General features: G+C 47.7%; 3 protein-coding genes across 5 annotated transcripts; 1 reads left to right on the top strand and 2 right to left on the bottom strand.

The window, feature by feature from the left end:
• Positions 1 to 10,127: 10,127 nt before the first annotated feature.
• LOC117701870 (transmembrane protein 217B-like) lies at positions 10,128 to 10,986 on the bottom strand. The gene is made up of 2 exons (XM_034493283.2): positions 10,876 to 10,986; positions 10,128 to 10,765 (listed from the first exon to the last, which is right to left on the bottom strand). The coding sequence occupies exon 2, from the start codon at positions 10,736 to 10,738 to the stop codon at positions 10,184 to 10,186; it is 555 nt and encodes a 184-aa protein (XP_034349174.2). The 5' UTR covers positions 10,739 to 10,765; positions 10,876 to 10,986; the 3' UTR covers positions 10,128 to 10,183.
• A 6,776-nt stretch (positions 10,987 to 17,762) lies between these two features.
• LOC117701869 (transmembrane protein 217-like) lies at positions 17,763 to 40,457 on the bottom strand. 2 transcript variants are annotated; one of them, XM_076706313.1, is made up of 2 exons: positions 40,379 to 40,457; positions 17,763 to 18,495 (listed from the first exon to the last, which is right to left on the bottom strand). In XM_076706313.1, exon 2 carries the CDS (start codon positions 18,482 to 18,484, stop codon positions 17,915 to 17,917), a length of 570 nt encoding a protein of 189 aa, XP_076562428.1. In that variant the 5' UTR covers positions 18,485 to 18,495; positions 40,379 to 40,457; the 3' UTR covers positions 17,763 to 17,914. The 2 variants fall into 2 exon arrangements, with proteins under 2 accessions (XP_076562428.1, XP_076562427.1); XM_076706312.1 differs by lacking the exon at positions 40,379 to 40,457 and adding an exon at positions 36,573 to 36,712.
• A 119-nt stretch (positions 40,458 to 40,576) lies between these two features.
• LOC117701867 (TBC1 domain family member 22B-like) lies at positions 40,577 to 68,231 on the top strand. Of its 2 annotated transcripts, XM_034493280.2 has the most exons (8): positions 40,577 to 40,789; positions 54,681 to 54,737; positions 58,084 to 58,391; positions 60,325 to 60,504; positions 61,375 to 61,445; positions 62,662 to 62,790; positions 64,064 to 64,129; positions 67,995 to 68,231. In XM_034493280.2, exons 1-8 carry the CDS (start codon positions 40,734 to 40,736, stop codon positions 68,214 to 68,216), a joined length of 1,089 nt encoding a protein of 362 aa, XP_034349171.2. In that variant the 5' UTR covers positions 40,577 to 40,733; the 3' UTR covers positions 68,217 to 68,231. The 2 variants fall into 2 exon arrangements, with proteins under 2 accessions (XP_034349171.2, XP_076562426.1); XM_076706311.1 differs by lacking the exon at positions 54,681 to 54,737.
• The last annotated feature ends 2,451 nt before the right edge of the window (positions 68,232 to 70,682 follow it).

Genomic DNA, 70,682 nt, shown 5'->3' with positions numbered 1-70,682 from the left:
AAAAAACCACCACAAACAAAACAAAGCTGCCCTTCCCGTTGGTTAGGGAAACAGGCCTGAACAGGCCCTTCTGTTCGGCAGAGGGTCTGTGTGTTCACTCCGCAGGTATTTATAGAGCACCTGCAGTGGGCTGGGCCTTGTTCTAGGTGTCGGGAAAACAGCCGTGAAGTAAATCTGGTGTCCCGGTGCACTGGGGAGAAGACAGGGGAGGTAACTCTCCATACTTAGTCAGGGAGTATGTGCTATGGGAAAAATCTGCAAGGGTTGGGTACAGCTCAGCCGCAATTGCCAGCAGGCGTATGCTCCTGAGTGTGATCTGTGATGACTGCCCAGGCCAGAGGACAAGTGGGATAGACGGCTGTGTGTGTGTGTGTGTGTGTGTGTGTGTGTGTACATGTGAGTGTATGTATACATGTGAGTGTGTGTATACATGTGAGTGTGTGTATATACATGTGAGGAGTATGTATACCTGTGAGTGTGCATATGTGTGAGTGTGTGTATACATGTGTGTATGTATACATGTGAGTGTGTGTATATACATGTGTATGTATATATGTGAGTGTGTATATACATGTGAGTGTGTGTATTATACATGTGAATGTGTGTATACATGTGAGTGTGTGTATACATGTGAGTGTGTGTATACATGTGAGTGTGTGTATATACATGTGAGGAGTGTGTATACCTGTAAGTGTACATATGTGTGAGTGTGTGTATACATGTGTGTATGTATATATGTGAGTGTGTGTATACATGTGTATGTATATATTTGAGTGTGTGTGTATACACGTGTGTATATACATGTAAGTGTGTGTATACATGTGAGTGTGTGTATACATGTGAGTGTGTGTATACATGTGTGTGTATACATGTGAGTGTATACATGTGAGTGTGTATATTATACATGTGAATGTATGTATACATGTGTGTGTATACATGTGTGTGTATACATGGAGTATGTGTATATATGTGAGTGTATATACATGTGTGTATGTATACATGTGAGTGTGTGTATACATGTGAGTGTGTATATGTATACATGTGAGTGTGTATATACATGTGAGTGTGTATACGTGTGTGTGTGTGTGTGTGCACATACACTAGAACCTAGACCGTGTAGGAAAGGCATTGCTACTAATGACTTTCAAAAGTAATTTTTAGCTGTAGTGGTGCACGCCTGTAATCCCAGCACTTGGAAGGCAGAAGCAGGCAGATCTCTGAGTTCAAGGCCAGCCTGGTCTACAGAGTGAGTTCCAGGACAGCCAAGGCTATACAGAGAAACCCTGTCTCGAAAACAAAACAAAACAAAACACCAAAAAAAACCCCCAAAACAACAACTTAAATTTGTTATGCTAGTTCTGAATTGTGAGACAAGAAAGAAAAATAAGCATCTAGTAAAATTGAAATATTTGTGATGGCTATAGATCCAATAGAACATAAGTAACTTAAGGGTTAATTAGGTATACTTCAAAAAGACTTGGCTCAGCCAGGCAGTGGTGGCGCATGCCTTTAATCCCAGCACTTGGGAAGCAGAGGCAGACAGATCTCTGAGTTCAAGGCCAGCCTGGTCTACAGAGTGAGTTCCAGGACAGCCAGGGCTACACAGAAAACAATTCTGTCTCAGAAAACAATTCCCTGTCGCCAGTATTTAAAAGTTGACACTTTAAAATGTTACGTGTGTGAGCATGACATGAAGGGAAAGTGGGGGGGCAAAGTACAATTTTGGGAGTCAGTCCTCTCCTTCCACCATTTGGGACTCTCCTGGGGGTCCACCTCATGGGTCCCTGGCTATTCTGGGACTGTCCATGTAGACCAGGCTGTCCTTGAACTCACAGAGATCCATCTGCTCTGCTTCCTGAGTGCTGGCATTAAATGGGTGCACTTAAATGAGTGTGAACCACCATGTGGTTGCTGGGAATTGAACTCAGGACCTCTGGAAGAGCAGCCAGTGCTTTTAACCTCTGAACCACCTCCCCAGCCCCTTCTTTGGGAGTTTTATTTTGTTGTTTTATCTTTGTTTCTTTTTGTTTTTTCTTGTTTTTGTTTGCAACAAGGTTTCGCTGTGTAGCCTTGGCTATCCTGAAACTCCCTCTGTAGACCAGGCTAGCCTCAAACTGAGAGGTTTGCTTGCCTCTGCCTCCCAAGTGCTGGAATTAAAGGTGTGTACCTCCACTGCCCATAAACACTATTCCTGAGGAGGAGGGGGAGTTGAGACAGAGCCCCTTATTCTCACAGCTGAAAGCCCTGTGTGTACATGCGTGTTGTGAGCATATGTGCATGAAGTCAGAGGAGGAAGTCAGGTGTCCTGCTGTTACCCGTGACCTCATTCCCTTGAGACAGGGTCTCTCTGAATCTCAAGTTAGTCTTGCAGTCAAAGAGACCCCAGCAATCCTCCAGTCTCCACCCTTACCTTCCACATGGGGGTTACAGGTGATTTTTTTTTTAACCTGGCTTTTTAAGTGAGCACTGGGGACTTTTGGAGATTTGCAAACAGGTCTTCATTCTTGTGCAACAAGCACTCTTGCACGCTGAGCCACTTCCCATCCTGTGCACGAATGCTCTTTGGAAACTTACTGCATCACTGATTGTCACTGATCTGCTGTGGACAGAATGGGATAACAGAGTATTCTAACATAGCTTCACCGTGTCCTGCAGCCATGAAACCAGCTCCCTTAATTCCGAGTGCTAGGATTAAGGGCGTGCGCCACCACTGCCTGGCAGCTTCTTACTTTCTTTTCTTTTCTTTTTTTTTGGGGGGGTGGGGGTGGGGGTTTGGAGACAGGGTTTCTCTGTGTAGCCCTGGTTGTCCTGGAATTCACTCTGTAGACCAGGCTGGCCTCGAACTCAGAAATCTGCCTGCCTCTGCCTCCCAAGTGCTGGGATTAAAGAGCCACCACAGCTGGCTCTTTCTTTCTTTTTTTAAGATTTATTTATTTATTTTATTTATATGAGCATATTGTAGCTGTCTTCAGACACACCAGAAAGGAAGGAGGCATCAGATCTCATTACAGATGGTTGTGAGCCACCATGGGGTTGCTGGGAATTGAACTTGAGACCTCTGGAAGAGCAGTCAGCACTCAACCACTGAGCCATCTCTCCAGCCCAGCACTCCTATTTCCTATAAGCCCACCCCACCCTAGCACCTCTGGGTTCTCTCCCAGTCTGTAGCCTTCCTCTTAATAAATTTTGTCCACCCTAGATCCGGATTCGTCATCAGCCGCTGCCTGTACCCCAGGCTCCACCCCTTCATCACTATGTCTAGCTCAGGCTATTGCAGATGCAGCTCCTGACTGGTTTGTTCCATGCACCCTAAGCAGTCTACAGACAAGCCTCTGCCAAGACACTTAAAGGGGCTTTGTCGTTTTAGTTTTTGAGACAGGGTCTTACTGTGTAGCCCTGGCTGGCTGGACTGGAACTCGCTCTGTAGACCAAGCAATAGATTCACAGATCTGTCTTCATCTAAGCACTAGGATTAAAGGCACCGGACAGACACCATGCCTGGCCTCTTGTTTGTTTGGAGACAGGGTCTCTTGTACCCAAGGGTAGCCTATAACTATTTTTTTTCCAGGACAGTGTTTCTCTGTGTAGCCTCAGCTGTTCTGGAATTCACTCTGAGGACTAGGCTGGCCTCAAACTCACAGAGATCCACCAGCTTCTCCTTCTCCAGTCCTGGGATTAAAGGTATGCAGGACCACCAACCAGTCACCCAGAATCTATTTATTTGTTTGTTTCTAGCATTTAGAGGGTTTGTAGAACGGAGCTGCGGTGGTTTGAGGTGTGGGGAAAGGTGATCGGAGGGAAACTAAGGCAGCTTGTGGCCAGTACATGGTAAACCAACCTCACTGCTCTCAGTAGGAAGTGTGGGCCTTTAGCATGCTCTACGTGAGGGTGGAGGTTTAACTAGCCAGAGTCAAAAGGTCACCCACAGGACACTGTCACATGCAGCAGTCAGGGGTCAAGGGTGTCAGTCTACCTGAGCTATCTTCAAGTTCCTGAAAAAAAAGAAAGAAAAGACAGATTAGGCAACTGCCATTTTTATGACCTTGGTGATGTCACAGAAGAACTAACAGGAACAGGACAGCACTCTGCTTAGTTCAGTGACCTCCGAACCCCTGGCTTCAGCTATTGATGGGGAAGGAATGACCCCTGAGGTCAGAGGTTAAGACTGTTTTTGGTTAGTGTGTCCTAGTTCCTGTGAGAACCCAGGCCCTCACCTGAGGTGGACTCTCTAGCCAGTTGACTCTAGGAGGAAGTGCTTCCTAGGTGACTTCAGGTTATTGATAGGATCCAGCTACTTGGGGGCTGTTGTTTCGGGACATTAGTGAATGAAAAATAAAAATAAAAAATAAAAAAGCAAGATACCAGTGCTCCTAGGTTTGGTGGAGGAGGAAAATTCATTTGAAGATGTGAGGGAGAGAGCCAGAGGCCGGGACATCCCGGGGGAGTTCAGACTGAACAAGACCCTGAGCCAAACCCTGAGAGGAGAGGGGAGCAGAGAGGCGGAAGAGTAAGGGGCAGAAAAAAACAGCCAGGTATCCAAAATGGCTGCATGATATAGGGAAGGCAGCTGGGGAAGAGCTTCCCGGCCCCTGGGCTGGAGAAGTTTAGGGTGTGCCAGCCATACCCTGGAACAGGTAGGGACTGAGGGATGCTGGGAGAACCTGGGGACAGGTTTGCTTTGCTATGTTAAAAATAGGCACCTTGCTGGGTGGTGGTGGCACACGCCTTTAATCCCAGCACTTGGGAGGCAGAGGCAGTCGGATTTCTGAGTTCGAGTTTGAGGCCAGCCTGGTCTCGAGTGGGTCCCAGAGTGGGTTCCAGGACAGCCAGGGCTACACAGAGAAACCCTGTCTTGAAAAACAAAAAAAACAAAAAACAAACAAACAAACAAACAAAAAAAGGCACCTCAGTTAGCCATTTGTCCTGGGTTTGAGATCTAACTATAAGTTCCCAGCCAAATGAACAGTTCTGTAGAGAGACTACTGACTCCAGGGCTGTGTCTTGGTACCACCAGCATTGAAATCTATATGGTGTTAACCAGAGGTTTTTCAGGATGGGTGAGAGAGCTAGTGGGTAATGGTGCTAGTTGTCAATCCTGGAACTCACGTGGTGGATGGAGACTTCCATAAGATCTCCTCTGACTATTTCCATATGTGCTCCACAGCACACTAGCTCTTCCTAGTAAATAAATAGATCATTCACACACACACACATACATACACACATACATATATACACACACATACACACACATATACGCAATACACATACATACATATATACACACATACACACACATACACACACACATACACACATATACACATATACATATATATATATACACACACACATAAACACACATCATACAGACACACATATACATATACATATACATATACATATACATATACATATACATATACATATACATATACATATACATATACATATACATATATATACATACATATATATACACATATACACCTACATATATATATATGTAGCTTGGCTGGAAACTCTGTAGACCAGGCTGGCTTTTAATGCAAAGAGGTTCTGTGTCTGCTTCTAGATCTCTGGAATTAAAGGCAGGGTCACCAACCTAGCCAAGACTTTTTATCTATCTATCTATCTATCTATCTATCTATCTATCTATCTATCTATCTATTTTGAAGACAGGGTTTCTCTGTGTAGCCCTGGCTATCCTGAAACTCGATCTATAGATCAGGTTGGCCTCCAACTCAAGAGATCTGCCTGCCTCTGCCTCCCAAGTGCTGGGATTAACTGTGACTTAAAATAAGTCACCCTCCAGTGACTTATTTTATTTTTATTTATTTTTTAAAAAGATTTATTTATTTTATGTATATGAATACACTGTATTCATATACATAATATGTATATAATACTACAGACACCAGAAGAGGGCATCGGATCCCATTACAGATGGTTGTGAGCCACCATGTGGTTGCTAGGAATTGAACTCAGGACCTTTGGCAGAGTAGTCAGTGCTCCTAACCTCTGAGCCATCTCTCCAGCCCGACTTACTTTATTTTTAAATTTTGTGTATGTCTGCATGTAGGGACGTGCACATGAGTAAAGATGCCTTCAAAAGCCAGAAGGTGGCATCAGATGCCCTGGAAGGGACAAACATGTTTGTTTTGAGACTGGGTCTCTATGTGGCCCTAGCTGTCCTGTAACATGGGGATCAGGCTGGCCTACCTCTGTGACTTGAGCGGTAGCATTTAAGGCCTGTGCCACTATACCCCTCCCCATCTTAAACAGACTTTGCGTTAAATGTAAGATTACACTCATTTATTCATGCGTGTGTGCATGTGTGGGTGTGGGCTGGCGATCCACCATGAGAGGGAGGAGGTCAGAAGGCAACCTGTGGGAATCGATTCTCTAATCTGACCCTCACCTTGTAAGCAACATCTTATCTCTTAGCCAGGCTCTGTTTGTTCACAGGGCATATGTGCTGACCTGCTCTTGCTGAGCTACGTGACAGGTGGGCCTACCCTCTCCGTGGAAGCAGTTACATAAACAAAGTGGATTTCAGGGAGGTCAAAACTGGAGGGATGGGGGGAAGGGGTTCATCAGAGTGAAGCCCAGGGGAGGGTAAGATTGAGCCCTGGGGTTTGGAGCCAGGGGAGGAAAGGCCTTCCATAAGGAGCAGGTAGGTTGAAGTTTGTGAGCCAAGAGCGACACCTGTTGGCCGGAGCGGGAGTAGCCTCCTGTCACAGGCTGCAGAGGTAGGGTGAGGCTGGAGAGATCAGAAAGGACCACCCTAACACCCTAACAGAAGCATCCTGAAGAAGGTGATAGAGTGGAGAATAGAAACCCTAGGGAGGCCAAGGCAAGTGAACAAACCTCTGTGAGTTCGAGGCCAGCCTGGTCTACAGAGTGAGTTCCAGTTTTGTCTTTTGTTGTTGTTTGTTTTTTGTTTTTTTTTTTTTGTTTTTGTTTTTTGTTTTTTCGAGACAGGGTTTCTCTGTGTAGTCCTGGCTGTCCTGGAACTCACTCTGTAGACCAGGCTAGCCTCGAACTCAGAAATCCGCCTGACTCTGCCTCCCAAGTGCTGGGATTAAAGTCGTGCGCCACCACTGCTGGCTTCCAGTTTTGCTTTCTATTTTGTTAGTTTCCCTATGTTGCTGGCGTTGGCCTTGAATTCTCACTCCAGAGCTCAGGTAGGCCTGGAACTTTTGGACCCTCTTGCCTTAGGGTCCTCAGCCGGTGGAATGACCCGTTACACCTGGGCCTGGCTTAAGGTTCTCTTAGTTGAGCCTATTATTGCTGGTTCCCAGTCTCCTCACTTCTGCTGTGACTGGGCTGAAGACACCAGGGTAGGGATTAGATCCTGTTGCAGGTTTCAATACTGCTTAGAGAATTTTGTTTTTGGGCAACAGTACTATCTGGAAACTTGTCACAGACTGCCACCTAGTGGTCTTTTGAAGAACTGCCTCCCGGGGTCCAAATGAATTTCTTGCAACTTGTTGGGAAAAGGAATTGTTAGCTGTTTCTGGGTGAGTCCACAGTAGCCCGAATGTTCAGGGTTGGGAGGAATGTGGCTCCAACGGACAGTATTGGGGTCCAGGAGACTGGCTCAGTGGGTAATAGCTACCCAAGCATGTGACCCTGAGTTCAGATTACAGGACCCAGCCTGGAGGGTGGTGTATACCTGGAATCCCGGTACTGGGGTCGGAGGATTTCTGAGGGCAGCAATTTAGCCAGGAAATAGCAAACTCCGGTTCAATGTAGGAGAGACCATCTTGAGTGAATAAAAGAGTGATCACGAACATCTGCCCTCTGCCTCTGGTCCCCACTTGACTTGCAGCCCAACCATGACTTAACAGCTCTCCTCTAGTCCCAAAGGCTTCTTTTATTTAATTTTATTTTTTGAGACAGGATCTTATATATAGACTAGAACTCTTTCTGTAGACAAGGTTAGCTTCAAATACACAGAGGTCTTTCTCAGCCTTCCAAGAGCTGAGACAGAAAGAGAACCCCACTGTGCCCAGCTTTAAACTTTTTTGTTTTATTGTTATTTTTTCTCCACACAGCATATGGTCTCAAGTAGCCCAGGCTAGTCCAAAACATGAAAATTCAGGTGGGGGTGAACTTAAACTCCTGATCCCCCTACCTCACATCACTGAATGCTGTTTCCAGTCCTATCCCACCACCATGCCTGTGTTTCGCAGATTATTTATCTGTTCATTTATTTGTTTAGGTAGTTTTTTTGAGATAAGGTTGTAAAGGTACTAGGTAGGATATAAGGTAACCCTACTATCCCACTCTCCATTGAGGCTGCTGAATACTAGAGTTTAAGAAGTGTGTGGAACAGTTGGAGAGATGGCTCAGGGGTTAAGAGCACTGATTGTTCTTCCAGAGGTCCTGAGTTCAATTCCCAGCAACCACATGGTGGCTCACAACCATCTGTAGTGGGATCTGATGCCCTCTTCTGGTGAGTCTGGGGACAGCTACAGTGTGCTCACATTTAATAAATAAATAAATAAATAAATAAATAAATAAATAAATCTCTTTAAAAAAGTGTATGGAAGGTACCAGATAGGACACACTGTGTCTTCTTCAGGAGCTCAGCCAGTGTGACCAAAGTCTTGCTTTTATTATGTGACTTGGCCATGTCATGTCCTCTAGTGCCTCCTAGCACTGTACACAAAGCCTACCTATAAGGACAGTGGGTTTAAGGCTATAACATAGCACTTGAGTGTGAAATACAGGTCACAAGAGTGGTTCCTCACTGATAACAGGTGCACACCAGCACTCAGCAGTGAGTCTTAACATAGTTTCCTTTGGGGCCTGGAGAGATGGCTCAGTGGCTGAGAGCACACGCCTTTCTTGCAGAAAAGTTGAGTTTGGTTCCCTGCACCCAACCCTGGTGGTTCACAACCGCCTGGAACTCAGCTCCAGGGACTCCAACAGCCTCTTCTGGCCTTCCTGGGAACCTGGACTCATGTGCACAAACCCACACTCCCACGCACACACAGACACATGGTTAAAAAGTTATTCTTTAAAGCAGGGTGAGGTGGCATATGCCTTCAATCCCAGCACTCAGGAGGCAGAAGTAGGTGGATCTTTGTAAGTTCCAGGACAGCCTGATCTATAGAGTAAGTTTCAGGCTAGCTGGGGCTACATAGTGAGATCCCAGTTCAACCAATGTTTGTTTGTTTGTTTGTTTATAAATTGCCCTTTGGGCTAGCTAGATACTAAGTTGAGTGCCTTTCTACCATGAATAAAACCTTAAGGTTGGGCCTTTAATCCCAGCACTTGAGAGGCAGAGGCAGGCAGATCTCCGTGAGTTTGAGGCCAGCCTAGCCCACAGAGTGGGTTCCAGGCCGGCCAGGGATATACAGAGAAACTCAAATCTTGTCTCCAAAAACTAAAAAAAGGAGAAAAAGAAATAAAGCTTGGTTCCTTGCACTGCATAACTGAATATGATGTTTGTTGTATATCTGTAATCCCAGCATTCCAGAGGCAGAGATAGGAATTCTGGGTCATCCTCAGTTAAGTGGAGACCAACCTGGGATAAAAGGTGGAGACAAGGCCCGGGAAATGACATAGTTAGGTTGAAGGACTTGCCTCAAAAGCTTGAAGACTTGCATTTGGGTCCACAGAACCCATGTATAGCCAGGCCAGCCCATGGTTACAGAGGATCTAAGGTCTCTGGCCTCTGAGGGTGCCTGTATTTGTAGATGTATACCCCACGCAGATACATAGTTACAAACAACAAAGATAGGGCTGGAGAGATGGCTCAGTGGTTCAGAGCACTTGCTACTCTTGCAGAGGACCCAGGTTCAAGTCCCCAGCACCTACATAGGGTGGCTCACAACCACTTGTAAGGCCAGCTCCAGGGGGATCGTATGCCTTGACCTCTGAGTATCTATACTGACATGTACATAATCATGCTCACGTGCACACACACACACACACACACACACACACACACACAAAGTTTTAAAATGACAAAAATGGATGTGGTGGCACATGCTTTTAATCTTAGTACTACAGAGGTAGAGATGGAGGAGAGGGGAAAAGAATATTTAAAAAAAAAAAAAAAGAGTTAAAGATATAGTCAACGCAAAGGTAACCGATACTACAACAAGCTGCATATAATTCAGGGTCTGAATGTGAGCAGACCTTGGGTGAGCACCACCCCAGTCCTGGTTCAGTTTGTTTTGCGGTACAACGACCCCAGCCCGACAGGGGGCCATGAGTCTACGGTGCTGATGGAGGAGCGCCTGCGGCGGCCGGCTAAGCTTATGACCTTAGGGTCCTTGTAGAGCGTGTAGCCGTGCTTGACCACGAAGGGCAGGGAGGCGAAGTGCAGGAACATGCGGGAGATTTGCAAGAGCAAGTACAGTTGACTCAGGTCCTTGAACTGCTCCTTGATGGTGCCATGGATGAGCAGAACCATGGTGAAGCTGAGCAGTTCGTAGATGGTGATCCAGATGGTGTAGATGAGCAGTCCGATAAACATGTTCTTGTCGAGGCAGAAGAGGAAGAAGCAGCTGACGGTGATGGTGGCGATGGACAGTCCTGTGCTGATATTATGCCTGTAGACCACGACCCAGGATGCCACCTCTGATTCTGTGTCCAGGTAGATGCTGTATTTATCTTCGAAGCCGATGTGCGTCGTCTGGTTCAGCTCAAAGATGAAGAACTGGATGGTGTTCAGGACGGAGAAGATGCCCACCATGACTGCTATCATCCTGGAGTTCATTTTAGACCGGACTCACCAGGGCAGGTCCTGAAGGAGAAAATCCGGGATAAGCTTGAGAAGAGGCAGAGCTAGCTCAAGACCATGACCCCAAATCACGTGGAAAGGGCGTGGCCCAAGGGTCTGAGCCACGGTCTAACCTGAGTAGCTGGAACCACGTTGCTGGGACACGGTTGGGAGACACCACTGCCCCGGGGGTTGTTGGGTAGCTTCCAACTCTGTCTCAGTCCCAGCAGTTGTGATTCAGTGAGGAATGGTTCTGTGGAGGCAGGAAGATCCGGAGTTCAAGGTCATTCCCAGTGTGGCTTACAGGGGACCCTGCCTCAAAACAAAACCCCCAAAATAACAAGAGGCTCATCAGTTAGGAGCATGTAGCTTGCTGAGGGGCAAAGTTGGGTTCCTGGCACCCCTGATCGTGTGGCCTATAACTGCTCTATTGCTGGGTTAAGACCCTGTGACTCGCCGGGCAGTGGTGGCGCACGCCTTTAATCCCAACACTTGGGAGGCAGAGGCAGGCAGATTTCTGAGTTCGAGGCCAGCCTGGTCTACAGAGTGAGTTCCAGGACAGCCAGGGCTACACAGAGAAACCCTGTCTCGAAAAAACAACAACAACACCCCCCCCCAAAAAAAAAAAAAAAAAAAAAAAAAAAAACAAAAAGACCCTGTGACCAAAGCTACTTACTGAGGAGTCTGGGGCTTAGGGTATTAGAGCACTACCCCGTCAGGGAGCACATCACAAGCAGGAAGGCCTGCCCGATGCGTAGCTGAGAGCTCACATGTAGATCCACAAGAGGGAGGCAGAGAGCGTTAACTGGAAATGGAGTCTGTTTTTGAAACCACAAAGCCTGTTGCAGTGACACACCTGATCCAAGAAGGCCACGTGTGGTGCTGTCAGTGAGAATGGTCCCCGTAGGCTCATATGTTTGAAGAGTTGGTCCTTAGTTGGTGGAACTGTTTGGAAAGGATTAGGTGTGGGCTCTGCTGTATAAGCCTGGTGTGGCAGCTCACACTGGTAATCAGGACCTACTAGGTAGACACCAGGAGAGCATTATATAGGCATTCTGCTGGCGAATTGGAGGCTGCTCTGGGATACACAAGACACTGTTAGTCTCTGGATGGGAGCCTGGTATTCACTCCACTACACTGTTGTTCAAGTTACAACTCTTTTTACTTTATTTTATTTATTTTTATTTTATGTATGTGAATACACTGTTACTGTCTTCAGACACACCAGAAGAGGGCATCGGATCCCATTACAGAGGGTTGTGAGCCACCATGTGGTTGCTGGGAATTGAACTCAGGACCTCTGGAAGAGCAGCCAGTGCTCTTAACCACTGAGCCATCTCTCCAGCCCCCCAAATTCTTGTGTGCATTGGTGTTTTGCCTGCATGTATGTCTGTGAGGGTGTCAGGTCCCCTGGAAATGGAGTTACAGAGAGTTGTGACCTGCCATGTGGGTGCTGGGAATTGAACCTGGGTTCTCTGGAAAAGCAGCTAGTGCCATCTTAATCAGGGTGCCATCTTTCCGGCTGGCCTCGAACTCAGAAATCCGCCTGCCTCTGCCTCCCAAGTGCTGGGATTAAAGGCGTGCGCCACCACCGCCCAGCACCAAGTCGTTATTTCTTACGTACTTATTTTTTTTATTATTCATAATTATATGTATGTGTGTGGGTGCTATCAACTCTGGTCCTCTGGGAGATCAGTTTGTATTCTTAACCACTGAGCTACCACCCCAGTCCTCTTCCTCATTCACCCCAACTCTGTGTCTCAGTCTATGTGCCTCTGTCTGTCTGTCTGTCTGTCTTTTTTTTTTTTTTTTTTTTTTTTTTTTTTTCTGTGTCTTAGGCCATGCACCTGTTCACTTGCTCCTGGAGGCCAGAAGAGGGCATCCAGTCTCTTCCTCTACTGCTTTCCAGCTTTTCCTTTGAGACACAAATCTCTTTCGGAATCTGGAGCTCACCTTCTCTTAGCTCGATTGGAGGGCGTCAAGCCCCAGGGACGCTGCTCTCTCCGCTAGCTCCAGGGAAGCTAGGATTGTTTGTGTTTGAGGGGAACGCCTGGCTTGTCACATGTGAGCTGGGATACAAACTCTGATCCTCACAATTGTGTAGGAAGTGTTCTGCACCACTGAGCCATCTCCCCGAGGGACATGATATACTGGAATGAAATGTCTCCAGTGGACTCATGATTATGTGCAATGACTACATGCCAATCAGACAAACAACATGAGGGAGAAAAGGAGGGAGGCGGGGGAGAGAGAGGGGAAGGAAAAGAAAAGAGGGAGAGAGGGAGAAAGGGAAGAAGGATGGAAAGGAGGGAGAAAGAGAGGGAGGAGGGAGGGAGGAAAAGAGGGAGGAGGGAAAGGAGGGGGAGGGAGAAAGAAGAGGGAAGGAGGAAGGAAAGGAGGGAGTGGGGAGGAGGCAGAAAGAGAGGGAGGAGGGAGGGAGGAAAAGAGGGAGGAGGGAGGAAGGGACTTAAGAGTGCTTGCCACTCTTATCAAGGACTTGTTTTGAATCCCAATATTCATGTTGGATGGTTCATTATTACCTCTATTAACTCTATCTCCAGGGGACCCGACGCCCCCTTCTGGTCTCTTTGGACACTGCATAGCATATGTTCGTGATCTGGAACCAGCTAGCAATAGCATATTTTTGTTGTTTCTTCAAGACTGGGTTCCTCTGTATAGCCTTGGCTGTCCTGGGACTGGCTCTGTAGACCAGGTTGGCCTTTAGCTCTCAGAGATCTACCTACCCCTGCCTCCCAAGTTCTGGGCTGAAAGGCCTGTGCCACCGACACCTGGCAACAATTGCATTCTTCGCTTTAAGTATGGCTTCTAATATAAGCAACTATTTAGACAAGGAGGTGACCATGAGATGAGCAAGAAAGACCGAGATGGAGCTAACACTCTGTCACGGTAAAAGCTACAGGTGTGTCCTGACCATTAAATGTAAGGACAAGGACAGCTAACGGACACCTGCAAACTCAGTGGGCTGCGACCCTGGCCAAGTGGCTGACAGCTAGCGGACAGGCAAAGTCAGTAACTAACAAAGATGAAGTCAGAGGTGGACAGAGGGGTCTTTCAGCTGCCCCTGATTGGATTGGCAGCAGGTGAAGAGCACACGGTCATCTCCCTGGTTGGGTAAGGGGACACCTGTACAACGTGTGCTTGTACATGCACACAAATGCATAGGCACACATACACACACACTCATGCTCATACAAACTCACACACTACACATGCACACACGTGTACACATGTGTGCATGCATGTGTACATGTGCACACACACATATACACATACACACACACACACTGGTAAAAGGCACAAAAGACCTGACATAATTGAAAACTTAGACTTGCAGAGAGAATCCCATTCTTGTGGCTCAAAAAACTCAATGCCATGAGGAAGAAATTTTTACTGCGAACATACCCAGTGAAGTAAGACTTGCCTGGTGTGTATGAGGCTTTCAGTTCAGTCCTTAGTACTGTCCCATGTTGGGGTCCACACTAGCCCCACATTGGGCGCCAAAATAATGTTGAGGCCCAAGCTCGAGTCCCTGTTCGGGCGCCAAAATAATGTTGGGGACCGCACTAGCCCCAAGTTGGGGCGGCCAAAATAAATGTTGCAGCCCAGGCAAAATGTTGAGGCCCGGGCCGACCCACGTTTGGGTGGCCACTGTATCCTGGCCCAAGCTGCTGCTCCGGTCTGCGGGTCGAGGTTCAGCAAGAGCGAGGGTGAGGGCAGATTCTACCTAATGTCTGATGTGTATGAATCTCTCTCTCTCTGATGTCTGGTTCTGTCTTCTATAGTCTCATTCTAAGCCACGCCTCTAAGTTACACCTTTAATCATGCCCTTAGGTCTTGTCTCTAACTCTGATCTCTATACTTCTAAATCATACTCTTAAGTCACACACCTTTAATCTCATGCGCCTTTAATCTCAAGGTATCTAAACCAAGATTATCGGAGTGTGCTCAGCTGTTGTAGGCTATTGTAATCCAAGTCTCATGTCAGGGTATATGGCTCAAGATGGCTGCAAAGCTGATAGCCGCTTTCTGCTAAAAGTCGGCCCCCAACAGTCCCACTCCCACCCCCAAATTTCCAGATGCATTTACAGCTTGTATGTACACACATGTACTGGCTAGTTTTACGTGAACTCTATACAAGCTAGAGTCACTGCAGAGAAGGGAGCCTCAGTTGAGAAAATGTCTCCATAAGGTTGCAATGTAGGTAAAATTGTAGGGCATTTTCTTAATTAGTTATTGGTGGGGGAGGACCCAGCCCATGGTGGGTGGGGCCATCCCTGGGCTGGTGGTCCTGGGCTCTATGAAAACAGGCTGAGCAAACCATGAGGAGCAAGACAGCAAGCAGCACCCCTCCATGGCTTCTGCATCAGCTCCTGCCTCCAGGTTCCTGCCCTTCTTGAGTTCCTGTCTTCCTTTGATGATGAACAGCCATGTGGAAGTGTAAGCTGAATAAAAACCCTTTCCTCCCCAGGTTGCTTTGGTCATGGTGTTTCATTGCAACAGCAGAAACCCTGGCTAAGACGATACACATGGACTGTACTCTGTCTGCATGCTTGTCCCTTCTAAAACTCATGCTAAATCTATTTATCATTATGATGGCATGGAGGGTGATTGGGACCTTTAAGAGGCACTAGAACACTGGTCAGTGGCGGTGCACACCTTTAATCCCAACAGGCAGAGGTGGGTGGGTGTCTGAGTTCGAGGCCAGCCTGGTCTACAGAGTGAGTTTCAGGACAGCCAGGGCTACACAGAGAAACCCTATTTGAAGAAAACCAAACCAAACCAAGAGGTGCTGGCACACTACTGTGGGGAATTTCATACCTTAAAAAACAGGCCCGGAAGATTTACAGGCTGACCTTAGTGACTCAAGACATCATGCACACGAAGCCAGTCCAAAAGAAGAGAAGTCACATCGGAAAATTTGTACCTCAGCAAAGCAATGAAACGTGGGCAGAGTCACCCAGATACACACTTCACCCCAGGCTCTCCATACAGAAATATCCATCAAAAAGCTTACCCCTCTTCCCAGCAGAACAACCCCCTCTCTGGGGACATGCCTGTACTTTTTTGTTTTTTTTAAGATTTTATTTATTTATTTTATATATATGGTGAGCACACTGTCACTGTCTTCAGACACACCAGAAGAGGGCATCAGATCCCATTACAGATGGTTGTGAGCCACCATGTGGTTACTGGGAATTGAACTCAGGACCTTTGGAAGTGCAGTCAGTGCTCTTAACCTCTGAGCCATCTCTCCAGCCCCTGTTGTTCCTTGCATAGCCTATTTCAATACATTCTCTGTCTCTGTCCTAGAATTTGGTAAATTCTTTTACTACCTGTACATCTGGCCTTGATATCTCCAAAGACAACTGCCACACCTGGCTCAGCTTTCTGTTTTCTTTCTTCAAAAAAAAAATTTTTTTTTTGGCCCAGTGTAGTGGCACATTCCTTTTACCCCAACACTAAGGAGGCAGAGACAGGGGGAATCTCTATGAGTTTGAGGCCAACCTGGTCTACATAGTGATTTAGTCCTAAGCCAGCCAAGGCTGCATGATGAGACCCTGTCTCCAAACCAAAATTACTGTTTTTATCTCTGTGTGCGTGTGTGTCTGTGTATGTGTATATGCACACGTTTTCAGTGCCTGTGGGAACTGGAGATGCAGGCAGTTGTGAGGTACTTGAGGTGGGTGTTGGTGTTGAGAATCAAACTCTGGTCCCCTGAAAGAGTGGCCAGCATTCTGAACCAACAAACCATCTCTCTAGCCATCCTTTATTTATCATTTATGTGTGTGTGTGTACACATATGTGCATGTGTATGTTGGGGGCAGAAAGTCAGAGGACAAATTTATGAGAACTGTTCTCTCTTTGCACCATGTAGGACTGGATTCAGGCCTTTAGCCACTGAACCGTCATTCATATTTATAGCCTAGCAATAGCCATAGTCACAACTTTAACAGATTCCTTTTGATTAGTTAAGAACCTTTGATACTTTTTGTTTTTGTTTTTCAAGAAACAGATTCTTTGTATAGCCCTGGCTGTGCTAGAATTTGCTCTTTAGACCAGGCTGGTTTGAACTCGAGGATCTGCTTGCCTCTGCCTATTGTGTGCTGGGATTAAAGGCCACACCCCCTCCCCTGGCTGAACACTTTTTTTTTTTAAAGATTTATTTCCTTTTATATGTGTGTGGTGGTGGAATAAGAATGGCCCCTATAGGGCCGGAGAGATGGCTCAGCGGTTAAGAGCACTGACTGTTCTTCCAGAGGTCCTGAGTTCAATTCCCAGCAACCACATGGTGGCTCATGACCACCTGCAATGGGATCAGATGGCCTCTTCTGGTGTGTCTGAAAATAGCTACAGTGTGCTCATATAAATAAACTAAATAAATCATTAAAAAAAAAAGAATGGCCCCTATAGGCTCATATATTTGAATGTTTAGTTACCAGGAAGTGGAACTGTTTGAAAGGATTAGAAGGATTAGGGGGTGTGGCTTTGTGATGTCTAAAGCCTATGCCAAGCCCAGCTTCTCTCTCTTCCTGCTGCCGTTGGATTAGGATGTAACGCTCCCAGCTGTATGTCCAGTACTCTGGGTGTCTCCATACTCCCTGCCATGATGAGAGTGGACTAAACCTCTATAAGTGTAAGCAAACCCTTCAATTAAATGCAATTTTTTTTGGTAAGTGTTGCTTTGGTCATGGTGTCTCTTCACAGCAATAGAACAAAAGCAACAATGACTAAGACAGTGACTGCATGCCTGTATGTATGTGTCTTCACTGTATGTGTGCAGTGCCCGTGTAGTCCACAAGAGGGCACTGGATTCCCCCTAGAACTAGAGTTACAGACAGTTGTAAGCTGCTCTGTGGGTGCTGCGACCCAAACCCAGGCAGCAAGTGCTCTTCACTGCAGAGACCCTATTTGGCTATTTCTTGTCAAACTACATATGTGTGTTGGTGGTGAAACTCGAGAGAGAAACTAAGGAATGTTTTCTTTTTTCTTTTTATTGTTTCATGTATCAGGTCTATAACAGAAGACATAGCAAGGGGTGGAGGCTAAAGAGAATAATAGCTTATCAAAAGCAATCCTCCCCCCAAAAGGAAAGATGTATTTCAGGGGACTAGGACTACCCTGAGAATCTTCAGGGATGGAAAATGGCTACCACTATCCACTGTAGTGCTGGATAAAGTGTATAATTTTTGATTTCCGCCGTGGAGAGTCTCCACTTCCCAAAGAGATACGCCTGTGGTAGGTGAGTATGTTGCCCTGTTTTTTACTCTGGTAGATGACTTGGGCGTGGGTGATGACGAAATATAGCCAGAAGCAGTGTAAGGAAGCACGGGACACCCAGCCAAACCATCGCATGGCTCTGACCAGGGCCACGCTGAACTCGTCGGTGAGGGTCTGGACGGCCAGGTTGGTGGACTCATACATGATGATCCAGATGGTGTAGCTCATGAGACCCTCGTAGATCTGGGCGTACACGGAATACAGGAGGAAGCAGCTGGCTATCATGGTGAAGATGGACAGGAAGAGGATGATTCTGAAGCTCCAGCAGATGAAAAAGTGCCCCAGTATGTTGATGCCATGAGTCTGGAAGTTCTCCGTGCAGTTACCATTCCCAAGATGCTTCCTTTCAAAGATGAGGTGCATGTGGGTAGCCATGATGGAGAAGACTCCTGATAGCACTGTGCCCATCTTGGATGTCAACCCATACCAGCTCTGATGTTTCATGCCAGTGCCTCCTGTGGAGACAAGCAACCCCACAGGGATTCAGTTCTTGCCCACTGCAGGAAGTACCAGGCTCTCATCTCCATCCCCCTTGGAAGCAGAGTGGAAAGGGAAGGAGATGTAGCATCTTTAGCTGACCAAAGATGATGGGGTTTGGGGTACGGAGGTGGCCTGGATGATTCCTGTGGGTAAAGGGCTTTGCAGAAGACCTGAGTTCAGGGTCCACTGTAAACCCCCTGCAGTCGCCTGTGTTTCTGGGGTTAGGGAATGGGGGTAGGGGGTGGGGAGCAGGGGATGGAGACAGTCAGATCCTGGAGTTTACTGGCCTAGGCAAAACAAGAGTTTTGGGTTCAGTAAGAGAACCTGTTTCAAAAGAATATGATGGAGAACCCTAGAGGAAGACACCTGACACTCTCCACAGGCTAATGGCAAGCCGTGAGAGATGGATTTGTCCCATCTTTTCTATGCCTGGCTTCAGAAGTCCCATAGTGACAATCCCAGCATGCTCTTCAGAAGCCAGCTCCACATGATGGGCCATAGACTGGGGAGGGGAGAAGGGGTTTCTATTCTCCTGTGGGGGAGAGGGGTTTTTGCTGATGTGCAGGGAATTCCTCTTAGTTGAGTGTTCATGATCCAAACCCACGTTTGCCAAACTGCCCAAAGAAACACACACCATCACGGCAAAGAGAAATCCACAGTGAATTGATGCGTCCTGGCTTTCCCTAAGTCCCGCCTTGCCGGGACTGAGGGCTATGTCTCCATTGGTCTATCTCTTCCTGACGTTGATAACTGACAGCTGCCGCTCCCACCCTACCACCTACCACCACTTTGTAGGAGGAGTTAGACCTTACATAGTCAGTGGAACTTACAGAAGTGTTAGAAAAACATGATGTGACCGTAGTAATGCTCAGTTAGTAACCAGACAACTGGGGAGTGGCTGGGGCCCCGGCTCATTGGATACGGCATTTGCCTTGCATGGGTGAAGTCCTAGTTCTCAGCCCCTGCGTCACATAAAACCCCTGTGTCATGGTGCGCAGCTGTAAATCCAGTGCTCTGGCGTGTAGGGGGCAGGAGGGAGGTCCTGAGTTCAATTCCCAGCAACCACACGGTGGCTCACAACCATCTGTAATGGGATCTGATGCCGTCTTCTGGTGTGTCTGCAGGTAGTGACAGTGGACTCAGACATAAAATAAATTTTTAAAAATTTAAAAAAGGAAACAAAGAAAAGATATAAAAGGAGGAAGGAATTGTGACACAGTTGCACAATGAGAGTGTTACATGGTTGTCAAAATAAATCTCATCTCTGCAGAAACATACTACAGTATTCTTGACTCAGTCTGACGCCTGGGACCCACAGGGCAGAAGGGGAAGAACAGACTTGGAAACTGCCCTCTGACAATCTCTGCAAGACTGCGTGGCACATGTGTATACACGTGTTGGCACGAAATGAAAAGAAGAATGATCGTGGGAAAAAAACCCATTAATAGAAGACCTTGCAGAGTCGCCTGGAGGATTAAATGTGCAAATATGTTTGGGAGACTCAGAGGGTTGTGCACACAGGGAGCACCAACTATCTCAGGGATCTTCTGGGGAGCACCGACCAGCTGAGGGCCCTTCTGTCTTTACGGCAATGGGGGGCTCCTGTTTACTCTGCGTGTTAGCGACATTTGCTAGGCTTTGTGCACAGAGACGCGGGTTAGTCTTTCCCCTGCCCATTTCCCGCTTTGCTAAGGGAGTCTGCCTGTGTTCAGGATGGCAAGAGGCCCAGATCCAGGGAAAACATTTGCCTTCCCAGACATTGCCTCAAAGCGATGACGTCCATGGACATAGTTCCAGGAGATGAGACACAGGCGGAAATCCACTGGGCACTCTGCCAAGACACTTTCTGCCTGATAATGGAGGAGGGTGTGGACATTACAACCCTTACATTTTATTTTTTTCCTCACATTTTTCAATATTCAATATGTGTGTGTAAGCATGTGTGTATGTGTATGTGAAAGTGTGTGCATGTGTGTATATATGTATGTGTGTGTATGTGCCTCTGTGTGTGTGCAGTACCCAAGGATTCCACAAGAGGGCATCAGACCTCTATGCAAACTATGCAGACTTTACCTGGCTCTGCTTCCTGAGTGCTGGGATTAGAGATGTTGGCCATCACAGTTGGCCTGAAACTGCTTTATTTATCTGTTTGGCTTTTGTTTGTTTGTTTTTTGAGGCAGGGTCTCATTATATAGCTCCGGTGTCCTGAAGCTCACTATACAGATCCCGCTGGCCTGAAGCTGGCTATATAGATCAGGCTGGTCTTAAAGTCACAGAGATCTAATCTTGTAAGTGCTGTGATAAAGGAATGTGCCATTATACCTGGCCTAAGAGTACATTTTAAAAAGTATCTAGTCAGGTGGTGGTGGTGCATACTTGGAAGGCAGAGGCAGGAGGATCTCTGAATTTGAGGCCAGTCAGGTCTACAGAGTGAGTTCTAGGACAGGCAGGGCTGCACAGAGAAACCCTGTCTCAAAATAAAGTTTAAAAATCTATTATCTGTCTGTCTATCTATCTATCTATCTATCTATCTATCATCTGTCTGTCTGTATCATGTTATCTATCTATCAATCAATCATCTGTCTGTCTGTATCACGTATGCATGTGTGTGTGTTTCTCATATCACAGCACGCATGAGGAGGTCAGAGGAAGACTTTGTAGACGGGTCTTCTTCTCCCACCCTTTATGTGAGTTCTGGGGATAAAATCCAGGCCCCAGGCTTGCATTGCAAGCTCTTTACCCACTGAGCCATCTTGCCCATTTACTTTGAGATATATTTGGCTATTTCCCCCCTTTAACTGTTATATCCACAATTGACTGACCTATAGCTATCAGTCTCTATGGAATTACCCTAATGTTATACACCAGGAAGACAAACATATACAAGTTACTGAGTTGTTTTTAAAATAAATCTATCTATCTATCTATCTATCTATCTATCTATCTATCTACCTACTTACCTAACAGTTTTTTGAGACAATGGGTTTTACTGTGTAGCCCTGGCTATCCTGGAACTCACTCTGTAGACCAAGCTGGCCTCGAACTCAGAGATCCACCTGCCTCTGCCTCTCAAGTGCTGGGATTAAAGGCGTGTGCCACCGTCCAGCGGTTTTGAGGTTTCAAAAATCTATGCCAGGCTCATTCTCCCCACTCCCTGTCTCTCTCTGTCTGTCTCTGTCTGTCTGTCTGTCTGTCTGTCTGTCTCTGTCTATCTCCCTCTCTCCCTCTCCCTCTCCCCCTCCCCCTCCCCTCCCCCTCTCCCCCTCCCCCCTCCCCTCCCCCTCCCCTCCCCCTCTCCCCCTCCCCCCTCCCCCTCTCCCCTTCCCCTCTCCCCCTCCCCCTCCCCCTCTCCCTCTCCCCCCCTCCCCACTCCCCTCCCTCCTCCCCCCCTCTGTCATCTCTCTTTCTCACAGTAGCTCCTGCCCAGAGACGTCAGCTCTCTTCTTCTGGCCCGTTTTAAGAGCTGCCTGAGTCTTCTTGTGCCATGGCTGCCGGCTTTTCTCGATACCCTGCTTGGTATCAGCAGAGAACTGGCAGTGTCTTTTTTTTTTTTTTTTTTTTTTTTTTCTTCTTTCAAATTTTACGTGGTTGAGTGTTTGCCTGCCTGCATGTAGGAGCGCCAGGTGCATGCAGTGCCCACAGCAGCCACAAGAGGGCGCCAGTTGCATCCTGAGGAACTGGAGTTACAGGCAGTTGTGAGGAGCAAATGCTCTCTTACCAGCCCTGTGGTCTCGCTTCTTACAGGCTGACTAAAGGCTGAGGCTTTGAGCTTACTTCTCAGCCAAGTAGCCAGCATCCAACCCAGCCAGCAGAGTGTGTGTGTGTGGGGGGGGGGGAATACTCTCGAAGGGGGCACAACCTGCTACCTCTCCATTTTCCCAGCAGGAGAGAAATCCCAGATACTGTAGGGAAGCTAGGGACTTCCCTTCTTCTTTTGTTCTTCCAGGCCAAACTCTTGCTCAAGAGACCAGATTTTCCCAAAACAACAGTCTGATTCTCTCCAACACAGAAAGAGAACCAGCCTGTCATGCTTCGACAGTGAGTCAGCTGACAAGCAGGGAAACCAGTCCCCACTGGGGATGAGCGAATGCAGACAATAAACCACAGGGCTGTGCACACAGTCCTGGATGACGTCAGCCTCCGTGCATCGCCCCAGGGGCGGTTCTACACATTCCTCCCCACGTCTATGATCTTTTCTTTCCCAGATGTCTTTCCTCCACTTGGCTCTTTCTTCCGGGTCTTTCAGATCTCCTCTGCGGTGTCAGGGTCCCACGTCAGCTTCCTTTCTGGGGTCACCGGCTGACTGCCAACTTGCCCCTCACCAGCGGGCCAATCAGGAGCGTCCCGGAAGCTCTCCTCTGTGTTCATTTCTTCCACAGGAAGTTAAACCTCTGCGAGAACCTTCAGCAGTCTTCCTCTCACTGTTTAGTGCTCAGAACTGGGGTACATGGGCACCCCTAGCCACAGTATCACCATAACCACCATAGACAAATGTTTAAGCCTTATTCCACCACCAAGGAGCCCTCTTAACAAGGAATACGGAGTTTGTTCCACTTGGGACCCATTTTCCTTGAAGGTGGAGGTCTATGACGTCAGGTAGGACCTTCACTCACTACCTGAGAGACTGCGCCTTCCACAGACATAGCAATGATGTATCTGCACAGTCACCAAAATAAAGTTGAGATTTCCAAGTATCTCTTGCAGCTGATGGCTATGCTACCAAACAGGGTTTCTCGGTATAGCCCTTGCTGTCCTGGAACTCACTCTGTAGTCCACTCTGGCCTCAAACTTAGAGTTTTGCCTGCCTCTGCTTGGATTAAAGGCATGCACCACCGCCCAACCTGGAAATTGGTAGCTGGGTTACTACCAACATTTTTTTTTTTTAATGATGTTTTATTCATTTTGTGTGTGTGCGAGTGTCATGTATGTGGGTGTGTATATGTCACGGTGTGTTTGTGGCAGTCAGAGGACAACTTTTGGGAGTAGGCTTTCTCCTCCCACCTTTTTGAGGGTCCTAGGAATCCAACTCAGACCTTTGGCCGTCTTGTTTGGGTTTTGATACCTCATGTAGCCTGGGCTTGCCATGAGTCCATTATGACTTTGAACTCCTCATCCTACTTCCAGTGACAGGTGTGGAGCCACTGTGCCTGGCTTGATGCTGTCACTTTGTAAGAAAGGGCTGAGAAGAGCAGAAACCAAGCTGACCATCTGTATTAAAGACCAGACCTCCATTGTCCCTCTATTGTCATCCAGACGGCTCCGATGTGCTTACGGGCCTGCTAGGGACACTTGCGTCATCACAGACCCCTGCTTCTATACATACATACAACAGAGGAAAGACATGGAGACCCCTGAGGGTTTCACAGAGCAGCCCCCAACTCTGTTTTAAACTCCCGCGTGAGAGGGTTGAATGACATTTCCTGCTGTATTCACCTCATGTTATTTTGTAGCCAGGCTCACAGCTGAAAGGATAAAGCACACCACACACAACACCATACACACACACACACACATGCACACACACACACACACACACTCACACACATTCCACCACCACCATCACAACAACAAAGTAACAGGAATCAACAAACACTGCTTATTGATATCTGTGGTGGTTTGAGTAGGTATCATCCCATAGGCTCGTATGTTTGAATGCTAGGGAGTGGTGATTCTTGACCAGGAATAGGAAGTGTATTACTGGGGGCGGGGGGGGGGGGGCAGCTTTCGAGTTTCAAATGCTTAAGCCACACCCAGTGTCTCTCTCTCTCTCTGCTGCCAGCTTCCCAGATTCAGAACTCTCAGTTACCTCTCCTGCGCCATGTTGGTCCGTGTGTCCCCGATGCTTCCTGCCATGATGATAACGGGCTGGACCACTGAATGTACACAAGCTCCCAATTAAATTCTTTCTTTGATAAGAAATGGTCATGGTGTCTTTTCACAGCAGTAAAACACTGACTAAGGCAATATCCCAAAATGTCTCAATTCCTCAATATAAAGAAACAAAACGCCGGGCAGTGGTGGCGTATGCCTTTAATCCCAGCACTTGGGAGGCAGAGGCAGGCAGATTTCTGAGTTCGAGGCCAGCCTGGTCTACAGAGTGAGTTCCAGGACAGCCAGGACTACACAGATAAACCCTGTCTCGAAAAAAAAAAACCAAAACAAACAAACAAACAAACAAAAGAAACAAAACAAAAGGATGGGAAAAGAACCCAAGCAAGTGGATCTAAACAGCAAGCTGGTGGAGCCATTTTAATACCTGATGAAAACAGACTTCAAACTAACCAGAAGAGATAGAGATGGATGCTACATATTCATCAAAGGGATAAAAAATACACAAAGAGCCCACACATTCATAAAAGCAACCCCTATTATAGCTTAAATCACATACTGACCCTCACATGGTGAGAGTGGGAGACTTCAGTACCCCGCTCTTGCCACCAGACAGGTCATCCAGACAGAACCTAAGCAGAGAAATGCTGGGGCTGTCTGACAGTCACAAGCCAAATAGATAGAAACACACTTATTTTCACATTTCACCCAAGTGCAAAACCATAGACCCTTTTTCTTAGCAACGTGTGGAGCTTTCTCCAAAACTGATCTCATACTCAGACGCAAAGCAAGTCCCAACAGATACAAAGAAAAATTGAAATAATACCATGCACCTTATCGGACCATCATGGATGAAAGCCAGATATCAGCAACAGCAGGAACAACAGAGAGTTAACGAACTCATGAGAACGGAACAGCTCTCTACTGAATGAAAAGTGGGTCAAGACAAAGAAAGAAGGCAAATGCTTTCTAGAATTGAATGGAGGTGAATACACAACATTACTCAAACTTACAAGACACAATGAAGGTTGTTTTAGATGTTGTCTTAGTTAGGGTTTTACTGCTGAGAGCAGATACCGTGACCAAAGCAATTCTTAGAAGGACAACATTTAATTGGGGCTGGCTTGCAGGTTCAGAGGTTCAGCTGGATACAAAATTAACACACAAAAATCAGTAGCCTTCCTACACACAAGGAGCTGAGAAAGAAATCAAGGAAACAGCGCCTATCTCAATACCCTCAAAAAGTATAAAATATGTTGGGGCAACTCTAACTAAGCATGTGAAAGACTTGTATGGTAAGAACTTTATGATGTCCAAGAAAGAATCGAAGAATAATCAGAATATGGAAAGTAAAAAAAGAAAAAAAAAAAGACATCTTATCAAAAGCAATCTACAGGGTTAATGTAATCCCTATCAAAATTCCAACACACTTCTTCACAGATCTTGAAAGGACAATTTTCAGCTTTATATGAAAATGAAAAAAAAAAAAAAAAAGGCTGGGATATCTGAATCAATCCTGAATAATAAAAGAACTGCAGGAGATATCACCATTCCCGATTTCGATTTCAAGATGTACTGTCGAGCTACAAGGATATATTAGCACAAAAACAGACATGTTGATCAGTAGAATCAAACTGAAGAATAAAACATAACGCCACACACCTATGGATGCCTGATAGGAAAAAGCCAGAAACACACTGGAAAAAAAAGCCAGCATCTTTAACAAACGGTGCTGGTCAAACCAGACAGCTCCATGTAGAAGAATCCAAATAGATCCACATTTATCACTGTGCACAAAACTCCAAATGGATCAAAGATCTCAACATAGAATAAAGTACACTCAACTTCATAGAAGAGAAAATTGGGAATAGCCCTTAACTTATTGGCACTTGTCAGGAAAAGATTTTCTGAACAGAACACCATTAGCATGGGCACTAAGACCAACAATTCGTAAATGGGACCCCATGAAACTGAGAAGCTTCTGTATGGCAAAGGACACTGTCATTCAGACAAAACAGCACCCTACAGAATGGGAAAATATACCAACTACACATTGGATAGAGGGCTAATATCCAGAATATGTAAATCACCCAACAAACTATCAAATATCAAGAAAATAGCCCACCAAAAAAATGAGGTACAGATCTCAATAGAGAATTCTCAAATGAGGAATCTCACAACGCTGGGAAACACCTAACATGAATGTTCAACATCCTTAGCCCTCGGGTAAGTGGAAATTGAAACCGTGTTGTGAGATTTCATCTTTCACCTGTCAGAATGTCAGATCTATTTCGCAAGCGACAGCTCATACTGGCGAGGATGTCGAGCAAGGGGAACCCGCTTCATTGCCCGTGGGAATGCAAACAACCACCATGGAAGTCAGTGTGGTGGTTCCTCAGAAAGACAGGAATTGATCTTTCCCAAGATTCACTGGGCATATACCCAAAGGACACTCCATTCTACCTCAGAGACTCGTGCTTATCCATGTCTATAGCTGCTGTCTTCATAAGAGTCAGAAATCAGAAACATCCCGGATGACTTTCAATGGAAGAATGTTTTTTTTTTTTTTTTTTTTTTTTAAGATTTATTTATTTTATACATATGAATACACTATAGCTCTTCAGACATACCAGAAGAGGGCATCGGATCCCATTACAGATGGTTGTGAGCCACCATGTGGTTGCTGGGAATTGAACTCAGGACCTCTGGAAGAGCAGCCAGTGTTCTTAACCACTGAGCCATCTCTCCAGCCCCAAGAACAGATTTTTTTTTTTTTTTTTTTTTAAATGCAGTATATGGGGTATTATTACTCAGATGTTAAATAAATGAAATTATGAGATTGAAGGTAAATGGTTGACACTAGAAAAAAAAAAAAAACCATCATGAGAGAGGTATCCTAGAACCAGAAAGAGAAATACTGTATGCCTTTGCTTGTAAGTGGATGTTATCTGTTAAGTCCACGATAGTCAGGCTACAATTCATAGAAACACAGAGTTTAGATATAGAGTAAGGGGCTGGATGAGGGGGAGGGAAGGGGGGAAAATACACAGAAAGACAGCTAAAATTAGGGCCATTTGAAGGGTAGTAAGGAAATCTGTTGGGGCTTGGTCTGTGGCTGGGTATTGTAATACTAAATGCTGGTCCCCAAGACTTGGTTGCCCCAAAGAGTCGGCAGGTAGACCCAAGTGATCTTGCCCCAAGTTTTTTCTGATTGGTGAATAAAGATGCTGACAGCCAATAGCTGGGCAGAAGAGGCATAGGTGGGGTTTAGGATTCCTGGCTTTGGGGGTCAGAGGAGACAGGAAGAAGAAGGTGAAAGAGGAGAGAGCCGCCATAGGTTAGGTGAGTCAGCAAATAATGGCCATGTGGGTTGGCTAATTGGAGTTTAGAGCAGTCCAGACGAAACATGGCAAATTATATACAGAGATTATTGGCTGGGAAACACACATAATAGCACAGAGGATAGATGTCTGCCCAGCTCTTGTACTGATTAAAGCTTATTATAAAGGTTGTGTGTGTCTTTTATCTGGGAACTAAATGGTTGAAGGTGGGGTAGAAACCACGGGTGGGATTACATTTCTCTACAGCGGAAATCTAACACCGTAGAAGCATCCTAGAGTATGTACGTGTATGAAGGCAATCTCACCGAAACATCAAATAACGGGGGCAGACTGAGCTCCGGCCTGGCCATCTCTTGTTATCAGATGAAGCTTCCAGTCCCAGGGTTGGGCCACATGGAATTGAGTTGTTGGCCGAAGGGGTTCCACAGGGATCCCCAAGCATTGCCAAGGCTGTAGGTTGTTCTTCACAGACTGACAGCAAGGCCCCATTGCTGAAGACAACACCTATATAACTCATTGAACTGGTGCCTATGTAGAACCGTTGTCACCCCTACATTCTAGTGACTTTGGTACAGGAAGGCACTCTTCACACTACCAAAAGAAAAACATAAAAACACCAACCCAGCCACAAACCCTCGGGTTGACAATGATGGTGCCCTGCCTGCAAGATGTCCTAGTGCAACAGTGGTACAATGCCCGAGGGAGTAACCACCCAACCTCTGATTTGACTTAAGGCTCGATCCATAAGACAGAACTTACACCCAACACTGCGTGGGTGACCAGGAACCTGAGACAACAGATGGCCTAGATGCCTAGGGTAAAACCAAATACTACTGCTAAAAAATAAAATTAAATTAAAAATAATAAAATAAAACGATTCCTAAACTGACATTCTGCTAGACTCAGAACAAATACCTTGCTCAGCCATCATCGGAAAAGCATGCTGCTACTGGGGACAATATAGAGGCCTGAAGAGAGTGAGAGACCTTGGAACAGCCAGACACTGGCTGTCTTCATCAAATCCCACCCCTCTGGGCTCAGGGCATCCTAGAGAGGAGGCAGAAAGCGAGTAAGAGCCAGGGGGGACGGAGGTCACAAAACAAGGCCCTCTGAGTCAACATGTTCAAAGCTCATACGAACTCACAGAGACTGGAGCAGCGTGCACAAGGCCTGTACAGGTCTGTACCAGGTCCTTGCGTGTGTATTATGGCTTCTAGTTTAGTGTTTTTATGAGATTCCTGAGTGTGTGAACTAGTGGGTCTGTTTCCTGTGCCTTTTCCTTCTCTTTGTTTTGTCTAATTTCTGTGTGTTAGTTTTTGTTTTTTTATCGTATTATAATCTGTGGTGGTTTGGATAAGCTTGACCCAGGGAGTGGCACTATTAGGAGGTGTGGCCTTGTTGGAGTGGGTGTGGTCCTGTTGGAGTAGGTGTGTCACTGTGGGCATGGGCTTTAAGATCTTCATCCTAACTTCCTGGAAGCCAGTCTCCTCCCAGCAGCCTTCAGATGAAGATGTAGAACTCTCAGCTCCTCTTGCACCATGCCTGCCTGGATGCTGCCATGTTCCCGCCTTAATAATGGATTGAACCTCTGAACCTGTAAGCCAGCCCCGATTAAATGTTGTCCTTTATAAGAGTTGACTTGGTCATGGTGTCTGTTCACAGCAGTAAAACCCTGAGACATAATCCCTTAGAAGCCTGTTTGTTTTCTAAAGAGAGACAGAAGGGGAGTAGCTCCAGGTGTGAGGGAAAGAGGGGAGAAACAAGGAGGAATAGAGGGAGGGAAAACCATAACCAGAATATATTATGTAAGAAAAGACCTTCTGGGCTGGAGAGATGGCTCAGCAGTTAAGAGCACTGACTGCTCTTCCAGAGGTTCAGAGTTTAATTCCCAGCAACCATATGATGGCTCACAACCATCTGTAATACGATCAGATGCCCTCTTCTGGTGTGTCTGAAGATAGCGACAGTGTACTCACATAAAATAAATAAATCTCTTTTTTTTGTTTTATTTTGTTTTTGTTTTTTCAAGACAGGGTTTCTCTGTATAGCCCTGGCTGTCCTGGAACTCACTCTGTAGACAAGGCTGGCCGCGAACTAAGAAATCCACCTGCCTCTGCCTCCCAAGTGCTGGGATTAAAGGCGTGTGCCGCCACTGCCCGGCTAAATAAATAAATCTTAAAAAGAAAAAGAAAAAAACCTATTGTTAATAAATGGAAAACATGATGCTAAAAAGGCAGGAAAAACATATTTTAAAAAGGTCTAGCACCATGTCATAGGATCAATGGCAGACCTCAGCAGCAGTTACTACAACGATGCTGCCTTTAATTCACGAATCTGTGGAGATCAGCTTGAGGCCAGCTGAACTGGGCTGATCTCAGCTGGACTAATGTGCCTGGGGTGGATTGTCCGTTGGCCGGGAAGCTCTGTTGATTTTGGTTCATTCAAACATCCGAGGCACAAACTGCCTGCTGGCTGACCTAGTGCGGCCTCAGCTGGGCTCGCTTGTAGGGCCTTGGCCCGGCTCCTCGTCCTCTTTATCGCATAGCAGGCTAGCCTAGGCAGGCTCTCATTCATGGCGGTGGGTGAGGGCAAGCCCAATTACACAAGCACCTTTTTTTTTTTTTTTTTTTTTTTTTTTTTTTTTGGTTTTTCGAGACAGGGTTTCTCTGTTTAGTCCTGGAACTCACTCTGTAGACCAGGCTGGCCTCGAACTCAGAAATCCGCCTGCCTCTGCCTCCCAAGTGCTGAGATTAAAGGCGTGTGCCACCACCGCCCGGCCCACAAGCACCTTTTTATGTCCTGTCCCGGGTAATGTTCACAAAATTCCCACTGACAAAAACAACCGTGAAGGTGATCCTGGAGTCAGAAAGAGAAGGTCTCCAGGGGATGAATGAGGCCATTCACGCTGCGGGCAACCGAGGTGCTAGCCAATGGTGCGCCATTGGGCTGGGTCACCAAGGGCACGGCTAAGCTGAAATGGATCATGTGACTCTGTAGTTACAACGAGAGTCTTTTGGCATCATCAGATCCTGGGGCTATCCCTCCCCTCACCAGAACAGCCTTTTTTTTTTTTTTCTTTAATTCTGTCGGCGTTGCATCCTCCTGACACCTGGAGCAGGAACACTTTATTGACAGGCCCTTGACACTCGCCCCTGACTTGGTTCATACAGAAGAATGAACACACGGAGCGGTTGGAGCTGGCCACGAACCTCATCTGTAAACGCTAGCTCAGCACACGTGCAGGAGACCATAGCTTCAGTCTCTAGCACTGGGGAGAAATGAGTGGCGTGTATGTGTAGCTACAGTAGTTTAGGGGTAGGCCCTCAGTTTTCAGAGCCTGGTAAATTCTCTATGCATTGGAGAAGGGCTTGTGTGGTAGGTTTTAGTGGGTTGACCTAATGCTGCTTGTGTTCTAATGCTAATTTGGGGCCACGCTAGACTCCTTACCCCAAAGAGAGTCAGCAGGTAAGACACTGAGTGACCCTCGTTAGTTGTGATTGGTGAATAAAGATGCCAATAGCTGGGCAGAAGAGACAGAGGTGGGGTTGAGGTTTCACCAGCTTGGGAGAAAGAGGACCACAACGAGGAGCAGGAGGAAGCTGCCATGGACTAGAAGAAGAATGCACAGGAGAGGAAAAAGGAGAAGCCACCATGGGTTAGCTAAACCATTAAAAATAAAACAAACAAACAAACAAAAAAAACCCCACCAAAACCAAAAAAATGTGGCCCTGAGGGCTGCCCAATTGGAACATAGAAAACAGTAAGTGATAACTCGGGGTTATCGATAGGAAAATAGATTCTAACAGCACGGAGGATATGCTGTTTAGGGCGTATTGTAAATACAAAGGCTGCCAGTGTGTCTTTCTTCCGGGAACTCAGCTACTTAAGGTGGAGTGGAAACTCTGAACTGGGATTTTAATATTTATTTTTTACTACAGTAGGTCACTAAAAAAAAAAAAAAAATCACAACAGAACAATCGTGAGATCGAGGAGGAGAAGGATGTCAAAGCAGGAAGGGGGAGGGGGGAAAGAAGGGGAGGGGGAGGGGAAGACCTAGCTTTTCATTTATTCCTTCCCTCATCTTTTATTTATTTAAAAAAAATTAAGGAACTGCCTTAACATTCTAAGATTTTAAAAATTAGATATTATTTGTGTGTGTGCATGAGAGGTAGGTGTATGTGTGTGTGAGTGAGCAAGCGAGTGCCATAGCAGGCACACACAGTGGTCAGAGGACAACCTACATCCATCAACTCTCTCCTCTGCCGTCTGGTTCCTGGGGATCTAATTCTGGTCATCAGGCTTAGCAACAGGCTGAGCTTCTCACTGGGCCCAAACCCATCTCAAGGCACTGAATAGTGGTTGCTGCTTTTCCAAAGAATCCTAAGCAGGTTCTGAGCAGCCACATAGGGCACAGTTGCCTGTACATCCAGCGCTAGGGATCTGGCGCCCTCCTCTGGCCTCTGCAGGTACCTGCACATAAGCAATATATATATATATATATATATATATATATATATATATATATATATATATATATATATGTGTGTGTGTGTGTGTGTGTGTGTGTGTGTATATGTATATATATACATACATATATGTGTATATATGTATATTATATATATACACACACACACACACACACACACACACGCACACGCACGCGCACGCGCACGCACACGTGCACACACACAGAATCTTTTTCTTTCTTTCTTTTTCTCCCCCAAAACAGGGTTTTTCTATGTAACCTGCCTGCCCAGGAGCTCAGTAGACCAGGCTGGCCTCCAACTAGGAGATCCACCTGTTCTGCCTCTCAAGTGCTGGGAATAGAGGTCTGCACTGCCACCACCTGAAGTACTTTATTATTAAAGAAAGAACAGGGGCTGGAGAGATGGCTCAGCGGTTAAGAGCACTGACTGCTTTTCCAGAGGTCCCGAGTTCAATTCCCAGCAACTGCATAGTGGCTCACAACCATCTGTGATGGGGTCAGAGGTCCTCTTCTGGTGTGTTTGAAGACAGTGACAGTGTATTCATATGCATAAAATAAATAAATATGTCTTTATAAAAGAGAGAAAGAAAAAGGAAGGAAGGAAGGACAAAGCATCTGGGCGGTGGCGGCACACGTCTTCAATTCCAGCACTCAGGAGGCAGAGGAAGGTAGATCTCTGAGTTTGGGGCTAGCCTGGTTTACAGAGTGAGTTCTAGGACAACCAGAGTTACAGAGAAAATGCCTGTCTTGAAGGAAGGAAGGAAGGAAAGAAGGAAGGAGCATAAGAACAAAGCTTGCTGACTATTGCTGCTCAAAGGAAGAACTATCAGAAATAAAACCAGAGAGCACTACACAGGGCTGCGTGTGCCATCAAGATGAATAGACTTTAGACTTGAAGTCCGTGTATTAACAGAATGTGGAGGGGAAGGAGCCAGGTGCTGGAACATATGTACCGTGTGATGCTATTTATAAAGTTTCAAAACACAAGAAACATGTTGCTGCATCCACACATATGTAGTCGTCTGCAACGTGTGTGTGTGTGTGTGGAGACTCTAGCTCAGGATGGAGGCCCCCTGTGCAGAGGGGAGAGCAAGGTCGGTGAGGGTTGGAAGTTGCCTTAGCTGTCTCTCAGTCTTTGTCATCTGCTGTGTCCTTAGTTACTGCCTGGGACGGGCAACCGTCCCCTGTGGGACGAATCTGCTGGGTAAGGCCTGTGAGCTAAACATGGCTTTTACAGTTTAAAACTGTTGGGGGGTGGGGGGACCGAGAGAACATTTTGTGATGTGTGAGAATGTCACAAAGCTCCAACTTCGTTCAGTGTTTATGATAAATAACTCTTTAATGGAGTCCAGCTCTGCTGTTTTACCTATAAACGGGCTAAGCAGCTTTCAGGCTGCCGGGCGGTCCATCAGGGACTGGCTGGTTCATAATCTGGCCGTTTAAGAGACCTAATTCCTGCCAGGCTGTGGTGGCACAACGCCTTTAATCCTGGTATTGGGGAGGCAAAGGCAGGCAGAGTTACAAGGCCAGTCCAGTCTACAGAACAAGTTCCAGGATAGCCAGGGCTACACAGAGAAGCCCTGTCTCAACCCCGCCCCCAAGAGACTAATTACTTCTTTGAATATGTATGTTGGCAGGTTAGAGTACAATGCTCAGGAATGGGTTCTCTCTTTCCACCATGTGGAGCTCAGGGACTGAACTCCAGTCATCAAGAATGGCAGTAAGTACCTTTATCCACTGAGCCATCCTCACCGATCCAGCTTGCCCCTTTAAAAGGACTAACGTATGCATGTGTGAGCACAGGTGGTTGGAGGCAGGAGGACAGCCAGTATCCATCTGCTTTTCTTTTGTGATAGGCTCTTTCATTGACCTGGATCCTATCAGTTGGGTTAGACTGAATGCTGGCCGGCAAGCCTCATGCATTGTCTCCTCTCTGCCCATGGGATGCTGGGAGACCAAGTTTGCCGGCCCAGCACATTTACATGGGTTCTGGGGATCAAACTCAGGTTGTCAAGCTTTTAAGGTAAATGCTCTGCAGAGTGAGAAGAGTCTCCCCAGCCCCTTCTCCAGCTCTTCACAGAAAAGATTTCCAGCCCTGCCTACCACGGGAAGAGGGCATAGAATCCCCTGGAACCGGAGTTACAGAAGGTTAGAGCTGCCCAATAGCTACCGGGAATTGACTTTTAAAGATTTATTTATTTATTATGTGTGTCTCTCTGTGTGTCTCTCTTTGTGTGTCTGTGTGTCTGTGTGTCTGTGTGTGCATGCACAGGACAACTTTCAGGAATTGCTTTTCTTCTTCTACCACGTGGGCTCTGGGCCTCCAACTCATTCCTCTGACTTGGCAGCAAGTGCCTTTGACCACTGAGCCATATTGCCAGCCCCAGGTTTGCACTCTCTGATAGCATAATATAATTCAAGATACGAGCCACATACTGTGACCCGTGTACTTACTTTCTCATGTGTAAACCTAATACTGTTTTAATTTCCTCCCCTTTTTCGGGGGAAGGGGCGTCTTGTGTAGCCCAGGCTGGCCTTGAACCTCTGTGTAGCCAAACATGATCCTGAGCTCCTGACTCTCTCTCCTCCACCTTTCAAGCACTGGTTTTATACCAGGTAACCAGGTAATAAACACCATGCCTGTTTATGCTAAAATTACCAGCAGGTGGGTCACACCGAGAGTATGATACAGTTAAAAAAAAGTGGTGGGGGGCAGTGAGGTGGATCAAGAGGGAAGGGAGTTTGATTCTCAGGGCCTAAGTGGTGGAGGAAGATAACGTTCTCCCAGACTGTCCTCTGATCTCCACGCTCACACTGTGGCATGAGCTTGTGCTTTGTAGACACCCCGACTGTGGCAACTCTTATAAAGAGAAAACATTTAATTGGGGCTGGCTTATGATTTCAGAGGCTCAGTCCATTATCATCATGGTGGGGGAGCATGAGGTGTGCAGGCAGACATGATGCTGGAGGAGCTGAGAGTTCTACACCTTCATCTGCAGACAGGAGACTGTGTGCCACACTGGGCATAGCTTGAGCATAGGAGACCTCAAAGCCCGCCTCCTCAGTGACATGCTTCCCTCAACAAGGCCACACCTCCAAACAATGCCACTCCTTATGGCCAAGCATTCAAACACACAAATATGGGGGGGGGGGAATTCCTATTCAAACCACCACCAGCCAGGATCTCACTAGGTAGCTCTGATGGCCTGAAACTCATTACATAGACAAGGCTGGCCTGATACAGAGATTTGCCTGCCTCAGCCTCCTGAGTACTGAGATTAAAGGTATGTACCACACCCAGCTTAATAAGTGTACTAAAATACTTAGGAAAAAATTCCTAAGGCAAATAAATACAAGGATCTCTGGTGCCTCCCAGTAAGGTAAAGGTCGGTAAAGCAAAGTCATAGGTCCACACTAGCGTCAAACCAGGGGCATTTGGGAGATGAAGACTTTGGGTTTATCACCTCAGACCTAATAAATCAGAAACAAGGCTGTTTGTTTGAGATCAGTTTCACATTGCAGCACAGGCTAGCCTGAAACTCACTATGCAGCCCAGGTTGGTCTGAAACTCACAGTAATGCTTTTGCCTTCGCCACTATGCCTCGCTAGGATCTTGGTCTGTAATACAGTGTGGAGCACACTGAATATCAGAGTCATTCCAGGAGTGGACCCATAGTGCCACCCTCAAGGACATCCATCAGGGCTCCACGGACCTCTCAGCAACCCCAGACCATTTGTGTTTCAGCTCAGGTTCATCAGTGTGTAAATATGTTTTCTTTTTAAATTACTAACTTGCTGGGCGGTGGTGGCACACGCCTTTAATCCCAGCATTTGGGAGGCAGAGGCAAGCAGATTTCTGAGTTCGAGGCCAGCCTGGTCTACAGAGTGAGTTCCAGGACAGCCAAGGCTACACAGAGAAACCCTGTCTTGAAAAACCAAAAAAAAAAAAAAAAAAAAAAAAAAATTACTAACTTATTTTGTGGGGAGGGGGGAGGTGAACACATGTCCCCGCATGCAAGTGGAGATCAGAAGGCAACGTTCAGGACTTGCTTCTTTCTTTTACTCTATGGGGTCTTGGGACTTAAACTCAGATCATCAGGCTTGGCAGCAAGCATCTTTCGTCACCCAGTGCAGCGTCTCGCCAAGCTATCACCCCTCTTTGACAGACAGAGCTGCTGATGTCCTCGCTCTGCAGGTGACCTCACCCCCAACCCAACGACACCCAAAGACACCATCTATTTAGCCTTTCAGCTCTCTCACCCAGTGAGCATTGGGTAAGCACTGGAACTGTGCCCAGCTCGGAAATGTCGCACACACAGCCAGCTACAGTACAATGACCCTGCTTAGTGAAGTTCACATTTCCAGGGGTTGAGATGGGTCACAGACAAGTGTATACCTCAGCGTGTGGAAGAGACGCTGGAGAGGAGATCACGTGGTGGAACTGCCATCTAAGATGAGCAACGGTTAGGGTGGGCCAACCAAGGTGAGGGAGCTTGGGGGTGTCGAAAGTGATGAGGGAATAAGTTATCCGAGAATCTGGGGGGAGAGAATTCCAAGCAGAGGAAATAGTTACAACAGCGATCTTGTTGTAGGGACTTGCTTAGAGTGTTCAAGAGTCAGCAGAAGACTAAATTGTGCTTGGAAGAGCAGAGGGAGGCAGGGTCAAGTGAGGCTGGAGCCAGCACTCGCTTAGTGTCTAAGGTATGAATCTGAGCCTGGTGAGTTGGCTCAATAGGTTAAAGGCACTTGTCTCCTTGTATGATGACCTGAATTAGATTCCCAGGTGAAAGAAGAGAAACACACATACAAAACCACACATGCATACAGCACACACATACCCCACACATGCATATAACACACACACAATCACACATACACAATCACACACACCACACATATACAATCACACATACACAAAACACACAACATATAATCACGTGGATAATCACACATACATAACACACAATCACACACATAACACAAAACTCACTCATACAACATACACACACCATACACAATCACACACACAAACATATACAGTCACACACACACACCACACACATACGGTCACATACATACAATCACACATACACAATGCATACATCACACACCACACATACACAATCACACACACAAACACTTAACACACACGAGTCTCGTGTATCCCAGACTGGTCTTGAACTTCTGGTCCTCTTTCCTCTATCTCCTGTACAGGCTTGAGCAGTCATGCTTGGCTCAGAAGCTAGGGTTTTGTGCCAAGTGTGCTGGGAGCCCTTGTAAGCTTTTGAGCAGATGGATGTGATGCGAGCTACATTTGAAAAGGCTCCTTTTGGTTTCTATGGGAAGAACAGAATCCTAAGAGCCTAAGATGCAGCAAGGCAGAATAAAAGTCCAACACAGGGCACAATGAAGTGTTGGGAGAGCGCTTGCCTGGCACAGGCAAGGCCCAGGGTCCAATCTTCAATAGAAATCACTGGCCAGGCATTGTGGTGCATATATATATATATATATATATATATATATATATATATATATATATATATATATATATGCATATATATATAATATATATATATTGGTTTTTCCAAGACAGGGTTTCTCTGTGTAGCCCTGGCTGTCCTGGAACTCACTCTGTAGACCAGGCTGGCCTCGAACTCAGAAATCCACCTGCCTCTGCATCCCAAGTGCTGGGATTAAAGGTGTGCGCCACCACTGCCCGGCACCTCCTCTCTTTCCTAGCTTTCCAAGAACTAGAATGATCACCGTGTACTGCCATCATGTAACATCGGCTCTTCTAAAGTCCCAAAGGCCAGCACAAGTCCTGGCCGCTTAGAATCAAGACAAAGGAAGATGGGGAGATGGCTCAGTGGTTAAGAGCGCTTGCTGGTTTTCCAGGGGACCCAGGTTCAATCCCCAGCACCACATGGTGGCTTACAGTTATCTATAATCCCAGTTCCAGGGGATCCCATGCCCTCTTCTGACCTCTGTAGGTATCAGGCACAGAGATAGTACATACAATCTCATACACTCACGTACATAAAAGATAAATCTAAAAATATTAGATGGAGAGAATAAAGACAATACCATCAGTTGCAAGGAGACTTCAATATAGTCTCCTGTTGTGCAACACTATCCTGAGAGCCAAATATATTTGTATACAGTCACTTGTATAAAGTTTTGTCCTAATTGAACATGGCTCTGGGGTCACGGAGAAGCACGAGAGTACACCGGCTGGGGAGGGGGCTCCATCTGGGTGGCTATAGGAAGGAAGCATCCATGCTTCATGCAGACTTTCCACTGCGACTGCTTTAGGGTCGTCCACATACCTAACTATAATCCATCTCAGTCTCTGTACGTAAGCCTAATGAACTCAGAAATCGAAGTGCTGGGTTTAAAGGCCTGCGCCACCACTGCCCGCCTTATTTATTTTTTTTACATTTATTTATTTTATGCATATTAGCACACTGTAGCTGTCTTCAGACACACCAGAATTGGGCCTCAGATCCCATTACAGATGGTTGTGAGCCACCATGTGGTTGCTGGGAATTGAACTCAGGACCTCTGGAAGAGCAGTCAGTGCTCTTAATCGCTGAGCCATCTCTCCAGCCCCTATCATGTTTATTTTTATTTATTTGTGTGTATGTGTGTGTACGTGTGCATGCGTGTGTGTGTGTGTGTGTGTGTGTGTTGACCACATGTATGTAATGTCCACAGAAGCCAAAAGAGGGTGTCTGATCCCTTGGACCTAGAATGACAGGCTATTGTGAGCCACCTGTTGTGGGTACTTGGGAACTGAACTCAGGTCCTCTGCAAGAGCCCCACAAGCTTTTAACCCCTTGGCCACCTCTCCAGGGCCACAGTCCTATTCTTTAAAATTAGCAAGCAAAAGAAACTGGAAAACTGTGCGTAATATCTGTGTAGAAAGAAATCACCAGCCGGGCCGTGGTGGCGCACGCCTTTAATCCCAGCACTTGGGAGGCAGAGGCAGGCAGATTTCTGAGTTCGAGGCCAGTCTTGTCTACAGAGTGAGTTCCAGGACAGCCAGGGCTACACAGAGAAACCCTGTCTCGGAAAAAAAAACAAACAAACCCCAAACCAAAACAAACAAACAAACAAACAAACAAAAAAAGAAATCACCAGAGGACATACAGAAGAAGGTCTTTCTTTAGTTGGGAAAAGGAGGAGCATTGAGAATTCTCCAATATGTTGGGTCAGCAAGATGGCTCAGTGGGTATAGGGGCTTGCTGCCAAGCCTGAGGACCTGAGTTTGATTTCCTGGACCCAAATGAGGAGAAGAGAAAACCGGAAATTGCAAATTGTCTTCTGACCTCCACACTTCACACACACACACACACACACACACACACACACACACGCATACACCCGCACACACAAATGTAATATATTTTTTCAATATTTAGAAAACATAGGGTGTTAGCACAGAGATGGATTGGGGGCAACGGGCACACATCCACAGTTCTTTGTCTGAACAAAAACTTTTTTGGAGTAGAAAAAGGAAGTAACCTTCATTTCCCCCCAAAGTGTCCCAGGACACACTCAAAAAAGAGATGTAGTCATTAGCATGACACCCAAAGGAGACAACACGCTAAAATTAGCTCTCATTTTGAGTCAAAATTAGGTTGAAAAATGAATCTATAGATGGAAGATTTATAACCGGTTAATAAAGGAGTCGAGGATATTGGGGTACATCCTTCATCTTCCTGATTGTTACCATGGAGATGTCCAACGTCCTTAGAGAAAATGGTACTAGGAGGATAAAATAGTATTTCCTAAGCATGACTTCTCAGTATCTGGATCCTCATAACCAGAAAGAGTAAGACCCGAAGGAAGGATTACATCACGGAGTTCAGTTAGCGGAAGAAAGGGAGATTCTGATAAATCAACTGCTACTCATCCAACAGTTCCCCGCACTGGGGTATGGCCGGAACGATCTTCTAAGAAATTGGGATCATAAGGGAACAAGGCGTGGGTAACCACCCTGGGTGCTATGGAGTTGGGGGACGTTCAAAAATGCTCTACATTATTACATGAGGCCTTACTTGTAGGTTAAAGACTAATGTGTATAAATGTTATGGTTTCTCCTTCCTCCTCCTTCTCCCCTCCAAGAAAACCCCAGAACCTTAGTCCACCAAAGGCAACAGTCCCATCTCCTTTTTTTTTTTTTTTTTTTTTTTTTTTTACCTGGTTCTCTGCCTCCCGGGAGTAGGAACTTTCAGCCCCGCCTTCCTGCCCATCTAAGCCCCGCCTCCCCGGCCCACCTGTGTGCCCAGCCCCTGACGTTGCCGCGGGGCTTCAGCGGCCCGCAGGATCCCGGATTCTCATTGGTCCATCCGCCCACCGGCCTGCTCAGTCCACCAATGGCAACGGCGCTGGGCGGGGTGAGTGCCCACATCCAAGATGGCGCCCCCAGGAGCTGGGAGCGGGTGACCGGCGGCGGGGAAGCGGCCTGGGCTGGCCCTCAGATTGCGGGGTCCCGGGGGCTTGTCGCGGGGCGCCCCCGTGACCCACCGACCAGGCCTTCCCCCGGGCCGGAGCGATGGCCGCGGAGAACAGCAAGCAGTTCTGGAAGAGGAGCGCCAAGCTACCGGGGAGGTGAGCCCAGGACGCTGAGGGGAGTGGGGATTGGACCCAAAGCCTTCCAGATCCTGGTCCCTGAATCCCGCCGTCTTGGGGTGCCCCCGAGGCCGGAGGCTTGGTGTCAGGGTAGCCCAGGCTGGAGCAGCTGTCAATCAGAGGAGCCTGGCCAGCTTGGGTGTGGGATGCAGGCAGGGGTCTGGGGGCGGGGAACCTCAGCTGGGAGGTGTCGGGGAACCGGGTGTGAGGGGCAGTGGAGTTGGGCGAGTTGCCATGGTCAGTCTGGCCTTGGAGGGCCACCTGCAGACCGCTTCCGACTTTGTACAGAACTCCTCAGGGGTCTCCAGCAGCATGGCATGGGTGGCTGCTTGCATGAGGGTGGGTGGCCTTGGTTCCCAGCCCATCACCTTCCTGTCTTCCCTTTGGACTCCCCAGGAGTTCTGATGGGAGAGCCTGGGGCAGGCCTACAGGGGTATGAGCAAGGAAGGAGAGGGGGGAATTCTCAAGCCTGACCATACTTTGTCTTGAGTTGGCCCTTTCGCTTTAGAAATTATTACGGGGGGGTGGTCACAGGAATGGAGAGGAAGTGACTGCTTCTGGCGTTTTCTGATCACTTGTGCAATCCCGGAGAAGTGATGGTCTTTTAGTGTGGATGCATTAAATTCTTTTTATTCTTCAGTTTTGTTGGAGAGGAGGCCTCCCGAGCAACCGATTTTCTTGGTGTTTCTTGCTCTTCTTGGTGTATGTTGACATTCAGAACAATTGTCTCTCAGTCAGTCTGCCTTTGGTTTACTGGTTGGTGTCCTGAAAAGTGAAAGCCCTATGTGTTTCACTGCTGAATTTAAGATTTCTGCCAGCCACAGGCTGCTTGTTGTTAGAATATGTGTCTGGTCATGGTCCTCATGTGTTATCTTTCCTTGGTGATTTGCCTGTTAAGTTTTTTTTTTTTTTTTGTTCAGGTATACTCCTTTGGTCTCTTACCTTTCTCCTTTCTCTCCCCTCTGTCTCCCTCTCTCCCACTCTCTCTCTCCTTCTCTTCCTCCTCCCTCCCTCTCCTCTTTCTCCCTCTTCCTTCTCTCCACCCCTCCTCATACTGTTGAAGACACTCTACCACTGAGCTACACACAGCCCCCGCCCCGCCCCCTTCTTCAAGCAAAAGAGAAACAAGAGTCAACATTGACTGTGTGGCTGTGTTAACTTCTCTGAGCTGTCATTAGACACGTGGAGAAAGTTGAAGGACCAGGTTTTAGCAACTCGTATTAATATAATACGGGGGGGAGGCAAAGGCAGCTTCGGATCGAAGTGCTTGCTGTGGGGTTTTGGTGTTGAGGCGTTGAACGGTGACACTGTTTTTAGATAAGCTCTGCTTCCTGCCCCTGATTTCTTTTCCTTCCTGCTTGAGCGAGCTCTTCAGCTGCGCTGACTGTTCTTCTCTGGGAGTTTGCTGTGGAGGGATCATTACAGTTTGATATCCTAAGGTAATAATCAGTGGGGAACGGTTACATCAGGAAGCAAGGGTGAGGACAGTGGGAGATGGATGGTCTTTGTGCCTTTGGACTGACAGATGTGGTGCAGTAATGGCCTTTTGTTTTATTTCTTCTATTGCCTATAGAAAGTCAACTTCTTAAAAGTACTACTTTAAATAATTGTATTTATTTATCTACTTAATTAGTGTGTGTGTGGTGCGCACATACCACAGTGGTGTGTCAGAGGACAATTTTCGGGAATCAGTTCTCTGCTTCTACCCTGTGGGTCTCAGGGATTGAACCCAGGGCGCCCGGCTTAACGGCAAGCATCTTTACATGCTGAGCCCTCTCTCTCTCTTTTTAGTTTTTTTCGAGACAGGGTTTCTCTGTGTAGCCCTGGCTGTCCTGGAACTTACTCTGTAGACCAGGCTGGCCTCGAACTCAGAAATCCACCTGCCTCTGCCTCCCAAGTGCTGGGATTAAAGGCGTGCACCACCACCGCCCGGCTCTTCAGTTCCTCCTGATGGAAGGTTTAAGGAAGCCATTTTTCATTTTGTAACATAGAGCCATAGAGGCAAGAATTTTGGAGTCTAGATCATCATCATTTATTATCATTGTCATCATCATTGTCGCCCTCATCATTGTCACTTAGATTCTCTTACCTATAGGATTCACACTCTACCTAAGCTTCAGTTCCCTGTGAAGTGGGGAATAAAAAGTCTTCCCTCAGAATCACCAAAGTGCCCTATTTGTAAGAGCCCAGGACAGTGTTTATTTACTACACTGTACTTGCTCCATAAATAGTCATTATTAATTGTCCTCTTGTTATTTGAGCAAACAAACATTTAAAAGGATGTGTCTCCGTTCCCCCGGACTAGTTATTTGTCTCTTTTATTATTGAAGCATAAAAATGTTGCCGTGATCTATAAACCATGATCCATACCTTGCCTGGTGAGAGAAGTATTGTCCCCTGTACACTCTTGGCAGAGAGCCCCAGAGCTCAGGGCTGTTGGGGAAGGCTGGCATTCGTTTCCATAGAAGGTGTTTTGGTTCCAGAACAGAACTTTTACATCTGAACTCTTTTGAGGCTGGAGAAAAGTTTTCTCGTGAGTTGGCCGATGATAGAGCAGAAAGCTACTGTTCTCTTCTTTGCAGTTTGAAAGGTGAGAGAAGCTCCAAGTTGTAGCTAGTTACTTTCAGTTTCTTTGATCATGATGAAGCGACTTTAGTGACAGCAAGTAGAAATTTTGTTAGAATATCTTAAGTTCAAAAAAACAAAGTGGGCCGGAGTGATGGCTCAGCTGTTAAGAGCACTGGCTGCTCTTCCAGAGGTCTTGAGATCGAGTTCCAGCAGCCAGCAGTTCACAGCCGTCCATAATGGGATCTGATTCCTCTTCCATCATGCAGGTGTACATGCAGATAGAGTACTCATATACATAAAAAATACATGAATAAATAAGACCTTAAAAGAAAAAAAAAACGGAAGCATTCTTTAAATGTTGTTTGTTTTGAGACAGAGTCTCACTATGTAGCCCTGGCTGTCCAGGAACTCAACTATGTAGACCAAGGCTGGCCTTGAACTCACAGAGATTGACTTGCTTCTGCCTCCCAAGGGCTGGGATTAAAGGCATACATCACTACAGTTTGCTTTTAAGATAGTGTCTCACTAAGTTTCCTACTGTATAGATCAGGCTGGTCTCAAACTCAAGAGAGATCCACCTGCTTCTTCCTCCTAAGGGCTGGGATCTAAGGTGTGCATATTTTTATTTTAAGTGTTCAAGTGTTTTGCTTGCGTGTATGTATATGCACGTGCACATCTGGTGTTGGTGACAGAGGGCATAAAAGCCATTTGGATCCCCCTGGAACCGGAATTATGAATGGTTGTAAGCTGTGATGTGTGTGCAGAGAACCAGACTCTTGGGTACTCCTCAAGAGTGATGGGTACTCTTAACTGTGGAGCCATATCCCCCCCACCCCCCACCCCTGCCAAATTTTTGTTTGTTTGCATGTATGTTAAGTGGATCATGTGTGTACAGGGCCTGTAGAAGTCAGTAGAGGGCAGTAGATCCCTTGGAACTGAAGTTGCAGATGCTTGAGAGTAGCCATGTGACTGCTGAGAACTGAATCCAGGTCCTCTGCAAGAAGAGCCAGTGCTCTTAACCACCCAGCCATCTCTCCTGCCCCTGATTTCAAGACATTTCTGACAAATACTTATTTTTAGATAGTGTCTTATTATATGCTGTGGTTGGCCTGGAACTCACTGTGTAGACCAGGATGGCCTTAAATTCACTGAGAGCCAAAAAGGTGAAACACACTTTTAATCCCAGCCCTTGGGAGGCAGAGGCAGACCTCTGAGTTCGAGGTGAGATTTAGGACAGCTAAGGCTACACAGAGAAATCTTGTCTTACAAAAGAAAAACAAACAAACAAAATTCACAGAGGGTCATCTGTACAAGTTCCAAGACAGCCATAGTTACACAGAGAAACCCATGACTTGAAAAACCAAACCAAACAAAACAACAATAAAACCCACAGAGATCCACATGCCTCTGCCTCTGGATGTTGTGATTAAAGGTCTATGCCAGCACACCTGGCCAAGATCTCGGTATTGATGTGTAGGCCGACAGGGCAGCATGCATCATTGTTACAAAATGGACCTATGTACAGAATGCAGGCTCAGTAACTGGATTGCCTGGGTTAAAATCCCAGGTCTGATATTTTCTAATTAGGTGACCTGTCTCAAGAATCAAAACAAAAAAACTAAAAGGAGGGTCCGGGTTGTAGCTCAGCGGTAGAACTGTTGTCTGAGACCTTGAGGTCAAGGGTCAGTCCCAGCACCAGGAAAACCCATTCTAGCTAACCTGAGAAAGTGGGTGACTTGGTCCTGTGTCTTCAGTGGCTATAGGACATTCATCCTATAGTCCACTTAGTATTAGGAAGGTGACTAGATATGGGGACAGATACCTTTCTCAGCTGTGTCATATCCAGCCAGACCTTGCAGCACTACCTCAGCCCTCACACACACACACACACACACACACACACACACACCCGCCAACCCCCGCCTAAGTTCTGCAAGGACAGGTGTGGGAGGCAGGCTAGGTGGCCACTGCATTACAGTGAGCAAGGCAGTGAGGGCTGAGCCGGGACAGGGAGTAGGGAAGAACAGTTGAGTGCAGATCCTTGAGTCTTTGCAGATCATTGGCTGTGGGGAGTAGGGAGAGGGAGGAGGGGCCACTCCCAAGGACTGATCTGTAGAGAAGCAGCCAAGGGAAGAGGCTAGTGGGCACAGGCACCTACCACCAAACCTGAAGACCTGAGTTCAGTACCCAGGACCTGCACAGTGGAAGGAGAGAACTGACTTCCCAAGTTGTCCTCTGGCCTCCATATGTATGTTAGATGCACGTGCACAACACACACACACACACACACACACACACACACACACACACAGAGAGTAATAAAAAGTAAGCCAAGTTTTAAAACAGAACATTGAGCTCGGCCATACTTGATTTCCTTACCTATGGAGCAAGAGGCTTGGACAGAGTGGGCCTTGCGGTCTGGACCACTTGTGAACGAGCATCACGCTTACACATCGGCCAGGCATGCTTGGCTCTCGGGAGCAGACTTCAGGGCTGGTGCAGAAGGTGGGCTCTTGTGTGCTGTCCTTTTGGAAGTAGCAAATTGCTGGCCCCGGGGAGCAGCTGAGTGTGTAAAAGTTGCTGAACACTAGAACTGGAGGCTAAGACTCCTGTGGATAAGAAAAGGAGGGCAGACGGGAAGGCAGGTGACTTTCCTGGACCACAGAGTGGACTTCAGGACTCCTTGCCCCAGTGCCCTGCCTGTCGGTGCTTCTGCAGTCCACAGAGTGTGGATACATGTCAGGAAGGGCATAGGAAAGACTGTGGTAGTGCCAGCTGCTCACCCCCCCCACTTGTTTCCAGGCCTGCTGCTAAGCCTTCTCTTGTTTTTGAGCAAAAAGCTTGTTAGTAATTTTCCTGAGATATTATTTCTTCTTATTTTCTGTGTATGGGAGTTTTGCCTGCACAAGTGTCTATGCACCACATACGTGCCTTGAAGGCCAGAAGGCAGCGTTGGATCCTCTGGATCTGGAGTTACAGACAGTGGTGAGCCTCTGGGTGGGGATTTGATTCCTGGTCCTCTGGATGAGCAGCCCATTCTCTGATGAGCGGAGCCATCTCTGCAGCCCCCAAATGCTTGTTTTTAAAGTCAAGGAGGGGGCTGGAGAGATGGCTCAGCAGTTAAGAGCACTGATTGCTCCAGAGGTCCTGAGTTCAATTCCCAGCAACCACATGGTGGCTCACAACCATCTGTAATGCCATCCGATTTCCTCTTCTGGTGTGTCTAAAGACAGCGACGGTGTACTCATATAAATAAAATAAATCATTCTTAAAAACAAAAAAGTCAAGGAGGGCTGGGGATGTGGCTCAGTTGGCAGAGCACTTGGGTTCAGTTCCCAGCACCACACAGAGCATGAAGAAGCACTTGGGTTCAGTTCCCAGCACCACATACAGCCAAGTGGGATGGCGGTGGTGCATGCTTGTAATCACAGCCCTGGGAGGGTGAGGTAGGATGTCAGAAGTTCAGCCATAGCCTTAGCTACATGTGTTGTTGGAGATAACCCTGTACTACACAAGTCTCAACAAAACAAAATTCAAGGGAGTCATGATTAGTATTAAAGTTGAGGTTATTAGTATTAAAAGAAGCTGAGGTGCTGGCCCCCACTGTCTAGAATCTTAGAATTTGTGTGTGGTTGAGGCAGGAGGATCAGGATTTCAAGAACAGTCTGGACACTGGACAACATGAGATGAGAAAAAAAAAAAATGGTATTGAGATGCTTGGGACTGAGTGATCTGGCCAGCACTGGGTTCTGTGTCCTGTTGGAAAAAAAAAAAAAAAAGAAAAGAAAAAGTTGAGAAAAATGGCCGGTTCCTGAAGTGTATACTCACTCATGTACTTTTAACTAAGGTCTCTCCCTGTCATTTGGTCCTTTCAGAGCTTTTAGGAATCTGATAGTAGATCAGTGTAATGGCCGGTGTTTGCCTGGGCAGGTCTATTATATCCCATTCTTGGTTTGGAAATGTTTCTGCTGATAAAGTAAGTGATTATAGAAGGTACTGAATTATTGCTGAAACGGCCAACCCTGGGGGCTGGAAGACTCCACGGAGCACCAGTGTGAATGGAGTCCTGTTGCCAAAGTTCTTGGCATTTAAAATGGGCCGTTCTATTCTGGTATTTGCTCAGCTTCCGTGTCAGCACCAGACACATGCCGGTCTTTCCCACCAAGGCTTTCCCAGTGTTGCAACTGAGTAAGAAACCTCCCGCAACACATTCTGTTGGTTTGTCTTCTCTAACGTGGCAGAGGCTAGCCCCTTGGCTGCATGCTGTCTCTTCAGAGCGTGTGTGTGGTGGTCTCTGGGCAGCAGCATTTAGTCTGAAGCTTTCAGGTGTACCAGAGAGGAGTCAGCTGAAGCAGAGAGCAGGCCTGTGGGGCTCTGACTTGACCCACTCGGGATGGTCTGTGCCCGCTGGTATGTGCTGCACGATGACACTCCACAAAGAAGCCACAGAGGCCACAGCTTTCTAGAAGCTGAAACTCTGCTCAGAATTGGTGCTTCCCTGCTGAAGAGAACAAATGGCTGGCCGGCTTTCCGGTTTTTCCACTGAGCATATGTCATGTTTGTGATCAGATAAGTAGACGTGGAGCTGGGTGGAAACATGTGGCTCAGTGAAAACAGCCAGGTGTGGAGGGAGCCTGCTGGGCGGGGCCTGAGCTAGTGTCAGGGCACTTGCCTTGGGGAGCTGAAGCCCTTGATCTCACCAGCATCACAAGACAAAGAAGAGGGGGGAGGAAGAAGATAAGAAGAAGAGGAAGAGGAGGAGGGGCAGAGGATGAGGAGGAAGAGGAAGAAGAGGTGAAGGGGAGGAGGAGGGAGACACATAGATACTAATTAGGGCCAGTGAGTGTGCTCAGTAGGTAAGAGACTTGCTCCCACAGACCGGACAACCTGGATTCCATCCCTGGAACCCACGGTGGAGGGACCTCCCGCATATGGCACAGCGTCTGCACTTACACAGTGCACAAGAATAACAAAGAAAAGGAAAGAAACTAGTAAAGACCAGCAGTGGACAGAAGGGTCCCTGTACCGTAGGGCATAGCCAACACCTGGCACCTAGGGAAGGACGTGAGAGACATCAGGGGCTCCCGATGACTTATGTCTCCTGGCTGGTATGTGGCAGTGTTAGAGAGCAGACCTCTCCGTACTGTCTTTTCTTGGCACTCTCCTTTCTGCCTGAAAGTGGCGGTGAAATGCTTTCACACTTCAAGCAATTAGGCAGAATCTCATAGTGTAGTCTAGGCAGGCCTGGTGTACTCTACTTAGCCAAGGCTATCCTCAGTCTGCTAAGTTCTAAAATTGCAGATGTGTACGCCACCGCCATCCCAGCCACCGACAGGGCAAATGCCTGTTCTGAGGTGGAGTGGCAACCAGCTTGTCCCAGCACCGAGTGTGCGGGTCTCAAGGGACCTGGTTGGCACGGGCTCGTAGGTGAATTATTTAAACTTTTTTGAATTATTTTGTGTGTATGTCTGGGACAGAAAGGTGGTCAGGTCTTCTGGAAATGGAGTTTTGAGCTACTGTGTGGGTGCTAGGAATTGAGCCCTTATCTTTTGGAAAAGCAGCCAGTACTCTTAACCCCTGAGCCAGCTCTCCAGGCCCTCCTAGGTGAACTGTAAAGTCAGTAAATGGGCACCTTTGCTCTCCCACTCTGTAGTCCGTCCTCGTCAGGCCCCTGGGATAATCTTGGCTTCTCTTCCTTTTATAACTTCCCACCTGTCTTCATTGAGGTTCAGCAAACTGATTTATTACACAAAGTGTCCCTGGTTCAGATACATCATCGTCTAGTTCAAGAACACGCTAACAAATTCGATTTAGGCACCAATGCTTCTGCTGTCACAGCCCATCATTTATCAGAGCCTTTCTGGCTGCGCCAGCATGTCAGCCAGCATCTTTGAAAAATAGACTCCTGGGGGCGGAAGAGCCTCTTCCTTGGTAGTTGATGGCCTCTGGCCCTTAGGTCCATATGATTCGATATGCCTTTTCTCAGAGAGGATTTGAAGATCTTACTTTTTTATCCAGTCAGCTAACCTTACTGGCCTGGTGGGATCCTTCTGCCTTGTAGCATTTAAGAGAGGGCTCCGGACCTAAGAGTTCAATGCTTGAACCTAGGAGGCTGGAGAGATGGCTCAGTGGTTAAGAGTGCTGACTATTTCTCCAGAGGTCCTGAGTTCAATTCCCAGCCCCCATGTGGCTATCTCTAACTCCAGTCCCAGAGGGCACTCGTGTATGTGATGCATATGTGCTCACACAGGCGCGCGCACACACACACACACACACACACACACACACACACACACACACACAGAGAGAGAGAGAGAGAGAGAGAGAGAGAGAGAGAAGCTGGGTTTTCTTGTGTGTATGGACTCACCCACAGACTGCTGCCCACCACCAGGAGCTGTGCTAAGCCTCCCAGCCCTCTCAGGATTGTGTCGTTTGTATCATATAAAAGTGCTGCTTGTGAACGATGCAGAGTCAGAGAGGGACTTGTCCCCAGGGGGAGCAAGCGCTCTTCCTGAGGCTGGCCCCGCTCTGCAGCCTCTCCACCAAAACTCTGTCCCTGCCCCCCAAATTATAAGATACAGATGTGAACACATTTTAATTTTAGTACTTTTGCAAAATATATGGAGTCATTGTGCTTAAAAGTTCTGCATCTGTGATGCTATTCTTGGTTGTCATCTTGACTACATCTGGAGTCAACTAAAACCCAATGGCTGGGTACACTTGTGAGAGACTTACCTGCCTGCCTGCCTGCCTACCTGCCTGCCTGCCTGCCTGCCTGCCTGCCTACTGCCTGCCTACTGCCTGCCTTCCTGCCTTCCTGCCTTCCTGCCTTCCTGCCTTCCTGTTTTGTTCCTTCCTTTTTTTTTTTTTTTTTTTTTTCCAGATAGAATTTCTCTGTGTAGTCCTGGCTGTCCTGGAACTCACTCTGTAGACCAGGCTGGCCTCAAACTCAAAAGATCCACCTGCCTCTGCCTCCCAAGTGCTGGGATTAAAGGCGTGCGCCACCATCACCTGGCTGATTTGTTTTTCTTAATCTTTTGAAGTAGGAAGGCTTACTTTAAAAAAAAAAATGTATTTTTCTCTCCTACAGTACATCCCGACTGTAGCCTCCCCTCAATCCACTCTTGCCATACCCCCACCTCCTCTCCCCCAGATCCACTGCTTCTCCATTTCCTTTCAGAAAAGAGCAGGCCTCCCAGCGATGTTAACTGAACGCGACATAACAAGATGCAATAAGTCTAGGCACAGACCCTCACATCAGGGCTGAATGAGGTAACCCAGTAGGAGGAAAAGGGTCCCAAGAGCAGGCAAAAGAGTGGGACACCCCCTCCCACTGTTAGGAGTCCCACAAACATCCCAAGCTAACAACCACAGTGTGTATGCAGATGGCCTAGCAGAGACCCATGTAGGCTCCATGTTGTCACCTCAGTCTCTGAGAGCCCCTATGAGCCCTGCTTAGTTGATTCTGTGGGTTCTCCTGGTGTCCTTGATTCCTCTGACTCCTACAATCCTTCCCTCGACTCTTCCGAAGGGTTCTCTAAGCTCCAGCTAATGTTTGGGTGTGAGTGTTAGCATCTGCTCCCATCAGCTGCTGGAGGGAGCCTCTCTGAGTGGGCTAGGCACTGATCTATGAGTATCGCAGAATATTTCATTGATTTTTTTTTTTTTTTTTTTTTTTTTTTTTTTTTGGTCCATCATGTTTGGTTCTACCATGGGTCTCTCCACCATCCAGCTTAGTTCCTGGGCATCCAGGCAGGGTCTGGCATGGGCTCCCTCTTGTGGCTTGGGCTTCGTGTTGGCTACTCTCACAAGCTCTGAGCCACGGTGGCCCTAGCACATCTTGCTGGCAGAACAGGTGTGGGTTGAAGGTTTTATGACCCTTCCTATCTCACCCCAATCCATTCATAAAATTGGTTGTATTTCCCCTTGGGCTCCTCCTCGTTACTTAGCCTCTCTGGGTCTGTGGGTTGTAGTGTGATTATCCTTAACAGCTAATATCCACTTACAAGTGAGTGCATACCATGTTTGTCTTCCTGGGTCTGGGTTGCCTTGCTCAGGATTTTTTTTTTTCCTAGTTTCATCTGTTTACTGGCAAATTCCTTGATGCCATATATTTAACAGCTGCACATTAACCCATTGTATAAATATTCCACAGTTTCTTTATCCATTTTTAGTTGAGGGACATCTGGGTTATTTTCAGGTTTTGGCCATTATGAGTAAAACTGCTATGAACATAGCTGAACAAGTGTCTTTGTGATAGGATGGGGTGTCTTTTGAGTATACGCCCAAGAGTGGTATAGCTGGGTCTTGAGATAGATCTATTCACGATTTCCTGAGGTACCGGCATATTTATCTTCACAGTGGCTGTACAAGTTTGCACTCCCACCATCAATGGAGGAGTGTTCCCCTTGCTCCACACCCTGGCCAGCATGAGCTGTCACTTGTGTTATTGATCGTAGCCCTATGACAGGTGGAATCTCAAAGTAGTTTAATTTACATTCCTCTGATGGCTAAGGATGTTGAACATTTCCTGAAGTGTTCCTCAGCCATTTGCGATCCCTCTGTTGAGAATTAGAGAAGACCTATTCCTAATCTGGATCTTTGAGGTGGGAAGATCCGCCTCTACTCTGGGCCACCCCTTCTGCTGGCAGCCTATATGAAGGACATGGAAGCTTGCTCTCTGCCTGCTTGCTCTTGCTCTCTCTGGCAAGTCCGTTCCTTCACTGGCAGGAGGAGGAACTTACTTCTCTGTGGTTCTGGTGCATCTTGAAGACCAGCTGAGACGTCCAGTCTATCAGACTGAACACCTGCTGGATTCTTGGACCGTCTGTTGGTAGACAGCCATTGTGGACCGGCTGGGCCGCAGCCTGTTAGCCATTCTGACAAATCCCTTCTTTATATGTAGATTAATTCTCTGAGTCTGTTGCTCTAGAGCACACTGGCTGGTACAAACACCTGACGCAGCGCAGTTGGCGTCTATTTCACGTCTGTGGGGACAGAATAGCCTCTTTCCTTTAGGATGCGTGTAATTTACTTAACTAGCTCCTGGCTGTTAGAGATCTTTTTTCTTTTAAAAGTCAGGTCGGGTCATTTATATTTATTGGTATAATTTGGTCTCTGTTGCTGGGCGGTGGTGGTGCATGCCTTTAATCCCAGCACTTGGGAGGCAGAGGCAGGTGGATCTCTGAGTTCGAGGCCAGCCTGGTCTACAGAGTGAGTTCCAGGACAGCCAGGGCTACACAGAGAAACCTTGTCTCAAAAAACCAAAAAAAAAAAAAAAAAAAAAAAAAAAAATTTGGTCTCTGTTTTCTTTTCATATTTTTTTAAAATAATTTTCCTCCGGCTGTGGTGGCTCACACCTTTAATTTCAGCACCCAGGAGGCAGAGGCAGGTAGATCTCTGAGTTTGAGTCCAGCCTAGTCTACAGAGTGAGTTCCAAGACAGCCAGGGCTATACAGAGAAACCCTGTCTTGAAAAATAAAACTGACTAACTAACTAACTAACTAACTAACTATAACTAACTATAACTAACTAGTAAAAATTTATAGTATAGACTAGACTGTGCCTCCATTGTATGTATTCTGATAATTTGGAAATTTTATGTATCTACTGATTGTATTTGTAACTCTGTTTTAATTATAATTATTTATTGTATATATTTGTATGTGTGGGTGTGTGCATGTCATGATACACGTGTAGATATCAGAGGACAAGTCAGAGGAGTTTCATCTTGTGGGTCCTGGGATTGAACTCAGGCCTCAGACTTGTCAGCAAGTGCGTTCACCCTCTGAGTCCTCTTGACAACCTTAGATCATTTTGATTGTGACATGTTACACCACAGAATGTGTAATGACTTGATGAATAGTAAAATTGAACATACATGTCATTTCCCAGAAGCCCCTGTGTCTTGTTTGTTCCCACCCCTTCACCATCACAGAGAGCCATGTCCTTTCTTGTTTTGAGACAGGGTCTCAGTATATGGCCTAGACTAACCTTGAACTCACTATGTAGAACAAGCTGGGCTCAAATTCACAAAGATCCACCGGCCTCTGGCTCCCAAATACTGGGATACAGTGTTCTCTGTTACTTAGACAGGATTCACATTGTTATTCACAGGCCCATTCCCGAGAGTCACTGCTATGTCCTGTGCTGTTAACACGTTACAGGTTCTTCCACTAGTCTTCGGAGAGGGACATTGAGGACATACATTTTTTACTATTTATTTAGTTAGTTAGTTGTTTTTGTTTTTCCTCCTTTGAGACTAAGAAGAAGCATCATGATTTGAGTAGTTTTAGGTATGCCTTCTGATACACGAGCCTTTGTGTTTTCCTTAAGGCAGGTATGTGGGGGAGAAGGGAGGAGCTAGGGAGCTGGTCCAGCAGTTTTCAGCACCTACATGGCAGCTCATAACTGTCTGTAAGTGACAGTGACACTCCAGAGGATTCAGTGCCTCTTTCTGGCTGCCTTGGACACCAGGTACTCAAGGAGTACAGAGACATAGGTGCAGACAAACACCCATGCACAGAAAAAGGGATTTTTTTTTTTTTTTTTTTTTTTTTTGAGACAAGGTTTCTCTGTGTCACTCTGGCTGGCCTAGAACTCCCTATGTAGACCAGACTGACCTCGAACTCCCAGAGATCCATCCGCCTCTGCCTCCTGAGTGATGGGATTACAAGTGTGTGCCACCATACCTGGCCAACAGTTTTATTTTTAAAGATAGGTATTTGGCAGTAGATATACTGGGCCTTAGGTTATATACATATCTCATTCCTCCTGGAAATGGCCACGTGGTTTTGTTTTTGTTTGTCTTTATTTATTTTTTTGATAGCAGAATTGATTCTATGAGAAGGGAGGATTTTAACATAGATTTAAGGAGATCTTAATAGAACTTGCTTACAGGGGTTTCCTCCAGATGGAAACAGGGGTGCTTCTCCCTCCCACCTTCCTGAGGTGGGGGTCTCTTGTCCTGCCATGCTGCCGGTCCCTGGCTAGCTGGATGGTGACCTTCCACCGCTCACCAAGCTGGAGTGGTCGTGGTCGTCGGACGTGGACAGCAAGCACTTCTACCAGCCGAGGCATCTCGCTGGCCCTGTGCTGGTGTCCATACAGACAGGACTGACTGCTGGTCAGGAGTACTGAGGCACTGGAACATCCTGTCTTGAAGGGTAGGCTACTGTCTTTGGAATGATCAAGTGCCGTCCCTGGAAGCAGGCGACCTCTCCGAGTCTCATAGCTCTGTCACACGAGGCTCGCAGCTGGCATGTTGAGCTTCCTCACTGAACCCGTGTCTCCCTGCTTTTAGCATTCAGCCGGTGTATGGAGCTCAGCACCCTCCTCTGGATCCTCGGCTCACGAAAAAGTAAGTCAAGACCTCGTCCCTGCGTGTGTGTTCTCCTGTCACCCACCCGCCTCCTCCAGTTTGCCGAGTGACTGCTTCTCTGCCCTGAGTGAGCCAGAAGCAATCTTCTCACTATGAATGAAGATTCTCACTGTGTAGACCAGGCTGCCTTCAAACTCATAGAGACCTGCCTCCCTTTGCCTCCTGAGTGCTGGACGTTTAAAGGCACGTATTACTATGCCTGATCAAAGGGGCTGTGTCTTACAAATGATTTTGTGTGTCTGTGTGTTTGCCTGAGTATATGTATATGCACCGTATACATCACGTATGTGCATAGGAGGGCATCGGATGCCCTAGAACTGGAGTCGCAGCCACTTGTGAGCCACCATGTGGGTGCTGGGAACTAAACTCAGTTCCTCTACAAAACCAAGTGGTTTTTGGTTTTTTTGTTGTTGTTTTGTTTTTTCAAGACAGGGTTTCTCTGTGCAGCCCTGGCTGTCCTGGAATTATTAGCTCTGTAGACCAGGCTGGCCTCGATCTCCCAGAGATCCACCTGCTTCTGCCTCCCAAGTGTTGGGATTAAAGGCGTGCGCCACCATCACGAGACCTAGCAACCTCTGAGTCACCTCTGCAGTCCATAAAGGAACTGTTCTTGAGACAGGGTCTTGAGACAGCCTAAACTGGTTTTGTAGTCTGATTCTTCCTGCCTCAGCCTTCCAAGGGCTGAGATTATTATGGGCATGCACCACCACCACCACCACTACCACCACCACCACCACCACCACCACCCGGCTTTGTGGAGACTTTTAAAAATATTTTTATCTTATTTTTAATTGTGTGTGTGTCCACCCAGTGGCCTGACAGCATGGTCTTCTCAGGTTAAGCATCGCAGTCGGGTGTCACTGTAGAAAAGCATCCCCATTGCCCAGAGCCAGCTGCTGGAAGAGCCGGCCTGCTAGTTTTACAATTGCCCGAGACTCGTAGTCAACATGTAAACCCACCGTTCACACATCCTCTGGGCAGTGGGTACACTTATGGTCAGATCCTTCCCCTTACTGTGCCTATCATCAGCCGGGTCTCCCCTGGCTCTGTGTTGAGGGCAGAGCTTCAGGACTATGGCCATGGCCCAGACTGACAGCAGACTCTTGAAGAGCTTTGTTTTAATGTTTCACGCGTTAATAATGTAAAACCCAGGACCCTTTCCCTGGTGCCTCCCTAGAGTCATGCCGTCAGTCGGCTTCACACATAGGCATCCACTCTGATTAATGGCTTCCTTTTCTCACACCTGTGCTGGCTTGGTATTAATAGTCTCGAACATGGGGCACTGTGAGTGCAGTAGCAGACTGTTTTACAGTCCCAGGTTGTTGCCGTAAAACATTTATCGCCCTTGTTTTACCACCTTTGTTTGGGCTTTGATTGCTTTCTCTCCTCAGCTCCAGACCATCGTTAATTACCTGTGCTTAATCTCCATTGCAGCAGACGCTTCCACACCTGGCCTTTAATTAGCTAAACTGCACAGGACACTAAGTCATCTCCTGCCCATGGATACTGACTCCAATTTGCTAAATTATTACTATTAGTGGCAGTATTGCCTGCAATCATTTTTATAGTTCAAATAAAACTGTTATCTCCGGGCAGCCCTGTCAGCCACTTGCTGGCATGACAGGCTTCTAAATGGATTGCTTTCCAAACTGGCGCCGTGTGGCAGGTCCCACCTCTGAGCAACAGCACGGTGCACATGAAGCCAGGGGCCTGGGTTTGCTTGACTGTCTCTACATTCCCTACTTGCCCTCTTCAGTTAACCATTGTCAGACATTTTTCTAGTATAATTCTCCGTGTTGTCTGAAACGTGTACGGATCTTATGTAAACCAAGACAGTTCTGTAAGCGGAGCAGCTGTTGCAGGGCGGTGTTGTCAGATTCCAAGCAGTATAACCCATGGCCACTCCTTTCCAAAGTGTCCTTCACTGAGTCTCAGGCAAATGTGTCACTTACTGGCTTTTTTTTTTTTTCTTTTTTCTTTTTCTTTTTTGAGAATTTTTACTGCCTCCTGGACTTTCTTTCTTTCTTTCTTTCTTTCTTTTTTTCGATTCATTTTTCTAAAGATGTATTTTTCCGTGTGTATGAGTGTTTTGCCTCCATGAGTATATGTGCACCATAGTTTTTATGCTTGGTGGCTGGGGGTGCCAGAAGAGGGCAACAGAGCCCCTGAACTGGAGTTACAGATGCTCGCTCGAGAGCTGCTAGGTAGGTACTGGGAACTGAACCTGAGTCCTCTGCAAGGGCAGCCAGGGCTCTAACCACCCAGCCATCTCTCTAGCCCCAAAGATGTTAAAATTGTGTGTGTGTGTGTGTTTCTGTCTGTGTCTGTCTCTGTCTGTCTGTCATCTGTGGTGGTACATGCTCATAGGTGCAGGTGCCCGAGGAGGTCAGAGGTGTTGGATCCCTGGGTGGAATGCCTTAGAAATGGGGACTCTTGGGCTGGAGAGATGGCTCAGCCATTAAAGGCTAGGCTCACAACCAAAAATATAAGAAATGGAGACTCTTTAGGCACAGCCTGCTCTGCTGTCCACTGTAGTCCTGCCTTGCTGTCGAGGAGGTGAGTGAAAGGTTTTAGTGACTTTTTATCACTTTGTGGTCCAGTTCCCATGTATTGTATACTGTACCCTCTCACGTGGCTGCTTCTCTCAGTCTGAAGTTAATTGTGTTTCAAAAGGGAGAAAAAAACTGCTTGTGAAAGAAGCACCAAGCTCAGACATTTTTCTCTAGGCTGGCAGAGTAAAAAGAGGAGGCTTTTCATTTTGAGCCGTAAAGCTATGTGTATGGACAGTTAACGTTACCCAGCCCCCCAGCAGCTGGCATCCTACTCTGACGGCTACTCCAGCTTACACTGGCCTAGCAGATCAACCTTGACACCTCCGTGGATTCTGTGGTTAAGGCTGAGTTCTTATGTGTGTCCAGCATGGAGTGGGGCAGGGGTGGAAGGCAGGCTGTGGTCCACCTAGTCGCTCAATGACCCAGGCAGAGGGAGGCCCTGAAGCTGAAACCTTGCAGGTCACGGTGAGCAGGATGGGCCACGGGGCAGCTACCAGTGTGGCGTGGATCCCTCACATCTTTTAGCTCAAACTAGTAAGATGGTTTCACAAGTTCAGGAGTGCGGGGAAATCAGAGAGCGTGTGGAAGGCAGCTGATGAGCCGGCCGTCTGCTCGTCCGTCTGGGTGCTCCCCGTGAGCAGTGGCCGCGGCTGGTTTTCTCTGAAGATGGACAGATGTGTTGGGGGGTCGTTAGTTATGACAGTGTGTGACAAATGCTAATAAAGGTGGTCAGGTGACCGCGATGCTCAGCAGTGCCGTCTCCTTTCTTGAAGCTTCATCAAAGAACGGTCGAAAGTCAACTCAGTTCCTCTGAAGAACAAGAAGGCCTCCAGTTTCCATGAGTTTGCCCGGAACACCAGTGACGCTTGGGACATCGGCGATGATGAGGAAGAGGACTTTTCCTCCCCCCCTTTCCAAACTCTGAACTCAAAAGTGGCTTTGGCAACTGCAGCCCAAGTCCTGGAAAACCACAGCAAGCTGAGGGTAAAGCCGGAACGGTCGCAGTCGACAACATCAGACGTCCCTGCCAACTACAAGGTCATAAAGTCCAGCAGTGACGCCCAGCTGTCCCGAAACTCCAGTGAGTCCATCCTGCCCCTCTCAGCAGAGTGCAGCCAGAGAGAAAAGAGTCCCCTCAAGCTCCTGCTCAGATCTTCTATGGCATGATTCAAAATAAAACCCCTCAAGCCAGAGGTCTGATGCCAGCCACTGGCTGTCCCTGCCCGCCCCGCTGGGTCTCCTCTGACACTCTCCCTCTGTCCCTTTCCCTGCAGTGGCATGCACACATCTCATGGGCTCTGGGCCTGGGCAGGCTTACAAATACTAGGCGTTTTAAAAATGCCAGTGAATGCGTTCACGAATGGTCCACCTCAGCCCTAGGAATGGCCGCCCACCTAAAGAGGCCTTTCCGGTTTCTGTGATGTAAGCAGCATGTGCTAGAGGACCAGGTCATAGCCCCCTGACATCAGCCTGCCCAGCAGATTTTGTTTTGTTTTGTTTTTCTAATTTGGGAAGCTGGCCTCAGTCACTGCTACGGGCGATGGTGGTTTTAGATGTCTGGGCACTTTCTGTGTCCATTGTAAGGACCCACTAGTGTTGCTTTTATGTATATAAGCCAGCTACTCCGACCTGGGATGGGAAGTACCCTCATCCTAGCTACAGTTAACAAGGCCCACAGGTCATGGCATAAAGGACAGAGGATGTCACAGCCTCAGAATGTCCTACCTCAGATTCCCTGAGTCTTTCACAGCCTCAGACCCCTTACATGGCCATGCAGTTTGGCTCTAGAGTCTTCACCAAGATTCTATCATGTACGTTTGCTGAGACAGGGCCCAGCTTGAACCACAGTGCCAGTCTGAGACAGGCATTCAGCATTGATTGGCCAGATGGCTTAAGCTATGGATGAGGTTCTCAGTGTCAGGAAGCCCCCTGCCATGATCCCTGCAGGCTGCCCTGTGTAGCTGGGCCCCCACGTGTCCCCCTGTGGAGGTTCCCTCCGTGTGCATCTGCCTGTAAACAGCCAGTGCTGGAGGTCCCATCTGCCCAAGCTTTACTGCGTGTGTTCTGCAGTTTCTCCGCCCCAGTTATCATCGTAGGTCGCCCAGCCAGGTGCCTTATGGCAGCTGTCACAAGCTTCTGCAGTGCTGGCTGGTTCCTGTTCAGTGTTTGATATTTTCATCTTAAGGCCCAGGTATTGAGGAATGTGACCCAGCCCTAGGAGGGCAGTCCCTGAAACAGTTTTCTTTGTGGCAGTTCCTTCTGAAGGGTGCCAGAGTCAGACAGCCCAGGCACCACCTCTACTGCCCCAGTTCCTCAGCTTCCAGGCTGGCTTTGTTCTTCTGTAAAGTAGTTAAAAATTCTTAGCAGGTGTTATAAGGGTTCATGGGAGAGTGCATGCTGAAATGGCCAGTACGGCCCCTTCTACATGGCAAGTGCCAGCTGGTTTAGACCATCTGCAGGGGAACAGAGTCCAGCACCTGTTGTTCCACTGTTTTGGTTGTAACAGCACAATTCAAAGCCGCTACATTTCATTGAGGAATGTGGAGCAGAGGAGTCAGCTCCTCAGCACCAGGCTTCCTGAAGCCAGAGCTTCCTGCATGCCTTGAAGGGCTCCTGTGGGCCAAGTGCAGGCTAAGGTTGTGCCTGGCTCTGAGGGCAGCCGGTCAGTTCTAGGCTCTGTGGCTACCGCATTCACCAGGCTAGGGTAGCTTAAGATCCAGGATAGGATAGAAAGAGCTTCATCTTCCTTGGCTCAGCACCATTCTTAGAAGTCACGGCAACATCTAGGGTCAGCTGGCCGTAGCTGTCCTCTGTGGTGCATGTGCAGTCCCTGTGTGTGGGAGCAGAGCCCCGTGGGGCTTCATGCTCTCACTGTTCCTCAGTTGGAGCCTCAGGAGGCCCAGGCTCAGGCCCTGCCCTGGAGACGACACCGTACTGCCCAGCCTGAGCAGACCCTAGGGTGTCTGACCTGTGACCTTCCTACATAGTTCTTCCTCTTTTTCAAATCCCATCAGGTGACACGTGCCTGAGAAACCCACTCCACAAACAGCAGTCTCTCCCTCTGCGGCCCATCATCCCCCTTGTCGCCAGGATCTCAGACCAGAATGCTTCTGGGGCTCCTCCAATGACAGTCCGGGAGAAAACCCGCCTGGAAAAGTTCCGCCAGCTGCTTTCCAGCCACAACACGGACTTAGGTGCGTTCCCCAGGGTGCTGGGGAGGGTGATGCTGTGGAGACTATGGTTCTCAGAGCCCGGCAAGGCTACTGTCTTAACTTCTTTTACTTCTACCCGCTCCTAGTCAGGTGCTGGCGCAGCGATGCACAGTATTTAGACAGAAGTCTGTTCTCGGAGATTAGGGGCCAGGGTGAACAGGGCCTGCAGACCGTGGGGTACCTGTTCCAGCTCGGCCTCTGCTGTCTCCAGAAGTTCTCTCAGAAGTGTACGCCTGTATACACCAGATTTACTTATTGGGCCAAGGTTACCTGATAGGGCCTCTGAGAAATGAATCTTGACCAGGTCAGGTTGGAGGGAACACAGCAAGACTGAGCTGTACCAAGTTTTTTGCAAGGGATCAGACTTTATACACTTATCGGAAACAGAATACAATGGTAGTTGCCAGGATACAATGACATTTGCAAGCTCTACAGAGCACACAAGATTAACGTCTAAGGCCAATGGTCCTGTCAGACTTGTGTATGCTTCGCTGACTTCTAGGGAATGCAGAGAAACACAGGCGGCTTTGCCGCCTGAGGGAGCACCCCGGTTTCTCAGGAACTGAATAGTACACAGTGCCCCAGCAGCCTTGGACTCTAACCTGAAAAACCTATGACACATTCCTCTCAGGGCACTAGACCAGGACAGCCCCACGATTCCTCATATACACGCACAGCTTCTCTGAGCCCTTGGCACCCTGCTGCTGGGGGCTGTGGCATGGAACCTTTCCTGGCTTGTCTTAGTCATTAGTGGTGGTAGGAATCATATTTGGTCATAGGAGGCACCTGGCCAAGTTGGTTTGGGGCCCTTGCGGAAGGACCTGATGCAGTGAGGTTGTCTCCTGTGTGTAGATGAGCTGAGGAAGTGGAGCTGGCCAGGTGTTCCCAGGGAAGTTCGACCAGTGACCTGGAGACTACTCTCGGTGAGTTCCAACCCCCATGAGGAGAAGTGTGGGCCTCACACAGCCCTCTGCCTGCCAAGGTTGGTCTGATGCCATAGACTCCTCTAGTCCTACTGCCTGGCACAGCTGCTGGGCTGTGTCCAAAAAGACAGGTCCTTGAGAGTTTATTCCCACATCTGCAGGTGAGTGTATTCCTACAGCCATGTGTGGAGAAGGCCAGGAACTGCTCCTGTGGTCACAATGTCACTTCCTTGACTGGGGGAGGGACTTAGCAGGACAGGAGGATACCAGCACTGGCTTTGAGCAACCACCAACACTCCTGACAGCATTTTGAAATATGTTTCCCAGCTTCGTGAGAAGAGTCAGGCCGTGGGCCTCTCAGAAGCAGGCTGCTCTCACTTTCCCACACTCAGCGTCATACGGCTCCTGCTTTGGGATGCTTGATTCTGAGCCTCTGAGCTCTGCTCACTCATCTAGTAAGGATTTTCAGAGGCCTGTGTGCCAGCCCAGGGCCAGCTGCCATTTGCGTGCCCCAGATCCAGCAACAGCCCCCTCTCCATGCCCCACCCCCCCACACACCCCGCCAGTTCTCCAGCTGCCCACTACGGAGTACACTACACAAACACCTTTGAGAGGAAGGGCATTTTGTCACTGTCCCCTGGTCTCACAGCCGTGCGTCAGTGCCCCCGCCACTCCTCCTGAGTTCAGATGCTGCTCAGAATGCATTAGGCGAGCACAAAGGGAGCAGGAGGTTCAGGAGGAAGAATGGCATCCAGGCCTCCGGAGTTCTGTGCTAAGTCACAGGCTCCATTCAACTTGCTGAGCTGATGTTTCCCAGTGTCACCCTGGAAAAGAATGTGTAATCCGTACCAGGAAGTGTCACAGGAGTCTCTAGATCCTGGTGATTCCCTTGGAGGCTGTGACTTGGGTCCAGCTCCCTCCCGTTGACTTCTGGTTACTGCGCAGTAGTGTCAGCTCTGGGTATGGGACCCAGGCAGTAAGCAGGCCCAGGAAGCTGGCTCGCCTCATCTGCCCACCTGGGCTCCACTATCCAGAAGAGGGTGAGCGCAAGGGCCGGGGTGGGGGCTGCACCAAAAGAAAACCTGCTTGTCCTCTTGGCAGTTCTCTTTCATGCCTTGATGGTTTCCAAGCGACTACTCAGGCTGAAGTGAAGTACACAAGTGTATGCTCTCCCTCACACGTATGCTCTCCCTCACACGGGCACTGTTGTCTTTAGGGCTATCTCCCAGCAAACACCGAGCGGCGGAAGCTGACCCTGCAGCGGAAGCGGGAGGAGTACTTTGGCTTCATTGAACAGTATTATGACTCTCGGAATGAGGAGCACCACCAGGACACCTACAGACAGGTGTGGCATCTGTGGCTCTGCTCCTGCGGCCTCTGGTGCAGCGACATGTCCTGTGTGTTCTGAGGCTCCCCTTCCTCTTTTCATTTGGCAGCCTTGACTTTGCATTTTAAAAAAATAGAACTTACCATAGATGTACATGCGTGCATGCAGGTGGGCATGTAAGTGTGTGTGTGTATGTGCATGTATGTGTGTGAGTGTGTGAATTCAGGTGCCCGAGGTGTATTGGATCCTTGGAACTGGAGCAGGAGACTTGTAAACTGTGATGTGAATCTGAAAACCAAACTTGGGTCTTCAGGAAGAACTGTACTCTTAGCGGCTGAGCCAGCTCCTGACTGATTTTATGTTTTCCCCTGGGACAGGGTTTTCCTCTGGAACTCAGACTGGAACTCGTTATGTAGGTCAGGCTGATTTTGAACTTGCCTCAGTTTCCTGATTGCTGGGGTTACAGGTGCCACCAATCTCCTTAGATAGGTGTGGGTTTCAGTGGGGGTCAGCGGTGTTACTTCTCATGTTTCATGTATGTACAAATCACCCACACATACTTAAGTGTACATACATGTACACACATATACAGATACATATATAAACATACACGTATGTACATACATGTACACACATATGTGCATTGCACACATTGCATGCATATACACATGTACACATATATAGATACGTATATAGACATACACATATGTACATACATGTACACACATGTATGCACTGTACACACTGCATACATATACACATGTGTACATACACACACACACACACACACGCCCCCCACCCATGCCTTGGGTTACCAATAGGTGCAGGTCTTGAGGTGAAGCTCAACACGATCCCTGGTAACAATGCTGTTTGGCCACAGACTGTCCTCTGAGGATTAAGGACCATGGGGCCTACAGTAAAGGCAAAAAGTGGAGACTTTGGGAATGCCCATAACCCTCTGGACTGCGGCCTCAGTGTGTGTCCATGGCTGCTGCAGTGGCCATCTGGTACCCGTGGCCCGCAGAAATGTCTGTTGGCAGCCTCACAGGAGGAGGAGAGTTACCTTGGGAGAGAGATTCCTGTCTGATTGATTAGGTGGCTTATTTGTGGGCATTTCCTCTCTGGGCTGTGGCTAACGTGGGCACTTACCCTTCCCGGGTGGGTCTAGCTAGGCTTTGTCACTATTCTGTCTGTCTGTCCTTTTAAAGCTAAGCTGTGCTCTAAGCGTTCCTCCGAGTGTGCTGCCTTAGTCACTCTGGCTTACATCTTGGCTGTGGCTTCTGTTTTTCAGATTCACATTGACATTCCAAGGACCAACCCTCTCATTCCCTTGTTCCAGCAGCCGCTCGTCCAGGAGGTGAGTGGGTTCCTCGGTATCCGCCCCTCCTCCTGCTGGGCCCAGTGGCACCCATGTCCACAGGTGGCACCTTGGGACAGAGTACTTCCTCACGCCTTTTCCTCTGTTCTGTGCACCAAGTCGTGCTTTGCCTGAGACTTGATGCAGAAAGAGTCCCCATCTTCAAATTCCGGTTCCTGGGCTGCTTCTACTTTTTAAAGCTGGGGTGGTGATTTTGCTTTAACTGTGATAGATATCTGTAGCATGAGTTTGCCCTGCCCTTCCTGGGTTTATGAACAGTGAGGGGTGATGCTCCTGGCTAGTGGCCTACATGCATTTGAGTTTCTGTGAACACCGCCTTCCTCTGCTTCCAGAAACTTCCTTTTCCCACACCTACATTTAGTGCCCATAAATACAACCCCCTTCCCTGCCACCACCTCTCTACTGTTTGCCTGTGGCCGTGAACACCCTAAATACCTCAGATAAGTAGGCTTATATAGTATTTGTCATTTTGTGTCTGGCTTAATTCACAGTATCAGGCCGGGCGGTGGTGGCGCACGCCTTTAATCCCAGCACTTGGGAGGCAGAGGCAGGCGGATTTCTGAGTTTGAGGCCAGCCTGGTCTACAGAGTTAGTTCCAGGACAGCCAGGGCTACACAGAGAAACCCTGTCTCAGAAAAAAAAAAAAATCACAGTATCAGAAGTCCCTTCATTAAGATGTTTTTATTTATTTATTTTATTTAAGATTTTTTTATTTGTTTTTTTATGTATGAGTACACTGTTGCTATACTCAGACACACCAGAAGAGGGCATCAGGTCCCATTATAGATGGTTATGAGCCATCATGTGGTTGCTAGGAATTGAACTCAGGACCTCTGACAGAGCAGTCAGTGCTCTTAACCGCTGAGCCATCTCTCCAGCCCCAAGATGTTTTATTACATTGATTTATTTCTATTGTGGAGGGCATGCTGTGGGGCGTGTGTGTGTGTGTTGGCTTTCTCCTTCCACTGTGTGGGTCCTGTGGTCACCAGTCTTGTCAGACAGGTACCATTACCCACTGAGGCATCCCCTCTGCCACCTTCCTACCCCTCTCCTCAATTTTATAAGTCTTCCATTATCGTTGCTACTGTTCCACCAAATGAAAACTAGGGACATGCAGTTGCTTATCCCTCCTGGCTGTGGGGACTATGCCGTGCAGCACGGTTGTGTGAATATGTTGTAGACCCTGCTTTCAATTCTTTTGGAACTAAATCCAGGAGTGACACTGGTAGTGATATTGTAAAACCGCAAGCTAATGACGCATGTGGAAGCTTCCAGTAGGCCCGTTAGCTTGACTTGTGCAGCTCTGCTGCAGTCGTGATGTGGAATGTCAGCGCTTTTGAATGGTCTTTCAGTCCTCTCTATGATGGAGAGGAACAGTGGGGAGAATACGTTCTGCGGCTTTGGACAATATTCATAGATCCATTTACGAATAGATGCCTCCTGCTGGGATCTATCATAACTTCAACACCACAGGGAAGATTATGTTGGTGACACCGTCATCCCACCCATAAGAGACAGCACAGGGAAAGTTGAGAATACATTCCTTTCCTTCCTCCCATTCAGCCTCTGCTGGTCGCTCAGCCCCGCCCTTTCCTCACTCCACCTTTCTGTGCTCATACCCTTGCTTTTCTCCTGCACCCGGCTCTCATCACGTGTCTCCGATTAGCAGAGCCTGGACACAGAGATGGGAACACACACACACTTTATTCTCTTCAGTTTTGCCTGCATCACCTGTGTGTACTGGGCTGTTGTCATTTTAAGCAAATGGACACACAGAGAACTAACCCACCAGCACCCCAATACTGCAAGACTTGCAGAGAACTAACCCCTCTCCCCAATACTGCAAGGCTTGCAGAGGTCTAACCCACCACCACCCAACACTCAACAGCTTGCAGACCTGATACATGCTTGAGCGTTCCTGTAGTGGAGGAGATGGGCCTGGGAAACCCTTCAGATTTATCCTGTTATCCCCACAGGAAGGTTATCACAGACCTTTCCCGTAGTGCAGAGCCTATGTTCTCCTGGCAGCCAGGCTGCTTGTCTTTGTGAGTGTCTGGCACCTTTCGAGCCTGCTGAAGAGGCACTGTCCACTCTCCGCTCTCCGAGCACTGAATGGCCAGCCTCCGTGCAGATGGCCATGTGAAACACAGTCACCAAGGCTGAGACTCTGGAGTAGAAGGTGCCCTTGTGAGTCCTTCCGAAAGGCCAGTCTGGAGACAGTTCTTTGTTTTTTGAGCCACTGAGATCAACCCCAGAGCCTTGTGCATGCTAGACAAGCGTTTCACACCAGGTAACAGAAGCAAGGAAACAGTAGGGTTGGGAATTTTTGTGATTTTTTTTTTTCTCAGAACACAGTAGGTCTAGCCTGGGGTTACACTTTGAGGAAGAAAGAGGTCATTTAGCAGAAGAGGATTCTCTTTATAGCCTTTAGTAAAACACAGACACCCCCACCTCCTCCACAGAGGACACGCAGCAGCTCTTTTGGAAACAGTGAGGCCAGCTGACTTCAGGGTGCTTCCCAGACTCTGAGAGGGGCTCACAGACAGCCTTCCCTCGAGTGTCTTACATCGTCCCTACCCTCGATAGCCATCTCAAAATCTGTCTGACATTTCCTTCCTCTCATTCTCCTTGGGAGTCCTTGTCTCCAGGACTGGCTGGGCGGGGTGTGCTATGGAGACCATCTGATACCTTGGCTTATCTGTCTGTTGTCACCATGATCTCTGCTGTCCCTCCTGTGTGTGTCACAGAGGCACCATTCTCCAGAAGTTCTCGGGCTGGAGGTCATGGCCACCAGGACCGAGCCAGTGAGCATGTCATTGGGTTGAGAGAAGATGAAAGGAGAGCCCAGATAAAGGGAGAGCACAGGCAACTGCCAAATGGGATGGGGCAGGCTCAGTAAGGGACCACCAGGGCCTCAGACTTACCTTAATTGATATATGGAACCTTCAAAGGTTCTGTCATAGGTCTGGGCTGATGGGTTTCTCTGTCCCGACCCCGACTGCAGAAGTATATTGTGTTCATTTCTTTTGGGAGGCCGTGTGCATGCCCTGCATGTGAGAGGAGCCAAGGACAGGCTGTCAGGACTTTTCTCCTCTCACCATATGGGTCTCAGGGCTCCAGCTCAGGCTGCCCGGCTTAGCAGTGAGTCCCTAGCTGCTGATCTGTCTCACCAGACTTTCCCCAGCAGATATGTGGTTGCATCCTGATGCACAAAGGGACTTCTTACAAGACTAGATTGTCACCAGTCCTAGTTAGACAGAACCAGACAGTCTTGATTTTTTTTTTGTAGATTTTATTTTAAATATATGAGTATTTTGCCTGAATGCATTTGTGTGTACCTTGTGCCCGTCTGCTGCCCTTGGAGGTCAGAAGAGGGTGTGGGATTCCCTGGAGTTGCTGACAGTTGTGGGCCACTGTGCGGGTGCTGGGGATCTTGGCCACTGAGCCATCTCTCCAACCCTCAGAACGGAATCTTGACCTCTTTCCCTTCTCAGTGGGGAGAGTGGTGCTTCCTCTCTAAGCCCTGTAGAGGACCGATGGAGATTTAGAAAAAGACACCAGCACTGGCGTGTACAGTGCCTCGCTCCCAGAGATACAGAAATGCTGAGTCCGTAATTCCCACCCCCTGTCTGTTTCCTGTCTGATGTCATGGTCATTAGATACTAAAAAGATAGAGGGCTCCCGTGTTCCGAGCTCTCTCCATGCCTCCTCCTTTGACCCACAAGCAGTTTTGAGTCTTCCTAAAACTTTGCCCTCATCCTAAGGTAAGTGGTAAGTGGGTAAGTAGGGGAAGAAGTGTACCCCGAGATTAACACATACCTCCTCTTCCTTCTCGTCTTCCTAGATCTTTGAACGAATTCTCTTTATCTGGGCCATCCGACACCCCGCCAGTGGGTATGTCCAGGGAATCAATGACCTGGTCACTCCGTTCTTTGTCGTCTTCCTCTCGGAATATGTGGGTAAGAAGCTCCAGTACCACGTTGAACATGCTGTCCCTTTCCTGTCCACCGTCTGCTTGTGTTTTCCCGTGTGGACCACTGGGGGCTTGCTAAAAAGAGACAGGTAGACCCTTTGTTCTACTCAGAACTGCCTGGGCAGCTGAGGAAGCCTGGAGATTATCTCTTGAGATGATCAAAGAGCTGCTTCTTTACAAGACCAGCCACACGGGCACACACGGGCACACACGGGCACACAAGCACATAGCTTGATGGTTTGATTGGATTATTTAAAATTCTCTCTCTAAACATGTCTCAGGCCCAGTGCCTGTGTGCGATGCTGGCATCTGAGGTCATACCTGCATCCTGCAGGATCTCAGGAGGGGGTGTGGCCATTCAGAGGATGTGAGCGGATGGACTGGGCCAGAAGGCACTCTGGGACCCTGTCTGTCCCTACCGTCTGTCCTGACCCTGCTGGCTCTTGTCATTGTTGAGAGTGACCTTTGAGAGTGGCTGAGGCTTCCCCATGGTCCAGCCTCTGCCTGCAGCTAAGGCAAGCAGAGTCTTACAGGAGCCAAGGAGTCTGGTTGTCCTTGTGGGTTTCCTCAGTCGCTGTACTTAGAGGGTCACAGTGCAGTTCCTATTGTCACGTGCACAGAGGCTCATGTAGGAATGCAATATGAAGAAGTACCAGCTGGCACATACTTACAATCCCATATGAGGCACGGGGATTGTTAGTTCTAGCCTGGACTGCATAATGAAAACCTGTCTCAAAGGATCACACACACAAACAAGTAAAAATTCCCAAACCGACAAAAAAGAACATTGGAAGGAAGCCAGAAATTCAACCACACCCTAATTAAAGCTTCTTACCAGTTACATGCGGCTCTCAGAGCCAGCAGCTCTGTAAGGCAGAAGTCACAGGTTACAGGATCCAAGGGTGAGTGGCTTAGTGAACGTTCCAAACTCGAAGGTAGATCTTCTGAGCGAAGTACCTTTGCTCTTCAAGTGACTTGATAATGGCTGGACTTAGTGCCTTGTCCTTGACCGTCTGGTGCACTGGACGCAGAGTCCTCTGTGTCAAAGTAGGCGGTGTAGCTCTGTGGCCCTTAACTATTCTTCTTTAAAACCTTTTAAAACTGACTACGTATGTGCACGTGCCTGCTTGACTGTGTGTACCATGTGAATGCAGGTGCCCTCAAAGGCTAGAAAGAGGGCAGCAGACACCATGGTGCCAGAGTTACAGGTGCTCCTCAGCAGCCCAGGGTGAGTGTTGACCCTGGTCCTCTGCAAGAGCAGTAAGTGCTCTTAACCATGGAAACATCTGGCTATCCAGTTGTTGTTTATCTTCTACTTTAAATACATGCCTCTCTTTTCTCAAAAATGTCTTTATTTTCTGTATATAGGTCTTTGCCGTGCCTATATGTATATCAGTCCAACATGTGTGTACCTGGTACCTGTGGAGCCCAGAGCAGGGTGTTAGATCTCCTGGAACTGGAGTTATAGACGGTTGTAAGCCACAGTGTGGGTGCTGGGCCCTCTGGAAGAACACACACACACACACAGATTTATTAATAATTCATTTTCTTGAATGTCAGGAATTGAGATCTAAAATTTCTATTCCAGTTAACAAGCAGATTATTTCATCAGCATATATAAACTTCACATTCTTTCTCTTTACCTCTTTTTAAAAAACACTTGTGTGTGTATGTGCATGTGTGTGTCTATGTGCACGTATGAGTGAGTGTGTGTACGTGTGTGTCCATGTGTGTCTGTGTGTGCATATGCGTGAGTGTATGTGCGTGTGTATGCATATGCGTGAGTGTGTGTGTGCGTGTGTGATAGGATATTAGTAGGACTTGGTTTTCACCTACTCTGTGTGTCTCAGGGTTTGAACTCAGGTCACCAGGCTTGGTGGCCGTCACTTTTACTACTGAGCCAAGTCACTGGCCCCCTCCAGCTTTTGTCACTTAGCCAATTAGCACCCAAGCTTGCTCTGTGCTCTGTCACATTGCCGCTCAAGAGTTGAAAACAGCAAACTCAGTACTCAATCCTTTGGAGTTGGTAGAGACCCTGCCCACAGCCAGCCTGGCCCCAAGCTGTGTCTACGGAGGAGGCCAGCGGCTTCTGAAGATAAGCCAGCTGAGCCAGGCCCAGTGTACAGTCCTGGAGGGTCGCCCCTGAGGCTGTGGTGTGCCCTAGACTCATTGCCAGGAGCTTTTGTCCTGCACAGTGTGTCAGTGTCTTGAACCAAGTAAGCACGCTTCAGCTCAGTGGAGGTGTGTAGAAACTCAAGTGGAAGACCAGGTCGAGACACAGCCTATTAGTAATGGTTTGGTATTATTCTGTAAGTCTGTGTGTGCATACCACAAGTCTGTGGAGGTCAGAGGATAACTTATGGGAGGCAGCTCTCTCCTTCTACCAGGGTTCTGGGATCGAACTTATGTTGTCAGGGTCGGCAGCAAGAGCTCTCTACCTACTGAGCCATCTTGCCAGCCAACATGGCCTGCCTTCAGAAGCAGCTTCTTCCCAGCAAATAACGGTAATCACTTCTTTTCCTTCACATGAAGCAGAGCAGACTCTGACTCCTGCCCGTT

The sequence above is a fragment of the Arvicanthis niloticus genome, unplaced genomic scaffold, assembly GCF_011762505.2.
Source record: "Arvicanthis niloticus isolate mArvNil1 unplaced genomic scaffold, mArvNil1.pat.X pat_scaffold_288_arrow_ctg1, whole genome shotgun sequence".
In the NCBI taxonomy this organism is placed as follows: domain Eukaryota; kingdom Metazoa; phylum Chordata; class Mammalia; order Rodentia; family Muridae; genus Arvicanthis; species Arvicanthis niloticus.
This window is presented reverse-complemented; position numbering and strand designations above follow the sequence as displayed.

Coding starts and splice junctions, on each gene's coding strand:
- LOC117701870 (XM_034493283.2), bottom strand. CDS start 10,738: ATGAACTCCAGGATGATAGCAGTCATGGTGGGCATCTTCTCCGTCCTG.
- LOC117701869 (XM_076706313.1), bottom strand. CDS start 18,484: ATGAAACATCAGAGCTGGTATGGGTTGACATCCAAGATGGGCACAGTG.
- LOC117701867 (XM_034493280.2), top strand. CDS start 40,734: ATGGCCGCGGAGAACAGCAAGCAGTTCTGGAAGAGGAGCGCCAAGCTA. Junction 61,446..62,661: donor TGACCTGGAGACTACTCTCG/GTGAGTTCCAAC, acceptor TGTTGTCTTTAG/GGCTATCTCCCAGCAAACAC. Junction 62,791..64,063: donor ACCAGGACACCTACAGACAG/GTGTGGCATCTG, acceptor TCTGTTTTTCAG/ATTCACATTGACATTCCAAG.